Source organism: Rattus norvegicus, chromosome 8, assembly GCF_036323735.1.
Source record: "Rattus norvegicus strain BN/NHsdMcwi chromosome 8, GRCr8, whole genome shotgun sequence".
NCBI lineage: Eukaryota > Metazoa > Chordata > Mammalia > Rodentia > Muridae > Rattus > Rattus norvegicus.
In genome coordinates this window covers 61,131,118-61,203,206 of record NC_086026.1, presented here as the reverse complement: position 1 = coordinate 61,203,206, position 72,089 = coordinate 61,131,118, and the positions used below count along the sequence as shown (strand labels likewise).

General features: G+C 42.9%; 1 protein-coding gene across 1 annotated transcript; it reads left to right on the top strand.

Annotated features, from left to right (window-relative positions):
• Positions 1-19,561: 19,561 nt before the first annotated feature.
• Positions 19,562-38,368, top strand: Fdx1 (ferredoxin 1). The gene is made up of 4 exons (NM_017126.2): positions 19,562-19,822; positions 25,747-25,871; positions 33,742-33,871; positions 38,048-38,368. Exons 1-4 carry the CDS (start codon positions 19,626-19,628, stop codon positions 38,160-38,162), a joined length of 567 nt encoding a protein of 188 aa, NP_058822.2. The 5' UTR covers positions 19,562-19,625; the 3' UTR covers positions 38,163-38,368.
• The last annotated feature ends 33,721 nt before the right edge of the window (positions 38,369-72,089 follow it).

Genomic DNA, 72,089 nt, shown 5'->3' with positions numbered 1-72,089 from the left:
CTTTCTGCAGGCACTCAGCGCTATGAGTTTTCCTCTTAGCACAGCTTTCATTGTGTCCCATAAGTTTGGGTATGTTGTACCTTCATTTTCATTAAATTCTAAAAAGTCTTTAATTTTTTTCTTTATTTCTTCCTTGACCAGGTTATCATTGAGTAGAGCATTGTTCAACTTCCACGTATATGTGGGCATTCTTCCTTTATTGTTATTGAAGACCAGTTTTAGGCCGTGGTGGTCTGATAGCATGCATGGGATTATTTCTATCTTTCTGTACCTGTTGAGGCCCGTTTTTTGACCAATTATATGGTCAATTTTGGAGAAAGTACCTTGAGGAGCTGAGAAGAATGTATATCCTTTTGCTTTAGGATAGAATGTTCTATAAATATCTGTTAAGTCCATTTGGTTCATGACTTCTCTTAGTCTGTCTATGTCCCTGTTTAATTTCTGTTTCCATGATCTGTCCATTGATGAGAGTGGGGTGTTGAAATCTCCTACTATTATTGTGTGAGGGGCAATGTGTGTTTTGAGCTTTAGTAAGGTTTCTTTTACGTATGTAGGTGCCCTTGTATTTGGGGCATAGATATTTAGGATTGAGAGTTCATCTTGGTGGATTTTTCCTTTGATGAATATGAAGTGTCCTTCCTTATCTTTTTTGATGACTTTTAGTTGAAATTGATTTTATTTGATATTAGAATGGCTACTCCAGCTTGCTTCTTCCGACCATTTGCTTGGAAAGTTGTTTTCCAGCCTTTCACTCTGAGGTAGTGTCTGTCTTTGTCTCTGAGGTGTGTTTCCTGTAGGCAGCAGAATGCAGGGTCCTCACTGCGTATCCAGTTTGTTAATCTATGTCTTTTTATTGGGGAGTTGAGACCATTGATGTTGAGAGATATTAAGGAATAGTGATTATTGCTTCCTGTTATATTCATATTTGGATGTGAGGTTATGTTTGTGTGCTTTTCTTCTCTTTGTTTTGTTGCCAAGATGATTAGTTTCTTGCTTTTTCTAGGGTGTAGCTTGCCTCCTTATGTTGGGCTTTACCACTTATTATCCTTTGTAGTGCTGGATTTGTAGAAAGATATTGTGTAAATTTGGTTTTGTCATGGAATATCTTGCTTTCTCCATCTATGTTAATTGAGAGTTTTGCAGGATACAGTAACCTGGGCTGGCATTTGTGTTCTCTTAGGGTCTGTATGACATCTGTCCAGGATCTTCTGGCTTTTATAGTTTCTGGCGAAAAGTCTGGTGTGATTCTGATAGGTCTGCCTTTATATGTTAATTGACTTTTTCCCTTACTGCTTTTAATATTCTTTCTTTATTTTGTGCATTTGGTGTTTTGACTGTTATGTGATGGGAGGTGTTTCTTTTCTGGTCCAATCTATTTGGAGTTCTGTAGGCTTCTTGTATGCTTATGGGTATCTCTTTCTTTAGGTTAGGGAAGTTTTCTTCTATGATTTTGTTGAAGATATTTACCGGTCCTTTGAGCTGGGAGTCTTCACTCTCTTCTATACCTATTATCCTTAGGTTTGATCTTCTCATTGAGTCCTGGATTTCCTGTATGTTTTGGACCAGTAGCTTTTTCCGCTTTACATTATCTTTGACAGTTGAGTCGATGATTTCTATGGAATCTTCTGCTCCTGAGATTCTCTCTTCTATATCTTGTATTCTGTTGGTAATGCTTGTATCTACGGCTCCTTTTCTCTTCCTTTGGTTTTCTATATCCAGGGTTGTTTCCATGTGTTCTTTCTTGATTGCTTCTATTTCCATTTTTAATTCCTTCAACTGTTTGATTGTATTTTCCTGGAATTCTTTCAGGGATTTTTGTGATTCCTCTCTGTAGGCTTCTACTTGTTTATTTATGTTTTCCTGCATTTCTCTAAGGGAGTTCTTCATGTCTTATTTGAAGTCCTCCAGCATCATGATCAAATATGATTTTGAATCTAGATCTTGCTTTTCTGGTGTGTTTAGATATTCCATGTTTGCTTTGGTGGGAGAATTGGGCTCCGATGATTCCATGTAGTCTTGGTTTCTGTTGCTTGCGTTCCTGCGCTTGCCTCTCGCCATCAGATTATCTCTAGTGTTACTTTGTTCTGCTATTTCTGACAGTGGCTAGACTGTCCTATAAGCCTGTGTGTCAGGGGTGCTGTAGACCTGTTTTCCTGTTTTCTTTCAGCCAGTTATGGGAACAGAGTGTTCTGCTTTCGGGCATGCAGTTTTTCCTATCTACAGGTCTTCAGCTGTTCCTGTGGGCCTGTGCCCTGAGTTCACCTGGCAGGTCGCTTGGAGCAGAAAAGTTGGTCTTACCTTTGGTCCCCAGGCTCAAGTTTGCTCGTGGGGTGTTGCTTATGAGCTCTCCGTGGGGGCAGCAACCAGGAGGACCTGCAATGCCCTTTCCGGGAGCCCCCGTGCACCAGAGTCCCAGATGGCGATTCGTGTTTTCCTCTGGAGTCAGAAATGTGGACAGAGTGTAGTCTCTTCTGGTTTCCCAGGCATGTCTGCCTCTCTGAAGGTTTAGCTCTCCGTCCCACGGGATTTGGGTGCAGAGAGCTGTTTATCCGGTCAGTCCCTCCAGGTTCCGGCGGTGTCTCAGGCGCAGGGGACCTGCTGCTCCTGTGCCCTTATCTACGGGAACCCAGAGGCCATATACAGTTTCCTCTTGGGCCAGGGATGTGGGCAGGGGTGGGCAGTGTTGGTGGTCTCTTCCGCTCTGCAGTCTCAGGAGTGCCCACCTGTCTGGGCGGTCAGCTCTCTCTCCCCTTTTGAAAACTTCTGATCTGGTGTTCTCAAGATTAGTGCCGAGGTGTAGCTATGATTTTAACTATGCTTCCTGGGTTTGGGATTTAGCTTAGTGGTAGAGCGCTTACCTAGCAAGCACAAGGCCCTGGGTTCGGTCCCTATCTCTGAAAAAAAGAAAAGAAAAAAAAAAAAACAACAAAAAACTGTGCTTCCTAAGGTCATCAATGTGGGAGTGTTGAGATGGTAGAGCTTCTAAAAATGATTAGGTTGTAGGAATGGCAGTCAAAGCAGGGGACCAATCCTAGTCTCTCAGAGTGTGTTAACCCAAGGGTGAATAGTTATGAAAGGAGAAGGATTGGCCCCTCAACTCCCTCACCCCACTTCTCACCTTACCATGTGACCTGCTCTGCCTTGGTGACACCCTCTACCATAGAACCCTCATCAGCTGAAATGGATGGTATCAACTAATCTTCAATTTGTGGTCCCTCAAACTGGTAAGCAAACCACTCCATAGATACTCAGCTGTAGTCACTGTGTGTTCCACATAGTTTCATATCAACTTGACACAAGTTAAAGTTATTAGAGAGAAAGGAACCTCAATTGAGAAGATGCTTACATAAGATTGGGTAGCAGGCAACCCTGTAGGTCATTTTCTTAATTAGTGATTGATATGGGAGAGCCCAGATTCATAGTGGATAGTGCCGTTCCTTGGCTAGTGGCCAGTCCTGTGGTCTATAAGAAAGCAGGTTGAGCAAGCCAAAAGGAGCAAGTCAATAAGCAGCACCCCTCCATCATCAGCTCCTTCCCCCAAGTTCCAGCCGTGCTTGAATTTCTGTACTGACTTCCTTCATGATGACTACAAAGTGAAATAAGTCCTTTATTCCCCAAGTTGCTCTGACAACAATGTTTCATCACAGCAAGAGTAGCCCTAATTAAGACACCTTGTTCAGGCAACAAATCATGACTATCCTGTAGCTTCTGCCCCTGGCTCTGTTTTTATTCAGTTTTGTTTTGTTTCTGTTCCAGATGACCTAACATTTGTAGGTGTCTGCCTCTGTGCATTAGCGCACACCTGGCAAAGTTTACTAGGTCACTGGAAGCAAAACATAGGAGTTGAAAGCAGCTGTCTTGTGATTTAGGGTCAGAGAGAGAGAATCCAAGGACCGAGAGTTTCTCTATTCTTTCTTCCTCATATTTACTGTCAGGTCTTTGAAGCTGATGTGGCAAGAACCTCATCTGGAACATCCTGCTTTTTCCATTGGCTCCTCAACTGTAGGACCTTGCTCTTTGACTTAATAAATAACCCCTGTCTGGCTGCCAGCCATCATTTTGTAGCTTTTTGATTACTTAATTTCACAGTTTCCCTTTCAGTTGTAATGCAGGACAGTATGTATTAGAACCCTTGTCGTTTCTAATCAAAACAGAAGTCAAAATAGTTCTTGAGAGTACATACCACCCCCCAGTTATGTATTCAGGATAAACATTTTTACATTAATACTGATCTGTATGTGATTTTTAGGGTCTTGAAGTATCACCAATTTCCAAGTAATTGTCGTCGAAAACTTGGAAGACGGGAAGCAGAACATTACCCAGCCCACAAAACAAAAAAACAAAACAAAACAAAACAAAAACAAAACAAAAAAACCCACCAAAAAACAAAGCAACCAATAGCCACTGTTTTCATGCCAGAGGGTCTTGCTACCTCTACTGCTGAACAGGAAAGGCTAGCCTAAGTTTTCAAAGTTCCACCTCACCAGTTACGAAGACTAATCTTCATTGCCAACTCAGCTGCATTTGGGATCATTAAGAGGCATGCTTCTGCACAAGCATACACAGGTATTTCTAGAGAGTTTTAACTGAGGAGAGAAGACCCACCATAGAAGTGAATGGCATTAATTCATGAGCTGCCTAAAAAAAATGAGGAAGGAGAAAGCCTCTGGAGCAATCAGCATTCCTATGGTGGTTTGAATGGGAACCGCCCCCCCACCCCCCTGTGCTCATATATTTGAATACTTGGTTGAAGTGGAAACTTATGGTTTGTTTGGAAAGTCAGTTGGGTTGAATGGTGTTTTACTGGGACAAAACATGAAGGAGTGTTTTCCTGAAGCAGATACAGGTGAAAGAATGTTTTGCTAAAACAGATACCTGAAAGGACACATGATAAAGGATTCTTGACTAATGACAGGCATGTATTGGCTCACCTTACATTGTGAGCTCCATTTGTCATGAGAGAAATGCACCGAAAATCTTCTGGTGGCTTCTTGCCACTTTCTCAGATTTGGGCCAATTGGCAGGGTGATGTCAGTTGATATAGACTCACGTGGAGTTTTGCTAAGACGGATTCACTTGTGGAGACAAAACTCATGGTGAGCCAAGACCCATGGAGGATATTTGATGTTTGGAAGGAGTATAAATAGGACTCAACACACAATGACAGATGCAGGCTTGCATAGCTCGCTTTGCAAAGCTTCTTGGTCTTGAGTCTTCGTCTTTGATTCATGGAAAGAGGCACAGCAGAGAATGTCTCCAGGCAGCCTTGTTGGTCTTTTTTTTTTTTTTTAAACTTTATGTATTTTTTATTGGATATTTATTTATTTACATTTCAAATGTTATTCAGTTTCCCGATTTCCTGTCCATAAGTCCCCTATCACCTCCCTCTCCCCTTCTTCTATAAGGGTGTTCCCCTCCATCCACCCCTCCCTTACCACTGCCCCGGAAATTCCCCTACACTGTGGGTCCAACCTTGGCAGGACCAAGGGCTTCTCCTTCCTTTGGTACCCAACAAGGCCATCCTCTGCTACATATGGAGTTGGAGCCCTAGGTCAGTCCATGTATACTCTTTGGGTAGTGGTTTAGTCTCTGGAAGCTCTGGTTGATTGGCATTGTTGTTCATATGGGGTTGCAAGCCCCTTCAGCTCTTTCAATCCTTTCTCTAATTCCTCCAGTGGAGGTCTCATTCTCAGTTCAGTGGTTTGCTGCTAGCATTCACCTCTGTATTTGACACATTCTGGCTGCGTCTCTTAGGACACAGCTATCCGGTTCCTGTCAGCATGCACTTCTTAGCTTCATCAATCTTTTCTAATTTTGGTGACTGTATATCTATGGGCCACATGTGGGGCAGGCTCTGAATGGCTGTTCCTTTAGTTGTTGCTCAAAACTTTGCCTCCATACCCCCTCCTATGGATATTTTTGTTCCCCCTTTTAAGAACGAGTGAAGCATCCACATTTTGGTCATCCTTCTTCTTGAGCTTCATGTGGTCTGTGGATTGTATCTTGGGTAATTGGAGCTTTTGGGCTAATATCCACTTATCAGTGAGTGCATACCATGTGTGTGTTTCTGTGATTGGGTTACCTCACTCAGGATGATATTTTCTAGTTCATTCCATTCGCCTATGAATTTCATGAAGTCACTGTTTTTGATAGCTGAGTAGTACTCCATTGTGTAGATGTACCACATTTTCTGTGTCCATTCCTCTGTTGAAGGGCATATGGGTTGTTTCCAGCTTCTGGCTATTATAAATAAGGCTGCTATGAATATAGTGGGCATGTGTCTTTGTTGTATGTTGAAGCATCTTGTGGGTATATGCCCAAGAGAGGTATAGCTGGATCCTCAGGTAGTGCAATGTCCAATTTTCTGAGGAACCTCCAGACTGATTTCCAGAGTGGTTGTAACAGTTTGTAATCCCACCAACAATGGGGGAGCGTTCCTCTTTCTCCATATCCTCTCCAGCATCTGCTGTCACCTGAGTTTTTGATCTTAGCCATTCTGACTGGTGCGAGGTGGAATCTCAGGGTTGTTTTGATTCGTATTTCCCTGATGACTAAGGATGTTGAACATTTCTTTAGGTACTTCTCAGCCATTTGATAATCCTCGGCTGAGAGTGTTTTGTTTAGCTCTGAACCCCATTTTTTAGTAGGGTTATTTGGCTCTCTGGAGTCTAACTTCTTAAGTTCTTTGTATATTTTGGATATGAGCCCTCTATTGGATATAGGATTGGTAAAGCTCTTTCCCCAATCTGTTGGTTGCCATTTTGTCCTAATGAGAGTAGGCCTTACAGAAACTTTGCAGTTTTATGAGGTCTCATTTGTTGATTCTTGATCTTAGAGCATAAGCCATTGGTGTTTTATTCAGGAAAATTTCCCCAGTGCCCATGTGTTTGAAACTCTTCTCCACTTTTTCTTCAATTAGTTTGAGTGTATCTGGTTTAATGTGGAGGTCATTGATCCACTTGGACTTGAGCTGTGTACAAGGTGATAAAAATGGATCGATTTGCATTCTTCTACATGCTGACCTCCAGTTGAACCAGCAACATTTGTTGAAAATGCTTTCAGATTCGGGATTTAGCTCAGTGGTAGAGCGCTTGCTTAGCAAGCAAAAGGCCCTGGGTTCAGTCATCAGCTCAAAAAAAAAAAAATGAAAATGCTATAGTTTTCCCACTGGATGGTATTAGCTCCTTTGTCAAAGATCAAGTGACCATAGGTGAGTGGGTTCATTTCTTTGTCTTCAATTCTATTCTACTGATCTCTCTGCCTGTCTCTGTACCAATACCATACTTTTTTTTTTTTAAATCACTATTGCTCTGTAATACTGCTTGAGGTCAGGGATGGCGATTCCCCCAGAAGTTCTTTTATTGTTGAGGATAGTTTTTGCTATCATGGATTTTTTGTTATTCCAGATGAATTTTCAAATTGCTCTGTCTATCTCTATGAAAAATTGAGTTGGAATTTTGATGGGGATTGCATTGAATTTGTAGATTGCTTTTGGCCAAATGGCCATTTTTACTATATTAATCCTGCCAATCCATGAGCATGGGAGATCTTTCCATCTTCTGAGATCTTCAATTTAATTCTTCAGAGGCTTGAAGTTCTTGTCATACAGATCTTTCACTTGCTTGGTTAAAATCACACCGAGGTATTTTATATTATTTGTGACTATTGTGAAGGGTGTCGTTTCCCTAATTTCTTTCTCAGCCTGTTTATCCTTTGAGTAGAGGGAAGCTACTGGTTTGTTTGAGTTAATTTTATATCCAGCAACTTTGCTGAAGTTGTTTATCAGGCTTAGTACTTCTCTGGTGGAACTTTTGGGGTCACTCCTTTCATTGTCTGATTGCTCTGGCTAGAAGTTCGAGAACTATATTGGATAAGTAGGGAGAAAGTATGCAGCCTTGTCTAGTCCCTGATTTTAGTGGGATTGCTTTAAGTTTCTCTCTGTTTAGTTTGTTGTTAGCTACTGGTTTGTTGTATATTGCTTTTACTATGTTTAGGTATGGGCCTTGAATTTCTGATCTTTCCAGGACTTTTATCATGAAGGGGTGTTGAATTTTGTCAAATGCTTTCTCAGTATTTAATGAGATGATCACGTGGATTTTTATCTTTGAGTTTTTTTTATATAGTGGATTACATTGATGGATTTCCGTATATTGAACCATACCTGTGAAGAAATAGTTTCATGGTTTCATAGATATGAGAAACAAAGTTATTAAAAACAAGGTTTTGAGAAATGCATCTGGTGATCAGGATGCCCATGACAAACTTGTGACCTTTCTGAGAGATACATCTGATGTCATGATGCCCAGTGATATGATAAAGTTTTGGTGATCAAGATTCTGACTAAGCTAATTAAGCAATAACAACTGTTCTCAGGAAGACCTCCCTATCCCTCCCTGTGGTGAATCCTGAGAACAACCACAGGGTGTCATCCTGACCCTGCCTGACCACCCAGTTCCTCCCCCTCTAAGGGACATGCCAATTTAGCCCTTTCCCAGTGATTCTCCAAGGCCAGGTGTAGGGCTGGATGAGGAAAGTGACCAACTGAGCCAAGAACAGCCCCTTGAGCAGGCCAGCCAATACCTGACCAGATCCTTTGTCCTGTGTACCACCAATAGAATAGGCCAGCTAACCCTGTTGCTGATCTACCCTCTGTAATGAATAAAAGTTGTGTGCTTTTTGGGTTCGGGGTTGCCTCTCCCTTCGTGGATAAGCAACCCCACGTATGTGGATTAAAACTTTATACCCTCATGCTATTGCAGTGGTCACTTTGTCAGTCTGTGCTCTGTGGGTTGTGCTCCTGAGGTAAGGCCACTATGGAGTCTTACAACACCGGCATCCCTGGGATGAAGCCTACTTGATCATGATGATCATTTTGATGTGTTCTTGGATTTTGTTTGCAAGAATTTTATTGAGTATTTTTGCATCGATATTCATACGGGAAATTGGTCTGAAGTTCTCTTTGTTGGGTCTTTGTGTGGTTTAGGTATATAAGAGTAATTGTGGCTTCATAGAAGAAATTTGGTAGTGCTCTGTTTGTTTCTATTTTGTGGAATAGTTTGGACAGTATTGGTATTAGGTCTTCTAAGAAGGTCTGATAGAATTCTGCACTAAACCCATCTGGTCCTGGGCTCTGTTTGGTTGGGAGACTTTTAATAATTGCTTCTATTTCTTTAGGAGTTATGGGGTTGTTTAGATGGTTTATCTGTTCCTGCTTTAACTTTGGTACCTGGTATTTGTCTAGAAAATTGTCCATTTCCTCCAGATTTTCAAGTTTGGTTGAATATAGGCTTTTATAGTAGGATCTGATTATTATTATTATTATTATTATTATTATTATTATTATTATTATTTGGTTCTTTTTTTCGGAGCTGGGGACCGAACCCAGGGCCTTGAGCTTCCTAGGTAAGCGCTCTACCACTGAGCTAAATCCCCAGCCCCTGATTATTTTTTGATCAGATTTTGTTGTTATGTTTCCCTTTTCGTTTCTGAAACATTGGGATGAATAATTATGGGATGCAAAACAGGATTGTGGGTAGGGATATCATTAACATTAAGGCATTTATTTAAGTGCAAGTTGCATCTTTTATTTTTTTAAAAAAATATTTATTTTATGTATATAAATACACTGTAGCGATCTTCAGACATACCACAAGAGGGTATTGGAACCTGTTACAAATGGTTCTAAGAGTCACCATGTGGTTCCGGAAATTGACCTCTGGAAAAGCAGTCAATGCTTTTAACCACTGAGCCATCTCCCCAGCCCATAAGTTGCATTGTATGAAATTCACTCATCAATATTACCAGCTATTTGAGTTTTAAATCATCTTGGGGTGGAGGGGTAGTTTTCATAATGAGATTTAGCAACACACATTTGTCTAGCATGCACTAATGCAGTTTGACGTCTGGCAACACACACACACACACACACACACACACACGCAGATGAACACACACACTCTCTCTCTCTCACACACACACACACACGCAGATGAACACACACTCTCTCTCTCTCACACACACACACACGCAGATGAACACGCACATTCACACACACACACACACACGCACAGGAGAGAAGGTAGAGGAGAGAGAGTCAAATCCTTTTGTGCTTAGGTTAGGTAATGTTGCTTTCTGACCATATTCCTTTTTATGTATGTATGTATGTATGTATGTATGTATGTATGTATGTATGTATGTATTCATTTTACATCCTGATCACATCCCCCTTCCCTCTTCTCTTCCCAGTCCTACCCTTATAAATTCCTCCCCAGGGTTTGGGGATTTAGCTCAGTGGTAGAATGCTTGCCTAGCAAGCGCAAGGCCCTGGGTTTGGTCCTCAGCTTAGGGGGGAAAAAAAGACAAAATAACAAATTCCTCCCCAAATTAGCCTTTTCCCTTCAAGAAGGAGAAGCCCTTCCACCCCACTTTGTTTACCACCTGTTTTAGGGTTTTACTGCTGTGAAGAGACACCACAACCAAGGTAATTCTTATAACAACAACATTTCATTGGGGCTGGCTTACAGATTCAGAGGTTCAGTCCATTATCACCAAGGTAGGAGCATAGCAGTGTCCAGACAGGCATGATGTAGGAGGAGCTGAGAGTTCTACATCTTCATCTGAAAGCTGCTAGGAGAAGTCTGGCTTCCAGACAGCTAGAAAGAGGGTCTTAAAGCCCATATCCACAGTGACACACCTACTCCAACAAGGCCACACCTCAAAATTGTGCCACTTCCTGGGCTAAGCATATACATACCATCACATTCCACTCCCTGGCCCCCATAGGCCTGTTCAAACAAATGAGTCTATAGGGGTCATACCTAGCCATATCATAATAAAAAAGTACATTTAGTCCAATTTCCATAGTCTATAGCAGTCTGAAAATGTTAAAAGTCCAAAGTTCAAAGTCTCTTCTGAGATTCATTCAATCACTTATCTATAATCCGCAAAGCAAGACAGGAAACCAGCTGGACAAACTCCAAACTCTGCATTTCCATGTCTGATGCCAAAGTGGCCTTTAGATCTCCACTTCTTTTTCATCTTTGTTGACTGCAACAAAGTTGTTCTTTCTTCTGGGCTGGTTCCAATCCCTGTTAGCAACTTTCCTCAGCAAATGTCCCATGGCTCTGGCATTTCTAACATCTTGCGGTCTCCAAGGCAACTTCAATGTTACAGCTTCTTGTTTCAATGTCTGGGATCCACACATGATCTTCTGGGCTCCTCCAAAGGGCTCGGGTCACATCTCCTGCTCTGCCCTCTGTAGAACTATAGGCTCTGGTTGACTCCACTCCACTGCTGCTGCTGTTCTTGGTGATCATTCTGACATCTCCAATACACTATGGTCTTCTGCTACAACTAGGCTTCACCAGTAGCCTCTCATAGGCTCTCTTCATGGTGCCAAGCTTCAACTTCTTTGCATGATCCCTTCAGTCCTGGGCCGTCCACTGCAACTGAGGCTGCACCTTCACCAATGGCCTTCCCTGGCATCTCACAGTGCCAAGCCTCAGCTGCTTTCCATGACCCCTTCATACCTTCAAAACCAGTAACACCTGGGTGACTCTTAAACATTACCAAGTCCAGCTGCAGCAGGAGGTACAACCTTGGCTACCTCTGGAACATAACTTCTTTGTGCTCTCAGAAAACACTTCCCAGAAGACTTTACCTCAGTGATGCTAGTCTCTTCTAATCATTGCCAATTTCTTAGGTCTTGCTAAACCAGCACCAATTGTCCCAGTAGTCCCTTCTATTCTTGACTCTAAAGCCAGAGCCACATGGCCAAAGCTGCCAAGTTCTGCTGCTTGCTGGGGCTGAAGCTTGACCCCTTGTTCTATTATATTATCACCAGCTTTCTGTTTTCCAACTCATTTACTGCCTAAGCTTGGCTGTCCTGCAACTTCCTCTGTAGACTGACCTTGAACTCAGAGATCTGCATGAACTCTGTCTCCTGAACACTGGGATTAAAAGTGTGTGCCACCATGCCTGGACTTAAGCTTTTCTTCACCTAGAACCTGCTCTGTCCTAGGTTGGCCTTGAACTCAGAGATCTACTTGCCTTTGCCTCCTAGGATTAAAGGCTTATACTACCATGCCTGGACCTAAACTTAGCTGGAAAGGATCTTGCTCCAAGGTCACCAGTCTTTTAATTCGATTTAACATCCTTGAACACAGGATTCAGCTCCATTTCACTTTTTGGTGCCCCTTTAACACTCAAACCATATATTTTTACATTTTTCCTTTCTAACCTTGCTGCACTTGTTCAAAAACACTCTTCATGACCCTTAACCAGAGAACAAAGTCTCTTCTGGGCTTTTTTTGAGACTTTCTTTGTCAATGCAATTAATATAAATCTCTTTACCTTGGCCTTGGGTAGACTCTTCAGATAAGGGCAAAAATCATTCTTCACCAAAATACCACAAAAACAGACTCTACCTCACATACTGAGATTCTTCTCCACTGAAATCTCTTGGGGGCCAGGTCTACACAATTCAAATCACTCCTAGCCACAAAGTCTTCTATATTCCTATTAGGTTGGCCCATTTAGCCCTACTTAAAGAATTCCTCTGCTTTCCAAATCCAACGTCCCCAAATCCACATTCTTCCAAACACCACATGTCAGGCCTGCCACAGCAATTCCCCAGTCCCTGGTACCAACTTCTGTCTAAGTTAGGATTTTACTGCAATGAACAGACACCATGACCAAGGCAACTCTTAGAAGGACAACATTTAATTGGAACTGGATTACAAGTTCAGTCCATCATCATCAAGGTAGGAGCATCCAGACAGGCATGGTTCAGACAGAGCTGAGAGTTCTACATCTTCATCTGAAGGCCTCTAGGAGAAGACTGGCTTCTAGGAACCTAGGATTAGAGTCTTAAAGCCCACACCCACAGTGACACACCTACTCCAACAAGGCCACATCTCAAAATAGTGCCACTTCCTGGGCTAAGCATATATAAACCATCGCGTCAAGTCACAGCAGGACTAAGTGCATCCTCTCCCACTGAGGCCCAACCAGGCCATCCAGCTAGGGGAAGGAGATCCAATGGCAGAATCAGAGACAGTCCTAGCTCCAATTGTTAGGGTACCCCTATCAAGACCAATCTGCTAATCTGCTACAAATGTATAAGGGCTTAGGTCCAGTGTTGTGGTAAATATTAAAAACGGGTAACCTTTTATCCCGTGCTGGGGCTGGCACTGTTTGGCCACATGGCACTGTGGAGTACTTTTATCTCAGCAGCTCCACACTGCCCCCAAGTACTCTCAGACCCAGGCAGTCCGAGAGCCTTCCAGTGTGGCACCTTGCCATGCTGGTCCCTAGAGTTAGTCCCAGCACTGGAGGGCCATATGGAATTAACCATAATTTATCTCAGGTTAGTATCTCTCCTGGTGGCTCTCTACTAGCTGTGAACTCTCTGGTTCCAGCTCTCCAGTAAAATCAGGGTTCCAGAAGTCCAGCAGTGGCTGGCCTATTGAGGCTCCCTGCCACGGACTCTGCCCACACTCCCAACAACCACCCCCTGGTGGTTAAGGTATAAACTCCCAACTACCCAGTGAAATCGACTCAATATTTTGTAATTTATCAATCAAATTTATGTTAAATTCTCAATCCACAATACATCCACACAATAAACTCACAACCAAATGATAAAGATAAAAAACGCCCACCAAGATTGCAGACTGGTACAACCATTCTGGAAATCAGTCTGGAGGTTCCTCAGAAAATTGGACATTGCACTACCTGAGGATCCAGTTATACCTCTCTTGGGCATATACCCAAAAGATGCCCCAACATATAAAAAAGACACGTGCTCCACTATGTTCATCGCAGCCTTATTTATAATAGCCAGAAGCTGGAAAGAACTCAGATGCCTTCAACAGAGGAATGGATACAGAAAATGTGGTACATCTACACAATGGAATATTACTCAGCTATCAAAAACAATGACTTTATGAAATTCATAGGCAAATGGTTGGAACTGGAAAATATCATCCTGAGTGAGGTAACCCAATCACAGAAAAACACACATGGTATGCACTCATTGAGAAGTGGCTATTAGCCCAAATGCTTGAATTACCCTAGATCCCTAGAACAAACGAAACTCAAGACGGATGATCAAAATGTGAATGCTTCACTCCTTCTTTAAAAGGGGAACAAGAATACCCTTGGCAGGGAATAGAGAGGCAAAGATTAAAACAGATTCAGAAGGAACACCCATTCAGAGCCTGCCCCACATGTGGCCCATACATATACAGCCATCCAATTAGACAAGATGGATGAAGCAAAGAAGTGCAGGCCCACAGGAGCCGGATGTAGATCTCTCCTGAGAGACACAGCCAGAATACAGCAAATACAGAGGCGAATGCCAGCAGCAAACCGCTGAACTGAGAATAGGACCCCTGTTGAAGGAATCAGAGAAAGAACTAGAAGAGCTTGAAGGGGCTCGAGACCCCATATGTACAACAATGCCAAGCAACCAGAGCTTCCAGGGACTAAGCCACTACCTAAAGACTATACATGAACTGACCCTGGACTCTAACCTCATAGGTAGCAATGAATATCCTAGTAAGAGCACCAGTGGAAGGGGAAGCCCTGGGTCCTGCTAAGACTGAACCCCCAGTGAACTAGACTGGTGGGGGGAAGGCGGCAATGGGGGGAGGATGGGGAGGGGAGCACCCATAAAGAAGGGGAGGGGGGAGGGGGATGTTTGCCTGGAAACCGGGAAAGGGAATAACACTGGAAATGTATACAAGAAATACTCAATTTAAAAAAAAAAAAAAAAGAACCTTAGATGGATGTCCAACTCTTAAAAAAAAAAAAAACGCCCACCAAGATAAGATAAATTGACCTTTAGAAACCCATCCCTTAAGAAATATACATAACTACCTATGGCCATTTAAGACCATCCAGATCTAGGTCGTCCTTCTCCGTCTCCATCTTGATTCTCTCACTTTCCCTTCTCTCTCTCCTTATCCCTGCCTTGCTTTTTTACTGTTCAGTCATGGCCTTGACCTAATTTGTGTGAGCCCTCACCTGCATAAAGACTCAACATCCCCTGTATGCTTCTTGGTTGGTGGTTCATTCTCTGTGAGCATCCATGGGCCCAGATTAGTTGATTCTGTAGATCTTCTTGTGGTGCCCTTGATTCCCCCCAACTTAGTCTTAAGTCCCACTCTTTCACAAGACTCTCTGAGCTGTGCCTGATGTTTGGCTGAGGGTCTCTACATCTGTTTCCATGCACTGCTGAATGAAGCCTTTCAGGGGGCAGCTATGTTAGGTGCCTGTTTGCAACCATAACATAGTATCATTAATAGTGTCAGGGGTTAGCTCCTCGGTGGGTCTCAGGTTGGACCAGTCATCGGTTGGGCGTTTCCTCAATCTGTTTCATCTTTTTACCCTGTGCATCGTGTAGGCAGGACAAATTTTGGACCAAAGGTTTTGTGGGTAGGTTGATGTTCCCCTCCCTTTAGTGGAAGTACTGCCTGGTTATAGGAGGTAGCCACTTCAATCTCTAGGAGTCTCAGCTAGGATCACTCCCGTAGACTCCTGGGAGCTTCCCCTGCCCCAGAACTCTAGGTAGTCCTAGAGATGCCCCCACCCATTTCTGTTCTCTTTCCCAGTCCCCTTCAGTATCCATAGCTGATCCCTGTCTCCCACCCTGTTCCCTCTCTCCATCTCCAATGACTATCTATTTTATTTCCCCTTCTGAGTGAGATTCTCGAATCCTCCTTTGGGCTCTCATTACTTAGATTCTTTGGATTTCTACCTTATTCCTAAATTTCATGGTTCATGTAGAATTTTAAGTGTTTACTATTGAGTATAAAGTTAAGAAATATAGTTTTTACTTATGCCCTAGACTTGGGACCAAGGGTATCTGCTACTACAGTGGGCCTTAGGTTTTTCATCTAGAAAATAAGAGAATAGGGAATTTCTTTTCCTTTTTTTCTTTTTGCTAACTAGCATGTTTCCAGCATACAGAGGCACTCACAAGTGAGCCGAACACTGTGGAGATGCCTAGCACAGTTCCTAAAAATGGCATTGTCAAATGTATGCTGGAGACATGAAGGCAAATGAGACTAAGTTGGGAGGATTCTGTCTAAAGAGGCAGCACACATTATTTATATCAGAACTAAAAGTGCCATGGATTCCTCAGAGCAAAGGAAGCGCAGAATTGTTACTTTGTATACTTTACACTATACATTTTATAAGTGGCGTCCCATTTGAAACATGGGGCGTGCTACATTCTATGACAATAAAGAAGATATTGTAGATATTGAGTGCAAGAGGATGTGATCCATTCTCAGGAATAGGATTGATGTAATGGGAAAGATGGGGTAAAGTGCTGTGGTTTGAATGAGTTCCTTCCAAGATCATTGTTGAAGTTTAATTGCCAACAGAAGACTGGGTAAAGGGCTGGATGGAGCTGTCAGGAAGAGATGACGGCTATTCCCTGACAGATGGGATTGATAACTCTATTAAAAAGGCTAATAGGGGCTGGAAAGATGGCTCAGCAGTTAAGAGCACTGACTGCTCTCTTCCAGAGGTCCTGAGTTCAGTTCCCAGCAACCACATGGTGGCTCACAGCCATCTGTAATGGGCTCTGATGCCCTCTTCTGATGTGTCTGAAAACAGTACACAGTACAGTGTACTTAAATACACATAAAATAATAAATCTTTTTTTAAAAAGGCTAATAGATGGCATTAACCCATTCTTTTATGGGAGGATACAGCCACAAAGTGTCATCTCAGAGGCAGAGACTAGGCTTTCACTGTATACCAAACCTGCTGTTATCTTGAATTTGGCCTACCCAGTCTCCAAATGTGTGAGGCCTGAAGAGGGCGTTCGATCCCTTAGAATATTAGAAACTGTTGTTAGCTTATCCAACATGGGTGCTAGGAACCAAATTCAGGTCCACTGTAAGAGTAGCATGCATTCTTAGCTATCTGAGTTATCTCTCTAAATTCCAAATTTTTGTTCTTTATATTTTTTTCTTAATACACAAAACTGTAAGTGCTAATAAGATTTCATGCAATGCTTTTATATGTGGATATATGGGCACACATGTGTACATAAGAATGCATATGTAATATTTAAGTCAGGCCTGGTATGCTGTTCGCTAGTGAGGTGGCTATAGATAACAATTTCGCGTTGTACATTTCAAAAAGCTAGATGGATCTTTACAGTCCTCATCTAAGAATGGTAAACATTTGAGGAGATATGTTCAGGATGATTTACTTTTTTAAAAAATTTTTATATATGGGCGTTTTGTCTGCATGTATGTCTGCACACTAGAAGAGGGCATTGGATCCCATGAGACTACATTTATTGACAGTTGCAAGCCACTATGTAGGTACTGGGAATTGACCTCTGGAAGAGCAGCCAGTGCTGTTAACTGCCATCACTCCAGCCTCCAATTTAGCCTTATTTAATTTAATCTGTTCTTTATAATTTACCCAATTGGTGTTGTTTTGTTACAATAACAAGAATATTAAAACACTAGTGGATTTGACATGAGTAAAAAAATGGAAGGGTGGCACTACAGACAAGGCAAGAAACAGGCAACAGCAAGTCTGCAGTGAGTCCATGTTGCTTTAGGTGTGTTCACAACCAGCATGTTTCCCACTTCCTCTGGAATCCTGCTGAATGTATCTCCAATCCTAACCATGACCTCACCCACCTTTCAAAGGCTAGAGAACAATTTCTGTCCGTGATCTTTATGAAGATGCTTCAGGAATTCTAATGCTGATAGTGAGAGTTACCTGGGGACATCAGCTTATTTTTGAATGCCTAATTGAAGCCTCTGACATATTGAACTATTAAGATAAAACTGTGCAACTACCTCATATACACCCTACACAGCAGAACGCTGTTCCTCAAGCGAAGCTTGTTCTTCTACAGGAGGACTGAGAAGGGATACATGCATTGCCCGGTTCTCCTACGGTGGAATCATCTGATGAAGATTTTGGGTTTAGGGCTGAAAAACAACAAAAGCCTTCTCTTCGGGATTTCTTGACCCCTTTCTAACCTGAGTTTTAAAAGTTCAAAGACTAAGCTAATTATGTCTACCCCTTGCAGGTTCAACATCCACATGCCCTCTAGAGAGACTTTATACAGGTATACAATATTTTTTAATATCCACTTAAAAATATTTTTCTTTAGGTGTGAGCGTGTGTCCATGGGGTCAGAATGAGGCAGTTTTTGGGTATGTGAGCTCCCAGACTGTGGGTGCTGAACACTGAATTCTGATCCTCAGGAATAGCAAGCAGCAAGTGTCCTTAGCACCTGGGCCAGTTTGCACCTCTTAAATATTACTTTTAAAATAGTTTTATTTAAAAATCTGTACGTGTAGGTATGTGTATGCCACATGTCAGAGTGTGCCTGTCAGGGGCCTGAGGGCAGAGGATTACCGTGGAACTTTGGGTTTCTGTTGAGAGCTGGGAAACAAAATGAGAAAACATAACTGGTGAGCTATGTCTCCAGCCTCTTGAGGAATTACCCGTTCTCCTCTTCCCAAAGGTATGTGATTGCCTGAACGTATATATGTGCACCGTGTGCATGCCTGGGGCAGAGGAGGCCAGGAGAAAGTTTTGGATCCCCTGGAACTAGAGTCACAGAGAGTTGCAAGCTGCTCTGTGGTTTCTGAGTCTTGAGCCCAGGTTCTCTGCAAGGGCAACAAATATTCTTTACTTCCTAGCTATGTCTCCAACCCGTTTGAATATTTAAGTAATCTTTTACTGTCCTCAGTTTGTTTGCGACATGTGTTTCTATCCTTCAGCACCTTATCAGGAATGCTCAAGATGATGTATTTATTGCTCATGGTTTGTGACGCAGTTCGTTGCACTAATTCACCTAACCTCCACAGTGGCCCTGAGTGTGAGCTTATCTGTGAGTCATGGAAACTCTTATCCTCCAAGAGTAATTCATCCAAGGTCTGTGATTAACACAGGACTTGGTTTTGAAGGTTGCATATCTGACCTCAAAAACTCTTTCAAAAACTTACCAGCAGTGACAATGTGCGGTTTAAAATAAGGTTTTCAAGTTTCGAAGTCTGTTGAAATAGTTATTCATTTAAAAATTTCCTGCTTTATATACTCAGTTCATCAGTTCAGGATGACTGTTATTACCTGTTTTCTTCAGCAGCCCTAAATAACTAATTATGATATGGTTTACACTTTTACCTATGCCTCCCTTCATTAAAAAAAAAAAAGTCTATTGGCATTTTAAAACTTTTTATAGCTCTCAGCTGTCCTGTGTAGGGAAAACCTAGGTCCCTTTTGCTGTAACTTGTACTCTAAAGTGTTGGAAACTGCGATGATTTGTTTTGAGGGTCTATGGCAAAAGGCAAAAGTTAACCTGATGGCCTTTAGGTCAGTCCTCGATAAGTAACTGCTCCAGAACGCAGAGCTGACTGTAGAAAAAGTTCAAGGTGAACTCTTAACCAGATCCCTGAAAGCGTGCTCGGCCCCGCCCCACGAAGGCGTGGCCGCGGCGGGGCGGGGCGCGGCCGCGGGTTATAGGACACGCAGGGTGCTCGGGGTCGTGTAGCCCTCTCGCAGCGGGACACGCGGGACCCAGGGGACCCTTGGCACTGCGCAGGACCCCGCGGGACCCGGAACCTTCCGACAGGGTTATGGCGGCCGCTCCGGGCGCCCGACTCCTGCGCGCTGCCTGCGCCTCCGTCGCTTTTCGTGGTCTGGACTGCCGTCGGCTGCTGGTCTGCGGGACCCGTGCGGGACCTGCCATCCCTCAGTGGACCCCGAGCCCCCACACGCTTGCAGAGGCCGGACCTGGCCGGCCACTGAGCGTGTCTGCGCGCGCGCGGAGTAGGTGAGGCGCAGCTCCCGGCGTCCGGCGGCCTGCGTTTCCGCCTGCGGCTCCCTTCCGCCTTGCCTCCCGGTTGCTGGCCCCGAGCCGGAGAGCTCTTCCCGTGACGCTAGCGTTCCGGGCCTGGCTCGGGCGGTGTGGGGTGCTGGCTTCGGGGCTTCTCGGTGGGTTGTCCTTGTCGACCTCGCGGTTGTGGTAGCTTTTGCTGGCCCTTTGTGCTGACATCAGCTAGGAAGGGTTTAGTAGCACCTGCCTAGTAGGAATGGTAGGGTAAGGTTTATACCCGCACTGGCTTAACTTCACTCCCTGTTGACCTAGGATCACAGTGTAGCCCTTAGAGGATGATTTAAGGGGATAAATGACTCCGTGCAGGTAACGTTGGACATGCACCTGATTGAAAGTGAGGGCTCAGTAGGCAACTGTCTCTTAGCAACAGTTCTGGAGGTCATAGTGTAGAGAATTCTGTGGCAAATGTTGAGAGAGTGAGAGATCCCCGCCACCACCGTAGGTGGAAGATTGATATTGGGAATATTTGTTCTCAAAGGCACGGTCCCCTTAGGTTTACTAAAAATAAAATTTACTTACAGGTTTCTCAGTGTAGGGACAAGGTGAGAATCATATAATGTCGGTGTCAATGCAAAACACATCTGTTGCTTCGAAGGGACGATGAGAGTTTCTTCAAAGTGAAACATGAGTAATTTTCATCTGGGAACACAGATTAAGGTTTCTCTGGATTGTATGTTACTCTGTGGAAGAACTTAGCTCAACTTTTGTAGTCACAGCCCCAAAGAAAGTCACAAATCAATGTACTTGGCAAATATACTGATGGGACATCAAGTGGATAGCAGGGTTTTAAAGCTGACTTACATATATAGCGTTTGTATTGGAAGCCGATGGTAGAATAACACATTCCAAACTTCTTTACCTGGTAAGCATGCCCTGTCTGGTGATACATGGCCATTAAAGGCCTTAAGATCCACAGTAACTTTGGCTGTCTCTAGATCTGTGGCAATCATCTCTTCACAACCACAAACGTCTGTGTCTGGTGTATCAGTCTGCAGAATGTTCAACAGATTTGACTCCAGAGCAGAGCCTAGCAGGAAATCAGAATGTCTGTACATGTGTTTGTACATACGTACAGATATTTTGCATGGAGTGAGAGGGAAATTGTTAGGGCCATTCAGTCCTATTTCTCCTGGCCTCTCCAACTATTCACCTATGGGTGCCTTAATTTCTATGGCAGGTGCTTTCTGGATTTAAGCTGTGACATACATTGACATAAGCAGTGTGATGTAAGGGGATACACATGCTTTTGCAGATTGGTTCCCACGATTTGTCATTAGGTTTTGGATGCTTTGCTTCTTGACACAGAGCTTCAAATAAGTTTTCCAGCTCCCATTATCCAGACCGTTGCTGTTAACACAGCAGCTCCCAGACACACATGGTTATTGAACATTGCGATAATGGAAGCTAAAAAGTATTTAAGGTTCTGTCTTGTAGTCATGCTAGCCACATTCCAGGTGTTTAGCACATGGTGAGTGCCTACTGCGCTTGGCATTGCTGGTGCAGGGCATTCTTGTTAAGGGCACAGTTGTGTTGGCCAGCAATACTAGGAGCCGAGTTCTAAGTTCCACGTTGATATAAGTTCTCAATAAGTGAGACTTATTGAAAAGCTGTTGTCTCCAAATGCCCTGATACAATACTTGATATTTTGTAGTAATTTGATAAAGAGCGTTCACTATTAAGACAATCCTGAGAAGTAGAGGTAAGTGGGCCTAAAGTTTTCATATTAAGTAGCTGACAAAACCAGGCTTAGACCTTGAGTAGGTTTTGTGCTGCATAGCAGGTGACAGTCTTTCCTCTTGTGTTGCTGTGGATGGAACCAGGGTCTCTTGCACGTCAGGCAGGGGATGTGCTGCAGCTGGCAGCTCTCTAGTTCCTATTTCCTGAGTCATTTCGGAGAACAAGGGTGATGAGGGAAGAAGGAGCCACAGGCTGCCCCTTTTCCCTTGCTAGTGCCCCAGGTTATGCAGTGAAAGAGTAACAGCTGCCATACCACAGTGATTCTCATCCTGAGGGTTGAGACCCCTTTATGGGATAAATAATCCTTTCACAGAGGTGGCCTAAGACCATCAGAAAACACAGATATTTACAGTTCATATCAGTAGCAAAATTGTAGTTATGAAGTAGCACTGAAAATAGTTTTATGGTTGGGGGCTCACAACAACACAAGGAACTGTATTAAAGGGTCACAGCATTAGGAAAGTTGAGAAGCACTGCTTTTCTGCATTAAGACTGGGGTGACCTATAGGACTGTGGCTAGGTTAATGTGTGTGCTGGGGTTGAGACCGTCTGTTTGGTGAGTAAGGTTTAGAAGAATTACGTTTATTGCACGACTTGGAATCTTCCCTAGTTCTTAGAAAGGGCTGTGTATACATGGCAGAGGCTGGGGTGGGGTGGGGAGGGCTGTACATTTGACCAGTCGGTCATTGAGAGTAGACGAAAGTTAATGCTAGTCAAATACGTGTATACCGTGTTTTAAGGAATAAAGTATTTCCATAGACTTTCTCTGTTTTTAACTGTTTCTCTCAGTTTGTTAAGTTAAAAAGTTTGTCCTAAGGATGTAGCTCAGATGGTAGAGTGCTTGTGTAGTATGTGTGAAGCCCTATTTGATCGCTGACACCACATACATTGGGTGTGGTGACATACACTTGTAATTCCAGCACTTGGGAGATGGAGGCAGGAGAATCAGAAGTTCAGGGCCATCCTTGGCTATTGGAGTGTTGGAACTTAGCCTGGGATAAGTAGGGTTCTCTGAAACAAACAAACAAAACAATGCTTTAATCAGTAGGCTCACTGCTCAGTTTACCTGGTTTCCATGGCCACCTCTGTAAAAGTGCCCTTAGAGGCAGAACTGGAAGCTGTGTTTTCTGGCTCTTAGGTTCTCTGCTCTTTCACTTAAAGAATTAGCTTTCCAGTCTTATTGTACTTCCTTCCTTATCCTTAGTGAATCAATTACTAATCTTAGATTTGTTAACTAGAGCTGTGTACCTTTAATACAGTGCTTGCCAATCTTCCTAATGCTGCAACCCTTCAGTGTAGTCCTTCGTATTGTGGTGACCCCATCCACAGAATTATTTTGTTACTTCATACGTTGCTACTATTATGAATCATAATGTAAATATCTAAATGCAAGATACCTGCCATGGCCCCTGTGAGAGGGGTTTTTGCTCTGAGAGTGAAGTCACTGCTTTGGTACATAGTAGCTGTTGTGTCATTAACTCTATAGTTCTTAATGTGACCTGGCCAGCCCCCCAGTAACCCAGACTGAATCCCATGGATTTATTTAACCAGCTTAGCAGAATTTCTGTACGATTATCCCCAATCTGTTTTTCTATACTCGAGACTGGCTAGTTTCCAGCTGTGCTCCCCATGTTACTTGCTCTTTGAGTTTTGCTTGGGCTCCTTTTTTGCTCCATCAGCCTGACCTCAGGACCCTTCTCCTGGCCATGTGCTCATAGTCCATCTCCGCTCACGTTGGCCTCTTGTCTTCCTTCTCTTCTCCCATTCTCTTCCCTCTTTCCTGAGACCCCCAGCCCAGTAACCAAAACCCTGCCTGCTCCTATTCTCCCCAGTAATTGGCTATTGCCACTTTTATTTAACCAGGCAGAGAAGATTGGCAAACAACGTTTATATAACATCATTTGGTGTGCATGGGAATGTGCTCATTGGCCTGAAACCAGATCTTGGGGGCCAGGATTTAGCATTGAATACATTACCCCCAACAAGTAGCAGTTCAGGTTCCTAGCAGCAAAAGAACTTGGGCTTTAAATAAAACTTACAGATCCGTGTTTGAGCTCTACCATGGTTTAGACATTTTGTACATTGTCAAACTGTGAGATAATTGTCTTGACAAGAGGCTGATGTTAAAGTGATTTGAAATTCTTTTGCTGTGAGTTTAGCTCTTGTGTGTTCTAGAACAGCAATTCTTGAGCCCCTGGCTTTGAGTAATCCCATAAACATCCTATTGACTGTAGCTTAGTTTCCAGGCATCTGTCCACATCTTAGCTTTCCGAGTCATATTGCCATATGGGTTGGGGACATTCCCATCTGGTTTTTCAAGTTGTAAATGCCAAACAAGTATGCATGCGTGCAATCTCTCTCTCTCTCTCTCTCTCTCTCTCTCTCTCTCTCTCTCTCTCTTTCTCTCTCCATAGTCCAGCTGGCTCAAATCCTTGCCTCTTCAATTCTTTTTAAATTTAATTTGTGGTTTTAGACTCTCAGCCTTGAGGGCTATTGTCATTCTCAGTTTTACCCTGGAAAAAGAAAGTAGCTGTGGGACAGTTTATCATTACAGATTCTCAAGTGTGAAGACACTTGCTTTACAGAGCCTGGGCTGGGACTAAGGCAAAGAAGAGCTTTTCCCTGACCCTGACTCGGTCTCCGGAGCCATGCAGGAAAATTCTTCCTGTTTTCTGACAGTTGTGGGAATCCTGAGACAGCTGGTGGTGCTAGGCAAGTAAAAGCACACGTTTTTAAAGGCCTCTCCCACCACCAATTAAAAGGAGTCTGTGGCATAGATCCTTTATTGAAGGCACACACACAAATTTTTATATCATTTTACTTTTAAAAGTATTAGAATTTAAAATTCATGCATTGTACAGCGTGATGAAAATTTTCACCGAATTTTAAGATACATTTCTATTGGCCTTTCTGATCAGCAGGGATCCTTTTATCCAGCACCATACTAACAGCATTATCCACGCGGGGGCGGGAGGAGCGGTCATCTGACTTATTTGTGAGATGTAATGATTGGATTTGCACTTCTGGAAGGTATTTGTAACCCTGGAATCACTTACTTCTGGGTTTTCATTCCAGTGAAGTTGGCTTTTATTGAGATGGGAGTTATGGGGGAGCCGGGGGAGGGGTGGGTATTGCCATCTATTGGTAGTGGCAAAATTACAATTACTTACTGTAAGTCTGTATCTTCTAAGTCTTGGTAATGGGTGGGGTGGGGAAGCCTCAGATACTAGGTCCGTTTCCCACATCATAATGCAGTTTGGTAGAAAGGAAAGCAATTTAGGTTTAGCTAGATGATAGCTAGCGGTAAGAACACGTGCAGAGGTGTGCGTCCTTCCAGAGTTCTGTTCTGTTGAATTTTGAATATACCATGTGGACTAAAAATGAAGTGTTCAAAGACTCAGAAGAGTTCACAAGCTGCTCCTTGGGGTCAGAGTCTCACTGAGCAGACACCTGCACAGTAGTGACCCTGTGGCTAACAGAATGACTTGCTTTTTATAAAGCTGACCACAAGCAACCTTGAACTTGTCTCTTAGGGCCATGGTCAAAGACACATTGTTTTCTAAGAGCTTATGAAAGCCAAATAGAGTGTAATGTGTAATCCCTGGCATGGAGACCAACCAGAATTGCTGTTGCTTTCAGATTTCTAGGTAGTAATGATTGCTGGGTGTTTCTAGACATCTGTGACCTGTGGGAGACAGACTCTATGCCCCCACCAGGTTACTGGGTCAGGAAGGTAGTTTGCATCTGTTTAAGGTGATAGAACTTGTCCTCTAGGTGGGTAGATGGATAGACCCTCAGTCGGTGCCATCTTCTTCTACACGTATGTAAGTGTATGTTTATTCATTCGGCTTTGCAGGTTAGGCAGTGATTTAATTTTCTCTTTCAGTTGATACTGTTATGTGAGTCTACTAATGATGTGTATGTGGGCACCCATGGCACATACGTAGAGCTCAGATGACCACTTCTTGGAGTTGGCACTCTTCTCCCTTTACATGACTTCCAGGGATCCAACTTAGGTGGCCAGGCTTTTGTGGCAAGAGCCTTTGTCTGCTGAACTATCTCCCTAGCCCTTAAGTTATAGTTTGAAATTACTAAAAATTCTGAAATGCTGCTTCCTTCTCCAGCTCAGAAGATAAGGTAACAGTCCACTTCAAGAACCGAGATGGTGAAACGCTAACGACCAAGGGGAAAGTTGGTGACTCTCTGCTAGATGTTGTGATTGAGAATAACCTAGATATCGATGGATTTGGTAAGTGTTCCTGAAACATCCAGGTAACCTTCTGAATAAGTTACAGGTTTTGTTCTTGTTTTTTGATTTTAAACTATGGCATTCTAGGGAATATAATTTAGTACATGTTACTTCTTTTTTTATTTGTAGATTATTAGAGTAGAGGCTGGAGAGATGGCTCCATGATTAAAACCACATACTGCTCCTCCAGAGTTCTGTTCCCTGCACTTAGGTCAGTTGGCTTTTTGCCTCTGATTCTGGCTGCAGCGATCCTACACCCTCTCCTGTCTTTTCCACACTTGCACACATATGGCACTCACATATACACTAAAACAACCCAGATGAATAATGGAGTGACAGACACTGTGTTTACATCTGGAAAGGAATTAAACAGCCACTTGGCTCAGAGGTCTGTTGTGGCCCACGGCCCGCTGTTTACCTGACGCTGCAAGCCTGAGCAGGTGAGAGGTCAGGCGACAAGTAGTGAGTAAACACCATAGCGCAGAGCAGCTGTGAGTCGTTATGATTTAATTTTAAATGCTGTCGAATCTTCTCAGAACAGGTAATGTGTTCTAAAAATCAATACTATGTAGAAAGTGTTCGATCTTGCTCCTGACCATATTGTTAAATCACATGTACAAAGCCTGTATTCCTACCCTTCCCTGTTGCACACTGGCTGTGCCTAATGCTTCTTTTCTGAGGGTTCTTTGGCTTGTTGCCATCTTTGTCACCTGGGAAATACAGATTTTTGTCTCAGGAAGTCTAGCCAGAATATTTTTTTTTTACTTATTTATTATTTTGTTTGTGCATGCACATACATGTGCATATTTTTATGTGTGGGCTTGCTTGTACCATGTCACGTGTGAAGGTCAGAAGACAGCTTGGTGGACTCAGTTCTTTCCTATTTTCTACCATATGGGTCTTGAGGACCAAACTTGGTTTCTTAGGTTTAGTGGCAAGCGCCTTTACCAGACGAGTGAGCTCTTTTGCCAGCCTAGCAGTGTGTAACAAGCCGCTCCCATGATTTTTTTTTTTTTTTTTTTTTTTTTTTTTTTTTTTTTTGGAGCTGGGGACCGAACCCAGGGCTTTGTGCTTGCTAGGCAAGCGCTCTACCACTGAGCCAAATCCCCAACCCAGCTCCCATGATTTGGAAAATACCTCCCATGCTAGGTTTGAAAAGCACCAGTCTAGAGCAAGGCTCCTTACATCTTTCCACTTGTGATTCCTTTTTGTTCAAGACATTTTATACAGCCTTGGGTGTACAGTTTATAGTTACACAAACCAGACATTTACTGGTAATAAGTTATAAGTTTATTTTAAATCAAGTAGATGCTTTTTTATATAAAGAACTAAATCTTTTTATTTTATTTATTTTTTATTTGGGGAGGGTTTAAGATGGAGTCTTTCTACATAGCCCTGGATGTCCTCACTGGTTTTGAACTCATTGAATCAATTGCCCCTACCTCTCAAGTGCTGGGATTAAAGCCTGACTATGGTGCTTCAGGGCAGAGTTCACCTCCCACTTTAAGAACTGTTGCTAGTTCTTTTCTTCTTCACTTCTCATTATGTAAATCTGCCTCCATGTTAATGCTTGTTACAGTTTTTCTTCTTAGAAGCAACGCCCCTCTCCTTAAGTAGTAAATTCTAAAAAGCTGTTTCCTGAGTGCTGGGGCCATAGGCATGTCCTACCAAGCCCAGCTAAACTGCACTTTAATTAAGTTTTGCTAAAGTATTCGTTCACAGTGGTTGCTAGTGTGCTGAACAGTAACTGAGACCGGACTCTGGGATCAGACAAATTTTGATTCTCAAACCAACATTGTCACCTGAGACCTGGGGCATGCCACTGGAACTTCTTTATGTCCATTTTTATGCTCTGGAGAATAGTAACAGTTCTGTCCTCACTGTGTTGTTCAGGATACAGCAGTGAAGGGCTCGTCAAGTGCTAAGTTTGGCAAGAACAGTAGTGTTTGTGGCATTTTAGTTTGGGTTATTCTCACCCCACAGATCTGCAGAGTCCTTGGAAAGCAGCAGCCCTATAATTTCTAGTGTTGGTGAAAACTGTCTCTGTGTGACTGTGGAAGGCAGTATGGGTCTCGAGTGCTCAGAGATGTCCCATTCCCAGAATATGGTCACTGTTTTCCTGGCTTGCAGTCTCCTAGAAAAGCTCTGTCTAGGGATTCCTTGATCCTGCAGGTTGCTGGTGGATCTTTGTCTATAGAGAGTTCACATAAAATGATCAGCTTTGTTGGTTTGGGGTACCAGCTGTGGAGAACAAGGGCCAGCTACACAATGGAGGGAATACTGGCAGAGTGAGATGCCCATAGCAGTCTTTGAGTGGCTCTGGATCTGGGAGACCCAGAGACTCTACTTCTACTCTCACATCTCTGGTTGACCTTGAGGTCTTTTACAAGCAGGAGTGAACTAAGACACAAATTGCTTGGTTGTTGAAGGATTCACCTAGTTACCTGATCCCCTTGGCACCAGACGTGTAAGCTTCTGGCCAGTCATTTACCTGGCCATATTCGTGTACTGAGGAATGCGAGCTTTAGAGGATTTGTCTAGAACACTGACTGGAAAGCAAATAGCAGCACTGACCACCAGTGAGCAGCAACTCAGCAAAGCTGGGGCAGGGCAAGTTCCTGAACCCCAAATTTTCACATTGTGGTATCTGCAGTATGCACAGAAAAAGGCATTCAGGATACATAAAGAGCAATATAAGGCCCTTATTTGGAAAAACAAGCAAAAATCCTTCAACATAAATTATTAATAAGGAGGCCCAGGTGATAGATTTATTAGACACTTTCTTTGTTTTTTGAACAGGGTTTCTTTCTAGCTCTGTCTTTCCTGGAACTAGGCCAGGTTAAAAAACTGTATGACAGTATTCTTTGGCATGTTCTAGACCAACATCTATATGTAGGGGCTGTTAACACACCCTGAGAACATGCAAAAGCAACTGTTTTTCCATCCCCAAATGTTCCTAAGTTAGATGAAAGCTGTAACCAGACAGGACTATTTTTGTCATTTTCTCTGTAGATTCAATTTCACTTTTGGGAAGAGACTCTCTTGTCTTGGGCAATTTACTACAGAGATGTTTCTAACAGAAAAGAGTAGCAAAAACAACTGCTCATCAACAGAAAACCGATATACAATCATAGACTATGAGGCTGTAGTCGCATAAGACAATTCTAGAAGAGTTAAGAATTAAATACCAGGGGCTGGGGATTTAGCTCAGTGGTAGAGCGCTTACCTAGGAAGCGCAAAGCCCTGGGTTCGGTCCCCAGCTCAAAAAAAAAAAAAAAAAAAAAAAAAAAAGAATTAAATACCAGAAGGGAGTGGTTTTGTTACAAAAGTCCTTCTATTGTGTTTGTTATTTTTCTATTGCTATGATAAAATACCTGAACTACTGTATCCCTGCTGGCCTTGAAATTATGTATCTGAGGCTGGCCTTGTACTCCTGATCTTCTTTCTTCATCTCTGAGTGCATGAGCCACCGTGTCTGGTTTCGGTCATGCTGGAGAGTAAACCTAAAGCATCATGTGTGCAAGGCAAGCGCTCTGTATTCCAGCTCCAGCTCCAGTCTGTTGGCTTCAAACTAGCATCTTAGAGAGGTCAATCAATTAAAAAACACAACATCGTTTACAGGAATTTTACTGTGACATATTTATGTTATAAAGTGTTGGTGTAAAATTAACTTCATATTGTGAGTCAAAGTTTTTCCCAACCCCCTTTTAGTGTGGTTGAGTATGGTTTTCTGCCTAGCTTGTTTTTGCACTCTGTCACTCAGTCTGTGACTTTGGGTTAGGCCCCTAACTTTGTATCTTGTCCTCGCTCCAATAGAATGGAGCTAATATTAGTATTTACTCCATATGGTTGCTGCAAAGATCAAATGAGTTAATCTAAGGGTATCAGGACCTTTTCTGTTGTGATAAAGCTCCCTTGACCAGAAGTGACTTAGAGAAGAGGGAGTTTATCTTGGTTTGCATATGGTTCCACATAGAAAGTCCATAGTGATGAGGGCGACCTGGCAGCAGGTGGTCTTGTCTGGAAGATAACAGATCACATTTTCAACCACAGATGTGAAGGAGACAGGGAACTGGAAGTGGTGGGGCTACAGATCCAAGCCTGACCCAGTGACATGCTTCTTCAGCAAGGCTGTACCTCCTAAAGGTTTCCATGGCATCCTCCAAACCAGTACCGCCTGCTGAGCTCCCCGAGTGGCTGACCGAGTCCACAGTCTGCAGTATCTTCCCATGTACTCTCTTCCATTCTGTGACCATAAGCCCTTCCTAGTTGCTGATGGAGATTAACTTTATATCTTTGATTCATTCTCTCCTCTGAGCTTGAACTTGTAGATTCAACTCCTTACTTTGTTTCTTTCTGGAAACCCCAAAGGTATTTAAAACTCAATTATTGATTTTTTAAACATGTACTTCTCTCCTCCACCACATGTGTATAATTGTGTGTGCATATGGGCCCACACTTGCATGTGGAGGGCTGGAGAGGTTATGTTAGTTCTTTTTTACCGTGCACATTGTGAGCGTGAATCTCAAGTCATCGGAGAAGCTTGGCAGCAGTTGTCCTTACCTGCTGAGCCATGTTGCTGGTAAGCATCATGTTCTTAAAACAGCCTTCGCCCTTCCCCACAGCAGTCTTTCCTCAGCATGTCCTGTATTTGTAATGCACACTATCTAGCTACTGCAGGCTGAAACCTGAGCGGCATTGTTGTCCTTGTGCAGCCAGCCCATCAGCACCTCCTCTCACTTAAGCCTCCAGAAGCGCCTTTTGGCTCCATTATATTTATCACTTGACTCTGCGAAGCCACTGGACCTGTGAACCCGCTTCCAGTCTGAGCCCTGGAACTGGGGTGATTGTCTGACGTCAGCTGTATCAGTTCTCTGAGTAAAACCACAAAGGACTTGCCATTGCATTAAGATTAAATCCGTATTCCTCATTGGTCTAAGAGGCTACACATGTTATGCTCCCCTCTCCTTTCCCCTCTGCCCCAACGCTTTGTTCTCCCTAGTGTAGCAATGCTGACCTCCTAGAAGCTTGAACTCACACCAAATCACCACCTTCAAGACTTCATGTGCACTTTTCCCTCTGGAGGTACCATCTTCTCTCTCATCCCACAAATGTGTACTTACTGTTCTGTGTCCGTCAAGTGTCTGTATTCGTACCAGGACACAGAGGAGAACACATAGTAGCTGGTGATAAGTGCTGTGGAAGGAATGGCTGGATTCTGGGGTAGAGGGTACTGGCTTCACGTAACAAAAGAAGTCCTCCTTTGCCTAACCACCCAGTCCCTAGTGGGGTGTCTCTCTGTACTCCCAACCCACTATAAATTTGGATTGCCTGTAGCACCCAGTCTGTGATCGTCTGTCATTGTCTGGTCTACCTCAGACCATGCTTTCATATGTGTTTACCACATTTCTGTGATGCATTTATTCACTCCTGTGTTCTTCTTCGCTTGAACTCTGGTGAGCGATACGGTCACTCTCAATTTATAACTTACCGTGTATAAGGGAGTGAGGCAGTAGGTGAATCAAATGGACAGTTGTAAACTTGGGAAGCAATAGAATGCACAATAATCTTGTATCTAGTACCTGTTAGCAGATGAGCTTCTCAGTACTGTGTGTTTCAGTATTCCGCCACTTGGGGGCAGTTACACATCTGTGATTAAATTGATCTAGCTTATCCTTTCAACCTTTCTTCTGTATTCTGCATGCCTGTTTGATGACTGTTCAAGGTAAGAGGTCCTAATAATGTTTATGGATGTCTGTGTTTCTATTTGTTATGCCTTACCGTTGTATTTCTGATGTGCTAGATCATCGAACAATACTCATACATAACTTCATATTTTCAATATGTAACTTCCAACATAGCTGTATTCTAGGTTTTGGTTAGGAAAGGGGTAAGGTGGGTGGCCCACTTTATCTTATCAGAATCAAAAGTGGACAAAATGACCTTAATTCAAGACTTTCATACAGGAAACATCCTATTAGCAACACTCAAATTTCGTAAGTGGAAGTGGAAATTTCATATATCTATACAGTGTACCTTCATTATCCCCACTTGCCATTACTTCCCTCCAGCTTCCTTTAGTGTTCGCTGCCCTGTCGTCCTCTAAACTTGACCTCCTTTTTGGTTATTAACCTCTAGACACCAATTAGTGCTGCTAATATGTGTGAGTGTAGGGCCAGCAGTTGGGGTATGGCCAGCCTACCAGTGTTGTCATGTCCTCAAGAGAGTGATTCTCTCTCCCTCAGTAACCATCGACTGCCTGTAGTTCCTTTGCCAAGGAAACGCCTGTGTCTATGCTGGGATTGTGATTGGCTTGATCCTGTGCAGGCAGTCACAGCTGCTATGTATGCAACAGCTATGCCATGTCCGGATGTCACCATTCACAGCTTTCCTGCTCATCAGCCAGTGCTTCTCACTACTTCAGGCCCTCTTCCATAATGCTCCCTGAGCCTTATCTTTACTTATTTTGTTACTTAGATCAATTATAAGTCTGTGCATTAACCTACTGCAAAATCAAGCTGCTTCCTCCAGAGTTGAGAGCAACACAAATCAATGAGTATTTAGAAAGCAGTTCAACAGCTTAACCAATAAGTAAACTAGCAATAAATTCCCAGAGCCTGGGATCTCTCTTGTCATGAGATTTTGACCAAATTTATAGTACCAGGCATGAAATCCCTTCTATGAAGCCAGCTTAAAATCCAGTCAGAAAGTTGTTGGTTACCCCATGACGCGACAGTCATGCCACTGTTACAATGGGTACATCTTGCCAATCAGGTTAGTACTGTCGCATGCAGGGTCTAGTGCTGAATGAAAACACTGATAGTTTCCCCCCAGCAGCTCAAGATTTCTCACCATTTCCAAATAGTAATTATTGCAACTTACCAGGTATGCTGCCAATACATATAATTTGTTTTTACCCATGATCCTTGTAACTCCTGGGTGAGCTTGGTATTAGTTACGGTTAAGATAATGGAAGCATGAAACATAAAGAGGCTTTACCCTGACACAGTAGCAGGAGAGGGTACTGTAGGCAGAGAATGCACTTCCAAAGCTCAAGGCTCCTGAGCTTCATCACTTGGGCCCTCCTGACGCTATCACTGCTTTGAAATGGCTTTAATAGAAACTAAGGTCTTGTCTCGTCTCCCCTCCCCTCCCCTCCCTTCCCCTCCCCTCCCCTCATCTCCTCTCCCCTCCCCTCCCCTCTCTGTGTGTCTCTCTCTCTGTGTGGTTATATGTGTTCTGGTGCATGCTATGGAGTTTTCTTTCTACCTTGTTGAAATGGGTCTCCTTGTTTTTACTACTGTGTTGTATACTCTAGGCTGTCCTGTCTGGCTAGTAAAATTCTTAGAGATCTTGTGAATAACTCTGTGTGTGTGTGTGTGTGTGTGTGTGTGTGTGTGTGTGTGTACACATATATTTGTGTATGTATATCAAATAATTGGTTTAAAATAAACTTTCTTTGTGCTTTGTTAAAATTGTGCTCTTGATTCCTGTACCTATTTTATTTGCCTGTGTACCTGTGGTCACATAGAAATTTCTCACTTGGAAGTGGGTCATGAATGGAAACGTTTGGGAAGCCCTGACTTACATGTTTGAGTTTCTTTGTGAGATTTCCAAATGAACCCTGAGGCTGTTTCTCAGCAGATTTTGTTAGTTCCCTTTGTGGAGTATCTGTTCAGAACCTTTGTGAGGTACTGTGAGTGACTTCAGACAGTGTGTGAGGATGGGGGGACCTGTTCCGCACTCATGATTTTTCGATATTCCAGCCCCTTTTAGCACTGTAGCTGATTCTAAAACTCAGACACGTTTTACGTCAGCCAGGTGGGCCCTGCTGCCGTGGACGGCATGCTCACCTCTGCTGCTTTTTCAGGTGCGTGTGAGGGGACTTTGGCTTGCTCTACCTGTCATCTTATCTTTGAGGACCATATATATGAGAAGTTAGATGCCATTACTGATGAAGAGAACGACATGCTTGACCTGGCTTTTGGACTAACAAACAGGTGAGTAGATGTTGTTGGTTTGTTGTTTGAAGGACAGGATTATAACTATTCGTCAGGGTAGCCTCACACTCGTGCGTGCTGAGATTACAGACATAAGGCACAAAGCTTGACCTAAGGTTTAAGGCTGCTTCACTGTTACCAGCAACCTGGAAAAGTCTGCATTGATTCTCCTTTGGGTCTAAGATTGTACCCATGAGTAGACGTGTCCTTATGCATACAGAACAAGTCATAAAGTCTGAATGGATTTCTCTTTCACTGTCCACACTTGGCCTCCATGAAACTTCCCTTTTACAAGTCAAAGAATTAAGTGGTAGTAATATAATTTTTAAATCATAATATATCTTTTATCATCCATTTATGCCAGAAATTAATATTTATCACAATTTAATAGGAAGGAATTAAATGCTTTTTATAGTATTCTTGAAGGACAAATTTGATAATTGAACAAAAAAGTTATAGTGGAGATTTTTGCCTGTTTGAGAGAATTGAGTTTTCAAAGAAACTTAATATACAGTAGTAATTATGTTAAGGTGACTAGTTCTTTTTCTAAATGTGCATTAAGAACTTAATCAGAGCGTGTTAATTAGTAGGTAGAGTCTCTCTAACACTGCGCGCTCCATGATAGCAGGTAGCATTAGTGATACTATTTTTTAATTATCCAGTCTCACACTCAAGGAAGACATCTCCTTGATTTACTGTTTCAAGGCATAATTAAGGAGGCTTATTACTTACTGAGAGTGGGTTTTGTTTAACTATATTTTGCTACCTTAATGAATAATTTTTAAAAAACTTTATTAGCTTACAAGAATTCTTTTTTCTATGGTAAGGATAAATTTTAATAACTTACAGTAATAGTTTATTAATTTCACTTTCTTCCTTTTATAGTTCATCTCCCTATTTTTCATTCTGAGGAGAGGTAGCCATAGAATAGTATAAATGGATTAATTGAATTATGAGCTAGTTGGGGAACAAGCCTAGCTTAAGGCCTAGACATTAATTCATAAATAAATACTCTGTATCATTATTCAGGAACTGGGGCAGACATAGGAAAAAAAATGCTTACAAACGGCCCCCATGTTTGGTGCCAATGTTGTTTTTAACAAAATCTCAAATGTTTGATTTTACTAGCGGGAGCCAGCCAGTGCTGAGGTGAAAGCCTGTTATCTCAGAGAGGCAGAGAAAGCACCCACCTGACCTTCTTCCACAGCTATCCCAAAAGAAAAAGCTCTCTTCCATACTGTCTAAAAACCCTTCAGACTGAGTGTCTCTTCCTTCGACTTCCTGTGTGTCTCTCTGTCTATCCTCCTGACTTCCTCTTACTCTGTATGGTTATTTCCTATGTTCACTCCCTGTCAATTGGTTGCTTGCTCTGCATCTTGACCTATGGTTGTTGACTTTATTTAATCCTGTTTACAATAAACAGAAGGCTCCTGGATTAAAGGTGTGTCCTAGTGCTGACCCACACCACAACTAGAAACAGGTTTCCCAGTAAATAACACGATCTCAGGGTTCACGGTGTGATCAGATAGCCTTCACCACGGCTGTCCCCAGCCTCACTTTTGTCTTATGGAGGTGAGACCGATACCTTGGGAGGGGAAACCAAGAACTCCATACCTTTTTACACGAAAGCTCATTGTGTCAATTTCTCTGACCAGAGCTGCTCACTGTCCTCATGTGTGCCTGTTCTCCTATCCCTGTACCTGCGGTGCTCTGCTGTGCCTCACTGACAGGTGCTCCACTTTGTGTATTAATAGTTCCTTATGTGTAGCCTTGTCTCACTCACCATATGCTCGTGTGCAGTATCCAACTATCTCACTAAGGCCTTCCAAGTTTATAAAGTCTGTCTGGATTGCCTTTTTTTTTTCTCTTGCAGATAGAGCTCAGTGCATAGTTGAGTATTGTCAAGGCTATTTCTAGTTCTGCAAAGAACTACTGATGGGAGATGGGTTGTTTTTTTCTCCTATCATCAAAACTCCCTATGGTTAACCTGGCTTTCTCATTCTAGGACTCCCCAGTGGTGCCTCACTATTTCTACACTTATGTGTTACCCTGGATACTTTTAAACTACAATTCTCCATGTAAATTTTCTCTTTCTCAAAGAAGGTGCTGGAGACTGAATTTGGGACTTTTGGACTTGAGGCATGTCTGTCATGGAGCAGCACCCTAGTCCATTGCTTGTCTTGTCAGCAGAACCAAAGCACTTACCTCACTTAGCTCAGATGTTTCTTTGAGCCTCTGTGTCTGTTGCCTTGACCTCAAATGCTCTTCTCAAGTTATTTTGCTCTTTTTTTTTTTAAGTTATTTTGCTCTTATAAATGTTCAGTCTTACCCATCTTTCAAAGTCTGTTCTAGATCCATCTGTCCCAGCCAGAAGTGTGGGTGTCTCCTCAGAGGGGTTTTAGTTTTTCTGTTTGTGTGTCATTTGTCACAGTCTCACATGCTAATTGTCAGTGAGTTGTCTCATCTCATGTGTCTGATTGAAAGTTCACTCCATACTGTTGACATTGGCACTTAGTCTTGTCAGCAGCCCAATGAGCAAGCCTTTAGTCTCCATCGTGGTGGTCAGGCTAGGAAATAACAAAAGTTGCCGTTAAAAGTTCTGTTACTTCTGATTTTGAACCATTGGCCTGCTTGGCTCTGAATCTTGTGCTTTCCTATGAATACTACTCCTGTGCCCAACATGTAACAGATGTTAATAAGAAAATATTGACTTTTTTCCCATGTATACCTGCTACGATACAGTAGCTCACCCATTGACAATTAGAATAATCACTGACATTCAGTAGTTCACCCATTGACAATTAGTAGTAGAACATTTACCACGATGCATTCTGTAAATGTTTGATGAATGCATTAATGAAGCCAATGCTTTCATAACGTGCTTTGTCAAAGACTGGTTGTAAGATTAACCTTTTGTTCAGTATTAGGAATTGAGCCTAGAGCCTTGCACATGCTAGGCAAGCACTTCACATGGAGCTCTATTCCCAGCCTGATATTTATATTTTTATTTTAAGACTGGATCAAATTTACATCCAAGCTGGAATTTAACTTACTCCTTAGCCCAGGCTGGCCTTCAACCTGCAGTCTTCTTATCTCAGCCTCCTAAGTAACTGAGATGACAGGCATATGCCACCAACCTGCCTTAACACGTAACTTTTTTGTATTTCTAAGAGAAAAGTGCTGCTGATTAAAATGTGCACTATATTCTCTTTTCCCTTACTATATTGTGTGCATTTGAAAAGTTATTTATGCATATCCATATATGTGTAGCTATTTGTTGAAAACAAAACATCCAAGGGAAGCATGATTCATAGCAATCTGTGAAAGAAAAAAGACAATGGAGTGATGGTCTTTCTTTCCATAGCAGATTACAGGTGTGCATCTGCTCTGTTCCTCTATTGCTGGTAATTTCAGTTTATAATCCTTTTGGACTTCCTTTGAGAGGGTTAGAAAATGTAACATCTTTGGAGTCAAGATACTCGCGCACTTGGAGACACCCATGTATGTGTTACAACTTTGACACAGCTGCCTCCTTACACTGTAGCAGTGACTTTAAGAGGTCAAAGGCTTTATGATAGACATTGATTTCAGAGATGTTAAAAATAAGGGAGAAATAGCCTTGATGGTTGGAATTTGATCTTTGTCTTAAAGGTGGTTGTAGTCACTGGTTGAGGCAGGAGCTCATATCCTAGCTGGGTCCATTTTCACTTGCTGTGTGGCTGAGGATAGCTGAGGACTCCCGTTCTGCCTTCATCTCCCAAGTGGTGGGATTAGAGGTGCTTGCCTTAGTCTATGATTGTATTTATCTGGGAGCCGAAGAGTTGTTTCCTTAGCTTGCTAAGTCAGTTGTTATAGTGTGCCTTCACGCTTTCTGGTTGTTTCTCTGTCTGTCAATAACCCCACTAAACAAGTTTTGGTGAGTCCATTGGCTGACACACTAGAGCCTCGTGAAGCTTTGGCCTAGCAGGTTGTGTGATGCTGACCTGCTGCTGCCCTTTAGAGGGCATGACACGAGGTAGACGACATGGATGGTGGTGTCTGCTTTGGCCGAATGAAAACTTAAAAGATTAGCAAGCTCTCCATTTGCTTTAAGCAAGAAAGTCTAAAAATATCCCAAACAACTACAGGCTGAATGCTGTGTATCCAGTATTAATCAGAGTCTCTCTCATCTTGCAGGTCACGGCTGGGCTGTCAAGTTTGTCTGACCAAGGCTATGGACAATATGACTGTCCGTGTGCCTGAAGCAGTGGCAGATGTCCGACAGTCTGTTGACATGAGCAAGAATTCCTAAGCTACAATAAAAAGAATATTTTCATTAAATTTTTACCTATTTTTATAATTATTTCTTAGCATAATTGATTATATGGCAAAATATGTAGCTGTGCTGTCTTAGTTCAGTTTTGTAGTACTGAAAATTTGCAGTTTTTATTTTGATTAAATTATTAAAATATCAGTCTATTAGAAGACAGCTGATACAATAAACTCCTTATGTATTTTACCATGAGTGGGTTCAGTGATTTTGGCAAAACATGACTGTGTAATCTCATGTCTGCTGTTTTAAAAGGTAAGTTTAAAAAGAATATCACTGGAGCTGCAGAATTAGGTCAGCAATTAAGAGCACTGACTATTTTTCCAGAGGACACAGTTCAATTCTAACACCTACACTGTACCTCATAATGGTCTGTAATTTCACTTTTGGCCTCTCCATACATGTGGTTTATAGGCACAATAAGGAAAACATCCATACACATGAAATAAAAATAAAATCTCAAGAAATTTAAAGACTTAATATCCTTGTTTCATGTGGATGGTAGAGCTCTATCTTGACCAGGATATATCCAGAGAATCCTACTGGGAACCACATCTAGTGATTGACTGATGTCTGACTGAAACTGGAGAAATTATGAAGATGTTAACTGAGGTTGGCAAAACAAGAGGCAATGTGCATGGTGGAGAGAGGTGTATACAACCCCAGAGCTGTGTTATGGAGGACATCATGTGACCTCAGTATAGATGCAAGAAACTGGCAGACTGACACGGCCTACTGGGACCACTGCAACTGGCCCTTTACTTCCTGGTAATGGCATTTTTATATCATTAGCATTAAAAACTTCTGTTCATATTGTCCATTGTGTTCAAGGACATATTCAGAAGCTTCACTTAGAGATAAAAGAGACAGAGTTAACCCTATTCAGGGAAAATCTTGATCCATTTCTGGAATTCTTTAGTTGCCTTAACTCATGAATAATTTCCCTGCCTGCAATACATTGTCTCAAATCCCATGCTACCCATCCCTCTCAGATTCCTACACTCATCTGTGTCCTTCTGTATTACAAGAAATCCTTGTCCTCAGTTCCTTATTTTGTCTTGTATTCTTTCTTTGATAATTATAAGAACCTGGAAACACTGGGAAGATGCTTCTGTTTGCTGTGCCTTGGAGGACTGATTCCTCAACATTCATTTATAGATAGCATTATGTGTGGCAGCATTTATGTATAAATGTGTGTGAAAAAAGATAATCACTGAGTGGAACATTTAATTTTAAAGACAGTAAAACCTTATAAATATGTATTTCAAAATTTTGCTTTAGTAAGAAGTGTGATCTGAATGTAGACGTAATAACACTGACAGAACTGTTAACTAAGCTAGGGGAATAAACAGAATTATTTGTCTTTATAATGTCCCTATTCCAAGAGAATAATATTTCTTTGTAATCTTTTGGAAATAATGTGTAAATTGTTGCCTGTAACAGAATGATAACCTAATGAAGTACTTCTGTGTCTCCTCAGCCACACTGTGTGACCAGGATGCCACATTGCATAGCCAGCAGGCACTGCTTTGTTTTTCCTTATACACAATCTGCCCAACAGTGTGCCACGGGTCCAGAAACTAGAGCGTGTTTTCAGCTCCCAGATAGCGGTTGTATATGGAAGAACCCAAAGTAAATTCTCCAGTGTTCACAAAGGGGTTACACAGTGTGTTCTGGAATCAGATATGCTACCATTGCCACAGTGTGCTCTTTGTAATTAAAAAAAAAAACTAACTAATTTTGGGAAAAAAAAGCATAATAAACAGGTGGGGAGAAAAAACCACAAGCAGTTTGCTTTGAGTACCCCACTGCAGCTTGCTCATTTGTATAAATGTGAATCAAGTATAAAACGTAACAAATAGCGTCGTGCTGTACACCATAAATTTACAGATGATGGATAGGCCATCTCGTATTTCTTCCCCACGAGGTTCAGTAATCTCACAAGGGAAAAGGGCAGAAGGACTGTAAGAGCCCCAGGTAAAGACATTGATAGCAAAATAGTGCTGTTGCACATGTGAACCCACAGGGGCTGTGACTTATTGCACAAGACCTGTACAAGATCAAGCCAGCCAAAATCCCAACACACATTGGGGAGGGAGTTTATGAAGACTCAGATGAGGAGTTATTGGCAATTGACGGCTACTGGGGAGGAAGAATGAGTTTTCTGCAGAGACTGCATAGTTCCTGAGACACTGCCACACTTCGATGGATAATCCTACATCCATGCACATGCAGGCACACCAAATGGGATTTTGGCTTTTATAAAACATTTTTTTTTATTATTTTATGTGTATGGGTGTTTGCTTGCATTATGCACCATATGCACAGTGTCCATGGAACGAGAAGAGGGAGTTGGATGTCATGCAACTGTGAGTCACTAAGTGGGTACTGAGAATCAAACCAGGGTCCTCTGCAAGAGCAGCTGGTGCTCCTAACCACTGAGCCATCTCTAGCTCCTGACTCTGTAGGTTTTGAAAAAAAGCTCATGAAGTTGGGAAAAAAAATGGGTAGGAGGGAAAGAGAACTTGCTGGAGGGGAGAGATGAAGAGTGGGTTTGAGCAAAACTTACACTTGTATGAAATTCTCCAATAGGAAAAAGGATGATTAGGAGCTACACTGAGCAATTTGCCAAATGTTTTGTTTTTATTTTTAATTAGTGTGTAAATGGAGGCTAGGAAGATCTCGAAGCATCTTGTGTTTGCTGCTTAGTGACCAGAGTCCCTTTTGTATGGAGCATGCTGTACTGTGAAAGTTCTTCAAAGCCATTTGTTAATTAGCATGAGTTTTCTTGTCCTGAACAGATCAGCCAGAGCATTTAAGAGTGATACATATTGTAGAGTAAATTATCTTAAATTTCAAATTATAAAAGTTCACCAATGTGTCCTTGTATGGAGTCCAATCTTAATAGATGGATAGTGAATAGTTTGTTCATGTAAGGATGAGTTTTCTAGTTTGAGGAAAGAAACTTTCTAAATTTGACATGTGCATTATATGTTACTGCGTTTGTTTCCCTGCTGTGATAAAAAATTATTCCAAAAGCATGTCAAACAATTATCTTTTGTTTCTTCAGATAGCTCCTGTGGGTCAGGAATTACAGACAGCAAGGAGTGGGAGCCATGTATCTACTGCCATGTGTCTGGGATGGACGCTCAGGGATAGAAAGTCCTAGCTTCCCTTTCTATTGCTGTAATAAAGCATTGTCCAAAAGCAACTTGGGAAAGAAAGGGTTGGACTTGAGGCAGAGACCACGGAGGGACTGTTTACTGATTTGCTCAGCTACTTGTCACATGCAGCCCAGACCCACCTGCCTTGGGAATGAACTGTTACAGTGGGCTAAGCTTTCAGCATCAACTAGCAGTTATGAAAATGCATCTCCCATCCCCACAGGCCAATCTGATGAAAGCGACTCTTCAGTTGAGTGTCTCCTGCACCGCTGCCAGCCATGGTAGAGTCACGTGTGGATGACTGGGCGTCTGGTAGGAGTCAGGCAGGGCTTTTGGCACTGCAGGTTGGCTGGAACACCCACAGTGTGGCCTGGCTTCCTTACAAAGCAGTGGCTGCATTCTAAGGCCAGGCACATGGCAAGTGGTACACACTCCAGGCAGAGATAGTGGACTTTGAAGCAAACAGCATCCCAAGCTTTTTAAGAGAAACTACGTTTTCATCTTGCGTCATATTTTGAAATACCCTGTGTTGACTGTATTATGATGGTTTGTTTCTTTTACTCATAGCAGTTTTATTCTTGATTAACTGTGAGCTCCCTTCCAGTGCTATGTAAAGCAAGGCTTCATTTTTTTTTTTTAGTAATTTTGCGTCTTCAGACAAGTGTCTCACTTAAGTGGAGTGCTCTATGATTGTTGGCTCTATGCTAATACTTACTGTTATATTTAAATTTCACAGATAAATCTACAACCTGCAATTACATAAGTGCTTTAGAACCACTTCATTATTTTATTTTACTTTATTTCAGAAAATGGCTGCAGGACTTCCAAAACCCTTTGCCAACTTTAACTGTGAACGCAGTCATTTTTGTCTTAAAGGGTGAACTTCCTGTTTTCCTGGTGGCTATGTTAAGTATCACATGGTGGCCAGTGTGGATAAAGTAGTGGTATTCCCCATATCACTTGAGACATTTTCTTTTCTTTTCTTTTTTTTTTTTTTTTTTGGTTCTTTTTTTTTCGGAGCTGGGAACAGAACCCAGGGCCTTGCTCTTCCTAGGCAAGCGCTCTACCACTGAGCTAAATCCCCAACCCTTGAGACATTTTCTAAGGGAGACACTGAAGTGGAAGCTTAAGGGTTCTTTGGAAAGTCAGTCAGTTGGATGATGTTTTGCCGGGTCACACACAGTAAAGGGATGTTTCATTAAAGTGGACACAGGTGTGAAAGGCTAAGGCAGACACGAGAAGGAACGTTTTGCTGAAGCAGACACAGGAGAGAGGATGTTCTGCACGTGAAAGGACACTCGATGAAAGATTCTTTACTAACAATGTGCGTGTATTGGTCCGCCTTACACTGCATAGCTGAGCTGCATTTTGTCAGGACTCCATAGAAAGAAATACCAAAAAACTTCTGGTGGTGTGCTGCAGTTTATTGCCACATCCAAGGACTCCGGCTGAGGCAAGACTTGTGCTGAGGCAAGGCACATGGAGGATGCATGATGTTTGGAGGGTATAAATAGGACTCCACGGAGTGACAAAGAGCTTGGCTTGCTGGTACAGCTAGCTGTGTAATGCTTGTGGGTCTTGAGTCTTTGATGATCTTCACTTCTCTGGTATTTCTACTGATCCCTCTTACTGAATTGAGCTGAGGCTGAGGCCTGGCTGTCTGCTAGGTCATGTCACCGCTGTTGCTAGCCTGACTACTGAACAGGGCTGCTGGTGTATCCGTGAAGTGTTTGTGAGTGGATCGAGCTGCGCTGCCTGCCAACCTGTAAACTGAACTGCTGATTTCCAGACAACACTAATGGGAGTTGCTCCAAAGAACCTTTCTTAACAAGTCCACTCCCACCCCCACCTCCATCCCCTGCCCCATATCCTTTCTTCTCCACTCACTCTGGTGGGTGGTGGGTTACAAGGAAGGTTCAAGGGTTTAAGAATCATTGTTAAAAATAGGATTAGAAAAAATTAAAGTTACAAGACACAGAGTGTGTTTTCCCATTTTCCTCCTCTTAATGTTTCTCCTTCAGCTGCCTGGGATTTTGTGACAAACCACATTTTGAAACAGAGTTTTGATGCATGGCTTTTTTTCTGTTTATGAAACAACTTACTGTGCTTTAAAAACCTAGAGATAATGTGCTGTATGTTCACTCCTTAAAATAGTGTGTGAAATTAAGTGTAGACCACAGCAAGACATAAAGACTGGGTTTCCTGTTAGAGAAATATTGATGACTAGAAATATGATTCTGGCAAAGACACATCAGGGATTCCTTCATGTGTCCACACACCACGCATCACATGATCCTTATCAGATCTTCTGTTTGTAACAGTCTGGAAACTGAAACATTAGATAACCGCCTATCAGGAGGAACAAATGGCCATTAGCAACCAAACACGTGGGTGTAGCTGTACTGAAGCAGAGAATTTTAATCTGTCAGAAGATGGATTTCTGCATGGCTGACAGCAGAAAAATGCCTCATAGGCTTCTCGGTTGCCTTCCCGTTCTCAGTTCGTTTGCTTATCTTACAAAACAGTATTTGCCATCTAATGCTACTCTCCTTGATCACTATTTCTGAAAGTATATTCTCCAGTGTTCAAAGTTAGTTCTTTCTATGAAGGTGTGGAGGTTTTGGTTGTTTGGCTTTTGGTATTTAGAAGTAGACTATATAGACTCCCTATACAGACGAGGCTGCCTTGACCTTGCAATGAATCCTGTTCCTCAAATTCCCCAGTGCTGCGATCATAGGCACCCACCATATTGCCTGGCTGCACCAATTTTGAGAGAGCCACTGAGATATTCGATTCTGCTATTATGAGTAGGTTAATGATTTTCTCTTGCCAATGGTTCCTAATACAAGGTTAAGTTCCAGCTCCTTCCTTCCCTTTCCTACACGCCATTACTCCTTTGGACTCTTGAACTTGGATACTGACCCCTACCACTGGAGCCTAATAAGCACCTGACATCTCTAAATTACCAACTTTGAGGAGCTGTTCTAGGGGTTAAGCAGCAGTGTGTAGTAGCCCTCACCCGTGTACCATTAGACGGCTTATGGAGTACTCACTATGTCTACTTTGTGGCATGGGTAGTAGAGACATGGCTTACCAGTTACATCAGCATTTTCCCTGATCAACTAACACTCGTTCTTTTTGAGAATGAGCACTGGTGTTGTGTTCACTTTGGTGACTGGAGTATCTATCATGGTTTCTAGTCCACAGTACCTGTGCAACAAGCGTCTGAGTTAACCAGAACCTAAAAGGAATGTGCTTCGAGTCATTTGGCTCTGTGGCAGTCACCCGTTGTAGATGGGACGTAAGCTAAATTTAGGCTAATATATGGAGTCTGCAGCCTAATTTAATAGTCAGGATAAGTAGCAAAGTTTTCTTGAGAGATTAGATAATGTATACAACTCTTCAACTTGTGTTTTTCATCTCTTCATGAGTATGTGAATGACTGTTCATGTGAGTACACAAGTGCATGTGTGCACATGTGTGTGTTTGTGTGTGCCTGGACTGAGGTTGTTGACAGGAATCATTTTTGATTTCACTTCTACCTTATTCTTTGATGCAGGGGCTCCATCAAACCCAGAGCTTGCCAATATGGCTAGTCTTTCTAGACAGCTTGCTCTGGGGCTCCTGGCTTTTACTCCAAGGTTAGAACTATGAGCAGGCTACCTTGACCACTTAATGTTTGCATGAGGACTGGAGATCCAGACTCCAGTTTTCTTATCCACAGGAAAACTGCTATCTCTGTTTTGTATGAATAATTCTTGATGCGTCCCTCTGCTGGTTTTGATCTTACAGATCCGTATCCCGAGACTGATAATTGTTTCATGGGCTCTGGTCTCCCTGAGTCAGGTGATAAAGTCACAACCTTGACTCTAGATGAGGGCTCCTCCATCTCTTGAAAGTATCTGACATCATGCTTTTTGTTATTTTATTCCTTTTATTTTAGATAGATTCTGTTCTCACACAATATATGCTGATTATAGTGTTCCCTCCCCCATTCCTCCTAATTCCTCCCCACTTTTCCTCCCCCGTGGATCTACTACCTCTCCATCTCTCATTAGAAAAGAACAGATTTCCAAGAGATAACAACAGATTATAACAAAACAAAAATATAAGATACAGCAGAAACCCTCACATCAAAGTTGGACACAGAAACCCAACAGGAGGAAAAGAGTCAGTCTACTTGTTCTTACAGTCAGGAGTCCCACAGAAATATGAAGCTAATAATTATACTATATACTCAAAGGACTTAGGGTAGACCATGTAGGCCCTGTGCTTACTACTTCAGTCTCTGAGCTCATCTGCACCTTGCTTAGTTCATTCAGAAGACCTTGTTCGCCTGGTGTCCTCCATCCTCTCTGGCTCTCACAATCTTTCTACCTCCTCTTCTAAGAGATTCTCTGAGAGGAGGGATTTGATGGAGGCAAACTTTTCTCTGCATAACTTCCAGCTATTGCTCTCTGCATCTGTTCCCATCTGCTGCTGGAGGAAGCTTTATCTGATGATGACTGGATATGGCACTGATCTAGGAATCATATCTATGATATAGCAGAGTGTCAATAGAAATCATTTTATTGTTTCGTTTGTTGGTTGTTTTCTTTCTTTTTTTTTTTTTGTCCCATAGTATTTGGTTTTACCCTAGGTCTCTAGGCTATCTAGTTTCTGATTCTTAGTTACCCAGTAGTGTCAGGTATGGGTTCCATCTCCTGGAGTGGTCCTTAAGTCAGCCAGTTCCAGCTATCTCTCCTCCTACCCTCTCCCTCCATCCCATCCTCTAACCCCACTACCTGATCCCTTCCTTTCCCATCCCTACCTGCCCTGAAAAATCTATTTCCCTTTCTCAGGGAGATCCATGCCTCTCCCGTATATCCCTTCTCTTTAACCTCGGTTATCATTTACTTAATGGCTAATATCTACTAATAAGTGAACACATACTCCATTTGTCTTTCTCAGTCTGGACTGTCTCACTCAGGATAATTTTTTTGTAGTTCCATCCATTTGCCTGCGAGTTTTACAATATCATTTTGTTTCTAGCATCTGAGTAATAAATACTCTGTTGTGTAAATGTACCATATTTTCTTTATCCATTCTTTTGTTGAGGGAAATCTAGGTTGTTTCCAGTTTCTGGTTATTATGAATAATGTAGCAATCAATGAGCATGGTGGAGTAAGTGTCCTTGTGGTAGAATGGAGCATCCTTTAGGTATATGCCCCAGAGTGGTATAGCTGGATCTTGAGGTAGATACAGTTTCCAACTTTCTGAGGAGCTGCTATATTGATTTCCGTAGTGACTACAAGTTTGCATTTTCACCAGCAACGGAAAAGTGTTCTCCTTGTTCCAGATCCTTGCCAGCATGCGCCGTCATTTGTGTCACTGTAGCCATTCTGACAAGTATAAGATAAATTTCAAAGTAGTTTGATTTTCATTTCTCAGACGGCTAAAGAACATTTCTTTAAATGTTTCTCAGCCATTTGAGTTTCTTCCATTGAGAATTCTCTGTTAGATCTGTACCACATTTTTTAATTGGTTTAGATTTTTTGACACCTAGTTTCTTGAGTTCTTTATATATTTTGTATATTAATCCTCTATGTGGATTGATGTGGATATAGAGTTTATGAAAATCTTTTCCCCTTTTGTAAGCTGCTGTTTCCTGTGGTTGACAATGTCCTTAGTCTTAGAGAAGCTTTCAGTTTCACAAGGTCCCATTTATTAATTGCTGATTTTAGTACCTGAGCTATTGGTGGCCTCTGTCAAGGTGTTCAAGACTCTCCCCTACTTTCTCTTCTACAAATTCAGTGTATTTTATGTTGAGGACTTTGATCCACTTGGATTTAAGTTTTGTGCAGAGTGATAAGTATGGATCTGTTTGCATTCTTCTACATCAGACATCTGGTTTGACCAGCACCAGTTGAAGACACTATTTTTTTGTCAATGTATATTTCTGATTTCTTGATAAAAATTGGGTTCCATGTATACTTGAATTCATGTCTGTGTCTTCAATTTGGTTTCATTGATCAATGTGTCTGTTTTTATAGCATTACTATGTAGTTTCCATTACTATAGCTCTGTAGTACAACCTGAAACCAGGGATGCCAATGTGTCTGGTAGTTCTTTTGTTATTCAGGATTGCTTAACTATCCTGGGTTTTCATTTTTTCCATATGAATCTTACAATTGACCTTTCAGTTTCTGTGAAGAATTGAGTTGGGATTTTGATGGGGATTGCACTGAATCTGTAGACTGCTTTTGGTGGGATGAGCATTTTTACTATGTTAATCTTATGGATCCAGGAGTACGGTAGAGCTTTCTGTCTTCTGATAGCTTCTTCAATTTCTTTTTTCAAAGACTTGGAGTTTATGCATCTCTTGAGAGTTTGCATCCAGGATTACCTGTGTTACCTGATGGTCATGAAGTCTTTGATGGGGGCTGGCAAGCTCCCCCATGATCCTGCTAGCTACTGTTTACTCTTTCTCATAGAAACCCAGCAATGTCCATTCATTTTTACCTTTAACTGCAAGAGCACAATGTAGATGGAAGCAGCAGAGACTGTGTGACCTAGGGACTGGAAGGTGTTTGCTCTGTACAAACAGCTGCCGACCTCTGAGAAGACAGCTTCAACCATTATTGTGGACTATTGACTTGCACCCAAATCCTCAAGGTGCACGCTAACTTGAGAAAGATGAATGTGTTGTAGATGTTTTCTGTTCAAAGAAGCGGTAACTCCTAGAATCGAGTTCCATTATGGTTACCTGGTTTTGTATCTTCTGAAGTATTCTGCCAACGTTCTTTTCCTCACCAACTCTGTGTATCTGTTTCTTATATTTTTTTGGTGTTAAGCATTGTGCCTCCTCTCATTAGAGAGTTAAGTAAACCTTTAACACATGCTCACTCTTTACTGTTCAAGTCTTTCTCTTGTGGAAATTGGCTGTCCAGGGCCTGTCAGGGTCTCCTTACCAGGGTTCCATTTAGAGGCAGTTGTTTAGTCCTGCCATGCCTCGGGTTCTTTCTTAAGTGGAGGGGTCCGTTCCCCAGTACTTCAGCTAAATCACTCCCTCACTCAAGTAGTAACAACTACTGGCCAGCGTTTGGTAATGAAGTTTAACGATGGTATGTGTAAACACTGTTGACTGCCAAACACTATGTCATTTGCAATTATTTGACATTAATTTCTATTTTAATTGTTTTGTATTTTTGAGAGAATATTTCATGTAACTGGGCTGGCCTCTCTCTTCCATCTCCCCAATACTGGGATTGTGGGTATGCGGTACCATGACAAGTTATGCTTCTTGACAAAATCTAAAGCTTAGGCATTGATCATGTGATATATGAACTGAATTAATGCCTTGACTTCTAAGAAGTCAATCATAATCATTTTGAAAAGGGAAACAAAGGGATTTTATGGTAATACTCATCTGATGAATATTATTGAAAGTGGAATTATATTTTACATTAAAGAAATATCCTGATAGCTACATGTATTGAGTCCTTAAGTCATTTAAGTTTATAATTTTCTGGAAAAGGGAGCAGATGATGAAATACAGCTTCATGTTGCTTAAAAATGGGCTGGAATTGACTTTTACTTGAAAGAAAAAAATAAGGTAGTGTAGGCTTAGATTTTTCAAACCCTACTTTATTTAGGGTTATTAAATTCTTCAACCTCCCTTCTAACCCACCAACCAGAGGTAGGGGAGAAGAAGGCTATTAAGAAAAAAGTGAGTTGTGGGGTTTTGAAGTAGTTCCTCAGGGCGAATCCACTCTTCATTGTCAGGATACCAGCAGTTGATAGCCAACACCAAACACGAATCAATAGTGGTGGCATGATCCAGCAGAAACAACAAGGCTCTTCTGAATCGTCACAAGTCAGTGGAAGTGGCCAGAGTCAGCTGGAATACCACCAACAAGTTCCTTGTTGTGTTTTCTCTCTACAAATTGAAGACCAGCGAAGCATTGCTCTGCATGGCAATGCAAGAACTTTCTCCCTCTGTTTGTGGAATTCTCTTTCTTTCTTTTTTTAATTTCTTCTTTACTGGTTATTTTATTAATTTACATTTCAGATGTTATCCCCCTTCCCAATTTTCCCACTGCAATCCCCTAACCCATTCCACCTCCCCCTGCTTCTATGGGGGTGCTCCCCCACCCATCTACACACTCCAGCTTCACCATCCTAGCATTCCTCTGTACTGGGGCATCAAGCCTTCACAGGATCAAGGGCCTCCCCTCCCATTGATGCCAGATAAGGACATCCTCTGCTACATATGCAGCTGGAGCCATGGGTCCCTCCATATGTATTCTTTAGTTGGTGGTTTAGTACCTGGGAGCTCTGGGTGGGGGGGTCTGGTTGGTTGATATTGTTGTTCTCCCTATGGGGTTGCAAACCCATTTAGCTCCTTCAGTCCTTCCCCTAACTCCTCGATTGGGGTCCCCATGCTCAGTCCGATGATTGGTTGCAAGCATCCGCATCTGTATTGGTCAGACTCTGGCAGAGCCTCTCAGGAGACAGCTATATTTATATTAGGCATTTCTTGGCATCATCAATAGTATCTGGGTTTGGTGGCTGCATATGGGATGGATGCCCAGATGGGGCAGTCTCTGGATAGCCTTTCTTCAGTCTCTGCTCCACTCTTTTTTTTTTTTTCATCTTTATTAACTAGGGTATTTCTTATTTACATTTCGATTGTTATTCCCTTTCCCGGTTTCCGGGCCAACATCCCCATAGCCCCTCCCCCTCCCCTTCTATATTGGTGTTCCCCTCCTCATCCTCCCCCCAACAATCACATTCACTGGGGGTTCAGTCTTGGCAGGACCAAGGGCTTCCCCTTCCACTGGTGCTCTTACTAGGCTATTCATTGCTACCTATGAGGTTGGAGCCCAGGGTCAGTCCATGTATAGTCTTTAGGTAGTGGCTTAGTCCCTGGAAGCTCTGGTTGGTTGGCATTGTTGTTCATATGAGGTCTTGAGCCCCTTTAAGCTCTTCCAGACCTTTCTCTGATTCCTTCAACGGGGGTCCCGATCTCAGTTCAGTGGATTGCTGCTGGCATTCGCCTATGTATTTGCTGTATTCTGGCTGTGTCTCTCAGGAGAGATCTACATCTGGTTCCTGTCGGCCTGCACTTCTTTGCTTCATCCATCTTATCTAATTGGGTGGCTGTATATGTGTGGGTCACATGTGGGGCAGGCGCTGAATGGGTGTTCCTTCTGCCTCTGTTCTAAACTTTGCCTCCCTAATCCCTCCCAAGGGTATTCTTGTTCGCCTTTTCTCTGCTCCATTCTTTGTCCATGTATTTCCTTTAGACAGGAGCGATTCTGAGTTAAAAATTTTGAGATGGGTAGGTGGCCTCATCCCTCTACTGGGGCCATGCCTAACCTCTGGATATTGTCTCTACAGGTTCTTTCTAAACATTGCACATCCTCTCACCTGTCTCTTTTCAGCAAAACATCACATGACACAAGTGAATTGGTAAAGAAACCAGACATTTCCACTTCAGGTGTGGTACCCTGAGGAAAATGAAAGAAGAGGAAGCTCCTATGACCAAAAATAGAAATAGAAATGGTTGTCTTTCTAATGTAGCATTGGTTATTTCCAGCCACATTCTTTTTTTTTTTAATTAACTTGAGTATTTCTTATATACATTTCGAATGTTATTCCCTTTCCCGGTTTCTGGGCAAACATCCCCCTAATCCCTCCCCCTCCCCTTCTTTATGGGTGTTCCCCTCCCCATCCTCCCCCCACTGCCACCCTCCCCCCATAGTCTAGTTCACTGGGGGTTCAGTCTTAGCAGGACCCAGGGCTTCCCCTTCCACTGGTGCTCTTACTAGGATATTCATTGCTACCTATGGGGTCAGAGTCCAGGGTCAGTCCATGTATAGTCTTTAGGTAGTGGCTTAGTCCCTGGAAGCTCTGGTTGCTTGGCATTGTTGTTCATAAGGGGTCACGAGCCCCTTCAAGCTCTTGCAGTTCTTTCTCTGGTTCCTTCAGCGGGGTCCCGCTCTCAGCTCCGTGCTCTGCCGCTGCCTTCGTCCTGGGCCCTTCTTTTTTTTTTTTTTTTTTTTTTTTTAACAAGAACCTGTTTTATTTTTCCAGATACAGAAGTTTGCATGTTTTGCAAATATTGCTTGAGAGCAACACTCATATGTACAGTGCCTTCTGTCTAGCATTGCGTAAACACAAATACGTATCCACAGTGCAATGTTGGCTCAGCCAGGATCCACCTTGCATATATACCGAAGAACGACTGATCGAACCAGAACTTTTTTTTTTTTTTTGTTCTTTTTTTTTGGAGCTGGGGACCGAACCCAGGGCCTTGCGCTTCCTAGGTAAGCGCTCTACCACTGAGCTAAATCCCCAGCCCCTGAACCAGAACTGTTTTATCAAAGGCGACTTTCTATAGGTGGAGAGTTCTTTAACAGACAGAACGTAGGTAGTGCACATCTTTCTAAATGATAACATTGTTTGCAAATAACAGATTCCAGTGCTCCAACATAGGGGTGAATTCACTCTGACCCAAACTGGGAGTGGAGCCCCTCAACATGGCTTTCAGTTAGGGAAGAATTGAGGTTATCAGAATATGGGGAGTTTGCTTTGCTTCCCTAAAAACAAAAGTCACAATGAAACCAGATGATGTCCTTCACAAAACCTAAATGATAAACCCAGTAATAACCACATGGCAAAGTTAGGATCATCAGTTTCTGCTTCCATCTCTGAACAAGACACAAAATGACCGCCTTCCAGGCCACAGCTTCCCAGATGTGACACTACATCAAGAGTAGTTACATAAAAGAGAAACCTTAATTTAAAACCCTTTATTACATTTGTGTGTATGTATGTGTGTCATGGGACAATTTGAAGGTGTCGATTCTCTCTATTGGGTCCTGGGGATCCAACTCAGGTCAGCAGGCTTGGTGGCAAGCACCACTACCAACTGAACCACTTCGATGGCCCCCAATCATCATAGCGCACACGGTTGTAGCTATAGATAATTATCTTGTTCCTTCCCCTTTCAGACAACCATCATACAAGTCTCAAAATGTAGCTATATGTTAAACTACCCAGGACTCTGATGGCATGTATACGCTTGGGGCACTTCTTCCCACAAGAAAACATCAATGTGAGAAGTGGGAAGCAGCCTCTTGTAAGGGACTGTGTTGGCGTCACTGCATGTCACACAGTCCCTATATGCTTGCCCCACAGCTCACTTTATATCAAATGGTAGACAGATCTTTAGACAAGGCATCCATTCCCTGAAACTTCTCTGTACATAAGCCTGAATTTATGGCCACAATGGCCTGTTGAGCCTGAAACGAAACCACTCCCAAGGCAGCTAGAGGTGCTGCTGTTGGGAACTACTGACCTCGGCTCCTTGATGGTTACATAGTAAATATTTGCAGCCTAGAACATTACAGATTCCAAAACTGATAATGAACCGGTGGGTGTTGATGGATAAATCAAACAAAGTTTACCGTTAGTGATGCAAAAAATGAAGTCCTCACAGCACGGAACCTCTTACCTTTTGCCTAGTATGATAAAACCAACCAAAAGACACAGCAATGACACATGGAACCAGAGCCTGCGACAACACAAATCTCTCTGAAGGTACAAACAGACTGTACCTGGACTGTAAGCAGCATAATTACCTTCATCTCACAAAGTAATACAGACGGGGACTTAAAGTGTTACAGTGTAGCGGCAACTGCTACCGTCCTGGGCCCTTCTTAAGCCCAGTGCTTACTGGTGCTCAGGGTCTGAGTCGGTGCTTTCCAGGTTCTTGGCTTCTTTCCAAAGGCTTGAAATAAAGGTTCACACAGATTGCAAAATAGGGAAGAAACTTCATTCAGAAGATTCGAAAGCGAAGTGATATTTTAGATCAAGAAGTATGCCATCAAGAGTGACAGCAGCCGGGGCTGGGGATTTAGCTCAGTGGTAGAGCGCTTACCTAGGAAGCGCAAGGCCCTGGGTTCGGTCCCCAGCTCCGAAAAAAAGAACCAAAAAAAAAAAAAAAAAAAAGAGTGACAGCAGCCACATGAGTGTGAGTGAATCCTCGCGGTCCTACCGAGGTGCTGTGGACTCCCCTTTATGGGTTCCAGCTAAGGAGAAACTGGGTATGAAGGGGCATGATGCAGGTGGGTCTCTGTTTTGATGGACAATTTGAATTATAATCTTTTGCTCACAGCTGTGTCTTTTCCCATGATGCATGTGATTTCAATCACATGCATGGCCATGTACACATTCATAAACGGAATTCTCCCTAACAGTTCACTGAGAGGGCAGTTGACTTTATTGCACTCACACCCAAGGCTAGTTCAGGGAAGACCAGCCCTCCTACCAGGATATAACCAGAGTCCACTTGCAGAGAAACTTAGTCCATTGTTTGGAGAGAGATGTATGTGCAGCTTGATGCCACTGGAAGTCCTAGATTTCTCAAGATTCTTGGGTACATTATTAGAACAGGAGTGTATAGATAGCCAAAACCAAGAGGAGTTCCAGGTTGCTAAGCTATTCCCTATGCTAGCCTGTCTTACAGTCTCTTATTCACTGATGCATTTCTAGTGCTTTGGATAACTGACATATAGTAGATAGTCAGTAACTACTAGATGAATTAGTTTAATTGTTCTTCTATAAAAAGTTCTATTTCCCCTGCCCATCACTGTGCCCCAATGGTTTCTGGAGGTAAAGTATGAGGAGATTAAGGAAGAGGATAAATCTTGAATTAGAACTTCACATTGATACATAAAGTTCTAAGTCATCTGAGTCATATAAAACCAAAACGAAATATGAAAACCAGGATTATTCCAGCATCAGCTTCTGCAGTCAGACTTGGGTTGTTACTCTTATCAGATGAGAAGGATCACACGCTTCAAGTGGTTTTTATTTTAAATAAGTATGTTGTTGTTTTTTTATATGTATGAGTGCTTTGTCTGCATTTTAAGTATCATGTTCATACCTGGTGCGTGAGGCAGCCTGAGGATGGTAGAACTGGGATTCCACGAGGTTGTGAGTCCGCACACGGTCACTAGGAACCAAGCACAGACTCTTTGCAAAAGCAGCCCGTATTTTAACTGCAGAGTCATTTCTAAAGCCTCCCCAACACCTGCAACCCTCCCACTCAAGTGTTTTTAAATCTTCATTGCTTTTTAATAATATGTTTATTTCCTGCCATTTGAATTGACATGACATTAATATAACACTTTGCTACTCATGATGATGATGATGATTATAATGATTATGATGATGGGTGTTTTGCCTGAGTGTATGTCTTTGCACCAGGTGCATGCCTGGTAACCTTGGAGATAGAACAGGGTGTGTAATCCCTTAGACCATGGAGGTTGTGAGCCTCTGTGTGGGTGCAGGGAATTGAACCTGGGTTCTCTGGAGAAATAGTCAGTGTTCTTAACTGCTGGGCCATCTCTCTAGCCTTGTTCTCATTGCTTTTTCTAAGCAGTTTGAACCCTGTAGGAGAACACTACTAGAATTTACAAAACGAAAGGGGCGTGTGTTGGCATTGCAACACCCTAGTCTGCCATCTGCCTTATCCCGCTGCTGCTGCATCTTCTTCATGCACACCTTTGGATAAAGAAGTTTCTTATGTAGTAGAGGGCAGAGACAGTGGCCTCAGGAAATAGATTTTCCTGGTGTTTGTTTGTTTGTTTGCTTTCTTTCCACTTCTCAAGGGGCAAGAACTTTTCGTCCCACTCCCATGCCTTAACCTAAGCTGGAGGCTTCTTCCTTTGTATAGTAATCAAGCAGTGAGGGAGCTCTTGCACGGCTCCAACCAAATCCCATATTAGAGGGGACATGGCCTCACCTTGATGTGGGCAATGTGCGTGTTGCAAATATCCACCATCAAACTCAACGCTCACTGGGAGAACCCAGATAAAAGGAGGAATCACAAGGCTTTAAATGACGAAACCACCTGTTGGCACTCCCAACTCTCCAACTGTTACCCAACTTTCATGCCCCCAAGTCCCAATTTTGTGGATCAACCAGAGCCTTCCAAGGCCAAAAGATGTTTGGAGAGAGAGCAAAGGAAAAACCAAACAGGAAACAAGCAAGCCAGCAGTCATCACCTAATGCAACGGCACAGAAAACATTGAAAAATAGTTTAAGTGTTTTCAAAATGTTTGTAGATATTAAAGAGCCAAACCATCTGGGTGAAACATTCCTTCACTCTTTTATTCTTTTGTCTGGGGCACTAATTTTGAACTGGAAAAGGCTCACCCCTGCCGAAGTTAACATACCGTGCACTTAGCACCTCATTCAAATTCCCAGGAATGTTAAGTCTAATTACTAGGAAGATGGATAAGCACATAGATATTAATGTTTTGTTGTTAAGCAATAGCCCATGTGGCTTGACGGGGAAAGGCTCCTTCCCTGCCTACCCATACTTCCACATCTCCCTCAACTTCCTGTTGAGAGATAATTCTCTTTTTGTTTCTTCTCCAGGCCCCACCCTGTCATTTCCATGTATTTCCATTTTTTTTTTTAATAGCCCAGTTGCTCAGGACTCAGGATCTGACTTTCTGAGGCTGCTCTCCCAATCTAGCCCACACTTCCCGCCCCTGCCTTCTTTTCTATTGTTTATTATATTCTCTGCTCTTGAATGCCCAGCTTTTATTGGCATTGAGTAATCTACCAGGGGAAAATGTTTTGGCAGGACTCAATAGGTAATTGAGACAAGCTGGTAACCTCCATGAGAGTGCTTCGATGGATGTTCAAGGCCAGTTTCTGAAGACTCACAGGTCGTCTGAATGCCCCGAAGGGTCACAGAGTGGTCCACAAATGAGATCATTTTCTACTTAGGAGGAAGGAAGAGTAGGCAGCAATGGGGAGAGGTGCAGCCATTGCCTCACCCTGCCCACTGTGTCAGAAAAGAAAGCGAACCACTGTTCTCTGGTTCTTTTCCACGAGGGGCGGGAACCCAATTTTTATGCGAAATCTCCAGATTTCTGGATGTTTACCAGAATTTAAAAATTGTTTTCATTTGTTTTGGATGATTCAGATGATAATTCATGAACAGCCATGAATAGCGTGCTTCCAACAAGCAACTTGTGGCCTGGAAAGTCCCTGAGAAGTGGGTCAGTCAAATCCTCACAACTAGAGCTGACGTCAAGTGTGGCTCCTTCTGTGAATTTGGTTTTCAGGCAACATCAAACTAGACTATCTTGCCTGGGGACTCTCTGGTCTCTGGAGGCTGGCGGCCTCTGGCTTATTGCAGTAGCCCTGTGAGGTGCAGAGCCCCAGTCTCTCCAGGATAAGTGCTTTATTTTAGGGCATACTCCTGGTGATACAGGTTTCTGATGGGTCTGTGTTCTCTCTCGTCAACTTGAGCAAAGGCTAAGTGTGTCACAAACAAGTAGGCAAGAAATTCCCTCTTCCCCAAAAAACATTGAAAATAATCTTCTTTGAAAGAATAGTCTTCTTTGAATTTCTTTTTTTAGTTTTGGTTTTGATGCTTTTTAGCTCTGTGTGTGTGTGTGTGTGTGTGTGTGTGTGTTGCACATGAGGGTATGTATATTTGCATGTGTGGGCACAAGTGTGTGAGTGTATATTCATGTGCCTGCATATACTTGTAGAGGCCAGAAGTTGATGACATGTGCTTTTTCTGATGACTTTTTACTGCATTAACCTAGAGCCTGCTGATTTGGATACCCTGGTTAGCCAGCCTTCCCTGGGGATCCTCTTTTTCTGCTCCCCAAGCTGTGGGATAACAGATGGGCCACCACATCCATCCAGCTTCTCACAGGGGCGCTAGGGATTGAAGTCCAGTCTTCACGCATTCACAGCAAGTGTTTTATCCACTAAATTACCTCTCCTAAACTAAGCCCCAACCCTAGTTTTGAGGTGGGATTTTATACCATAGTCTCAAACAGACAGCAATCCTCCTGCCTCAACTTCTTGAGTGCTGGGATTGTAGGCATGGAGCACCATACCCAGATCTTCTTTGCTATCCTTAGTAAGCTTGGAATAAAGTCATCCTGCCCTCCAATGAGCTTTGTGAATACAAATCAGATCAGCTGAGTTTTCAAAAGTAAAACCCAAGTCCTTTCTATGACACATAAGAGATACTATGCTCCACAGCCTATAGTTAGTAACAAAACCACTTGCAGTTACTGTCTCTTGCTGCTTCATAACCACATCTGTTTGGATCACTTTCTCATGCTTCCTTGGCCCAAGTCACTCTTGGTTGTTTCCTAGCATAGCTTGGCATCCCTGAGACGATATACCTTCTCTTGCTGCTTCATAACCACATCTGTTTGGATCACTTTCTCATGCTTCCTTGGCCCAAGTCACTCTTGGTTGTTTCCTAGCATAGCTTGGCATCCCTGAGACGATATACCTTCTCTGACCCCCCCAGATCTTTGGAGGACCTCTTAGCTCTATCATGTTATAGCATGCTGGATTGGTTGCTAATGTCTGTCTGCTGCAGCCATAAACATATTCTGTGGACCATTTAGGATTCAGTCAATATGCATGAACCAAACTATTGGGAAACAATGAATGCTGGCCGTCCAAGCTTCCACAGCACTTTATAAGGGAGGTGGGGAAGGAAAGGAAACAAACATTATTTGTCCGTCAGAACCAGGCCAGGAAAAGGAGTTGGGGAGTGGAGACAGAGCCCACCACAAAGATACCTGGGATTTTGGACTTCAGAGACTAGCATTGAGGGGCAGATCTAACTTTATTGTTCAGTACTTATATATAACTTTTTAGCCAATTAAAAAGGTTACATAATCAAGGGCCAAACAGGGAACTTCACTCACTGTCCTGCTGAATGTAATTCCATTGCCTGTGACTCTGTAGGGGATAGGGTCGATCGACTAGGAGGATCCCATGAAGATGGAGAAGCAGCCAGTACCATAGGCTTAGGTCCTTTATTGTCTCACTGGTTTGCAGGGAGCCACTTCAGATCTCCTCCCTGGTTCAAGATTCCTGGAGCAGTTGCAGGAGCCTATGGTGCTTAGCTCTCCATCCCACTTCTTCCTCCAGCAGATTCACACCCACAACCCCCATGCTTGCCCACGATGACCAGGGTATATGCTTTGCTCATTATCACTGACAGTTGGAATTTTACTCTATTTTTTTTTTTACACATAGGAAGGTCAAAGGTCAAAGATTTCTATTCTAATAAGGTATATGACCTGGAGAGATGAAGGGAGAGGGGAAAGAAAAAATACACACAAGTATTCATTTAACAGTTCTTGCACATCTGGGGGGTCTCAGCTAGGACAAGATCAAGCTAGCAAATGGGTTGTTTTTACAGCTTTTAAAAAGTGGGATCCTGAGAGTCAAAGGTAAAACACAAGGCCAGAGAGATGGATCTGTGGTTAAGAGAAATCAGGATCAGACAAACCATCTAAACAGTTCCATAACTCCTAAAGAAATAGAAGCAGTTATTGAAAGTTGCCTAACCAAAAAAAAAAAAAAAAAAAAGCCCAGGACCAGATGAGTTTAGTGCAGAATTCTATCAGACCTTCATAGAAGACCTCATACCAATACTGTCCAAACTATTCCACAAAATAGAAACAGAAGGAGCACTACCAAATTCCTTCTATGAAGACACAATTATGTTTATACACAAACCACACAAAGATCCAACAAAGAGAACTTCAGACCAAGTTCCCTTATGGATATTGATGCAAAAATACTCAATAAAATTCTCACAAACCAAATCCAAGAACACATCGAAATGATCATCCATCATGATCAAGTAGGCATCATCCCAGGGATGCAGGAATGGTTCAATATATGGAAATCCATCACTGTAACCCACTATGTAAACAAACTCAAAGGGGAAAAAAAACCACATGATCATTTCATTAAATGCTGAGAAAGCATTTGACAAAATTCAACATTCCTTCATGTTAAAGGTCTTGGAAAGATCAGAAATTCAAGGCCCGTACCTAAACACAGTAAAAGCAATATACAGAAAACCAGTAGCCAACAAGTAGCTTCAAGTAGAAACTTGAAACTATCCCACTAAAATCAGGGACTAGACAAGGCTGCCCACTCTCTCTCTACTTATTCAATATAGTACTTGAAGTCCTAGCCAGAGCAATCAGACAACAAAAGGAGGTCAAAGGGATACAAATGGGAAAGGAAGAAGTCAAAATATCACTATTTGCAGATGATATGAGAGTATACTTAGGTGATCCCAAAAGTTCCACCAGAGAACTACTAAGCCTGATAAACAACTTCAGCAAAGTGGCTGGATATAAAATTAACTCAAACAAATCAGTAGCTTTCCTCTAGTCAAAGGATAAACAGGCTGAGAAAGAAATTAGGGAAATGACCCCCTTCACAATATTCACAAATAATATAAAATTCCTCAGCGTGACTTTAACCAAGCAAGTGAAAGATCTGTAGGACAAGAACTTTAAGTCTCTGAAGAAAGAAACTGAAGATCTCAGAAGATGGAAAGAACTCCTATGCTCATGGATTGGCAGAATTAATATAGTAAAAATGGCCATCTACAGATTCAATGCAATCCCCATCAAAATTCCAACTCAAATCTTCATAGAGATAGAAAGAGCAATTTGCAAATTCACTTGGAAGAAAAAAAACCCATGATAGCAAAAACTATCCTCAACAATAAAAGAACTTCTGGAGGAATCATCATTCCTGACCTTAAGCATTACTACAGAGCAATAGTGATAAAAACTGTATGGTATTGGTACAGAGACAGGCAGATAAATCAGTGGAATAGAATTGAAGACCCAGAAATGAACCCACACACCCATGGTCACTTGATCTTTGACAAAGGAGCTAAAAACCATCCAATGGAAAAAAGATAGCATTTTCAACAAGGTGCTAGTTCAACTGGAGGTCAACATGTAGAAGAATGCAGATCGATCCATGCTTATCACCCTGTACAAAGCTTAAGTCCAAGTGGATCAAGGATCTCCACATCAAACCAGATACACTCAAACTAATAGAAGAGAAAGTGGGAAAGAGGCTTGAACACATGGGCACTGGGGAAAATTACTGAACAGAACACCAATGGCTTATGCTCTAAGATCAAGAATCGACAAATGGGACCTCATAAAACTACAAAACTTCTGTAAGGCAAAGGACATTGTCATAAGGACAAAATGGCTACCAACAGATTGGGAAAAGATCTTTACCAATCCTACATTTGATAGAGGGCTTATATCCAACATATACAAAGAACTCTAGAAGTTAGACTCCAGAGAGCCAAATAACCCTATTAAAAAATGGGGTTCCGAGCTAAACAAAGAATTCTTAGCTGAGGAATATCGAATGGCTGAGAAGTACCTAAAAAAATGTTCAGCATGCTTAGTCATCAGGGAAATGCAAATCAAAACAACCCTGAGATTCCACTTCACACCAATCAGAATGGCTAAGATCAAAAACTCAAGTGACAATAGATGCTGTTGAGGATGTGATGTGGAGAAAGAGGAACACTCCTCCATTGTTGATTGGATTGCAAGCTGGAACAACAACTCTGGAAATCAGCCTGGAGTTTCCTCAGAAAAATTGGACATTGAAGTAACTGAGGACATAGCTTTACCACTCCTGGGCATATACCAAAAAGATGCCCCAACATACACCAAAGACACATGTTCCACTATGTTCATACCAGCCTTATTTATAATAGCCAGAAGCTAGAAAGAACCCAGATGCCCTTCAACAGAGGAATGGATACAGAAAATATGGTACAGCTACACAATGGAATACTACTCAGCTATCAAAAACAATGACTTTATGAAATTCACAGGTAAATGGATGGAACTAGAAAACATCATCCTGAGTGAGGTAACCCAATCACAGAAAAACACACATGGTATGCACTCATTGATAAGTGGATATTAGCCCAAATCTTGAATTGCCCAAGATACAATCCACAGACCACATGAAACTCAAGAAGAAGGATGACCAAAGAGCGATGCTTCAGACCTTCTTAAAAGGGGGAACAAAAAACTCATAGGAGGGCATATGGAGACAAAATTTGGAGCAGAGACTGAAGGAATGGCCATTCAGAGCCTGTCCCATATGAGTATACAGCATACATATATATATATATATATATACACACATATACATATATATATACATACATACATCAAAACTAGAAAATCTTGATGAAGCCAAGAAGTGCATGCTGAAAGGAACCTGATGTAGCTATCTCCTGAGAGGCTCAGCCAAATCGTGACAAATACAGAAGCGAATGCTAGCAGCAAGACAGGGAGAACAGGGTCCCTGTTGAGGAGTTAGAGAAAGGATTGAAGGAGCTGAAGGGGCTTGCAAGCTCATAAGAACAACAATATCAACCAACCAGAGCTCCTAGGGACTAAAGCACTACCCAAAGACTATACATGGACTGACGCATGGCTCCAGCTGCATATATAGCAGAGGATGGCCTTGTTGGGCACCAGTGGGAGGAGAAGCCCTTGGTCCTTCCAAGGTTGGACCCCCCCCCCAAGTGTAAGGGAATATTAGGGTGGGGAGGCAGGAAGGGGGTTGGATGAGGAGGGGGAACACCGGATAGAAGAAGGTGTAAGGACCAAGGGTTTATGGCCAGGAAGCCAGGAAAGTGAATAACATTTGAAATGTAAATAAAACATATCATATTAAAAAAAACTGGAAAAAAAGAGTATTATGCCCAAGTCCCAGGGACCCCAAAGACCACTGAGGAGCCAATTCCAGTGCAAGCACTTAAGGGTCTTTATTACAAGCAAGGTCTCTCACTGTCCTAGTGGCAGTGGGTCAGAGTAAGAGCCCTGAGACTAGGGGTGCAAGATTTTTATTGTGGTAACAACAAGCTTGGGGAAATTCCTTACTGATCAGCAAGTTAATATTTTAAAAACTGCATTTCTGACATAATCTGCAGGACCCAAACACAGGGACAAAACCACCTGACAAAGAGGACGGCCAAGTTATCTGTTCTCTGCAGGATGTCTTCAGTTACCTATATGTACCTTCACCCTACTATTGTAACCTGACTGGCTGTTGCTGGGGGCAAGGGGGTGGTGGTGGTTGTTATGGAATGTTTGCTCAAGTATACTTTGTGGTTTTCCTCCTGCAGTTGGAGTTTAGTCCCTGGTTTCACACAAACTGGAGTTTCTTCAAAAAATGAGGTTGGTTGGGCTTTATGAGAGCACTTCTAGAGGATCTGAATTTGGGTCCTAAGCACCAGTGTCTGGCAGCTCACAACCACCTGTAACTCCAGCTTCAAGGAATCTGATGCCCTGTTCTGGCCTCAGTGGGCGCACGCATGCATGTATTCATGCACGCACACATTAAAAAAAAATCACAGGGCGTTTTATATGGTGGTAGGTGCTATGAAAGGAGGAGGGTGTAGGGAATAAGGAAAGTGAGAGGCTGAAAGTGAGAGGATGGACTGTGGGGTGGATGCAGCAGAAGAACATTCCAGGAGTCGACAGTGACTTAGCACTGTCTTAGCAGCAGACTTAGGAGGGCTGCCTGGAGGTGGAAGAGTGGGGAGTGGGAAAGGGACTTTCCAGGTGGTGCAAGCTTCGAAGTCCTCACTTCGGAAGACCCGCAGATCTTGGATGCACTGAGTATTCATATGTCCAGAACTGCTGCATCTTCACATAGGTTACACCATATATGTTATAAAGAGCCTTGTACGGATGAGAACTTCCGAATATGTAGCAAGTGAGGGAGCTAGAGACACTCTTAACTGCTCCCAGATTTTTCCTCCACGGAACCGGAATCCTCTATCCACAGCCGTGAATGTAGAGCGATAGGGAATGTGAACACACCGGACCTGCTTAGCAAAGCGCTCCAATAAATGCCAACGCAATGAAGATCAGGCCCATCTTACGCCAAGCTGGGCGTGTCCACACCCTTCTGGACTGTAACGTCCTCTGTCTCCCCCTTTCTCCACTCTACCCCTCTTCTCGGAGTTCAGTATTTGTCCTGAGCCTTGGTTCTGCTCTCCGAGGCAATAGTCAGGTGAAAAGTTCTTTGTTGTTTCTGAGGCATCCTTAGATGTTTGTTGCCTGCCCTCCCTAAGAACAGCAGGGCCTTGCGCATGATGAGACTACACTGATCCTTGAGAAGTGATTTGAGAGATGCAGTGGCTGAGGGCCGATGCCCTGTTCGGGTTTGATTGCACATGCCCAGGGAGAGATCTCGGAGTTCCTGAAAATGAATGCAGAATAGAAAATGCCCGAGCTTCCCAAGTGTCCTGTAGTGATCCTGCCTCTCGTATGTCATCCTTATTACTTTATAATTACCTTATGACCTTTACTGACTCTGACAGTTGTGAGTCTTTTAAAAAAAAAAGATTCGAGAATATTACCATTATGCAGTTGCCTAGAAACAGGGCCTAAAATACATCTGGCTTTAATAGAAGAGCTAAAATGAGTTTTCATTTTTTTGGCATCATGTCTCCACCCCACCCCCCATTTTTCTTCTTCTCTGTTTCAAGCAGCAATTGCAACAGGATTTCTCACTAATCCTTTCTGAACCATCTGAAGCCAAGGTACCCAAGGTGGAAAGCAATTCCCCAACGGGGAAGCGATAGCAAACCTACTGGTATTGAGAAACCTAATCCTTAGCCTGCTCACCCAGCATGTACAGAATCGACGCTGGGCAATTGGCTAGCACTCCTAAGAAGGCTTAGGAGGACATTCCGTTTGTCTCTTCATTAAGGCGTGTTCAAGCACACTTTGCCAAATGGCTACAGGCATGCTTTTCGGACCCATAAACATTTCTCTTCACCACTCCAATCCCTCTTTCCAGATGTACCCTCTCCTCTCCTTCCACCCCTTTATCACCACAGTGTGCCATCCTTCCTCCCTGGAGTACACAGCAGACGTGAACCCTTTATCACCTAATAAAAAGGAAACAAGGAGAAACAGAACGTGGTCTGTGATTTCAGCTGTTAGAAAAGGGCTGATGTGCTGAGAGGCTTCCGAGAGTAAAAGTTACGTGCAGTCGTACTGGGCCGGGGGTGGGGTGGGGCATTGGGGTGGGAAGGTGTGTGGGGTGTCCAGAAGTCTGGAGGCCTGGTAGGGACATGCTGTAGGGAGTGTGTGTGGAGTGAGGAGGCTTGAGAGAACAGGACAGCCAGTTAGAATGAGTCTGGAATCAGTTCCCATCACCTCGTATCCAGGCCAGACCACTTCCAAACTCGCCTGGTCCTAAGAGCCACCTGAGGACTTATTGAGAATACCAGTTTAGAGGCTGGAGAGATGGCTCAGTGTTTAAGAGCCCTGGATGCTCTTGTAGAGGACCCAGGTTCATTTCCTGGCTTGTATGCGGAGGCTCAGAGCCGTCTGTAACTCCATGTCCAGGGCAGCTGATACCTTCTTTGGGCCTCCATAGGCACCAGGCATGCATGTAGTGCAAAGGCCCATACGCAGGCAAAACACCCAGACACATTCAAAACAAAAAGCAAAACAGAAAGAATGCTAATGCCAGTTTAAGGGCTGAGATGATGGCTCAGCCAGGAAAGTACTTGGGTAAATTGTGCTCCAGAAGCCTGTATTAACAACAACAATGAATGGACAAGCAGGCATGGCAGCGCCGAGGAGACAGAGACAGAATTGCTTGGACTTACTAGTCAGCCAGCCTGTCTAAAGTGACAAGTTCTAGGTTCAGTGAGAGAGCCTCTCACAAAATATGGTGGAAAGCAATTGGGGACGATGCTTCCTTACACACACACACACACACACACACACTGATTTGATGCCTCTTTGTTGAACATCCCCTTTAGTAGATCTGGCACAGAATTTATTTAGGAAAACACCTTTTTAAACAAGTGAGCTGGTGACCTTTACTATGGCCTGACCCATTTAGGAAACAGGCCAATAGGGCTCCCTGTCACTTGCGTGTACATGTACGGCCACTCTTATCCCCAGACTCCAGGCATACCACAGGCCTGCTGAGGTCTACGGCCAGATACCAGACCTTTAGTTACTGCAGCACACCTATCTGTCGGGCCACACGTCTTCTTCAAAGCTGGTGCCTCAGCTTTGTTGCAGTTCTGGAACATTCTGCTCCTCTAACAAAGGACTCCAGTAAGCATTGATACAACATTAACCTGCCACTCCCTCATTTTTCTTCCTCTTTCTTTCTTTCTTTCTTTCTTTCTTTCTTTCTTTCTTTCTTTCTTTTTTCTTTCTTTCTTTCTTTCTCCCTTCCTTCCCCCCTCCCTTCCTTCTCTTCCTTCCTTCTCTTTCTCTCTTCCTTCCCTTTCTTTTTCTTTCTTTCTTTCTTTCTTTCTTTCTTTCTTTCTTTCTTTTTTCTTTCTTCCTCTCTCTCTCCTCCCTCCCCCCCCTCTCTTTCTTTCTGCTTTGTTTTCCCGTAACCTTCTGTCTCATACTCCTCAGTTGGAAGCGGAGGTGACTGTGGTTATTGAAGTCAGGTAATGCTCTTCAGGACTGGACAGAGGGAGGGAGTAAGTGCTGAACATCCCAAAATAACTCATCTGTTATTGGTGGTACCTCAAGATAGTCACTGGGAGGTCCAGGGCCATCTCCATAACCTGCCCTCTCCCCTTCCATGGCTCTATGCAGCTTAGCTCAAGGAACCCTGAATTCGTAGCCCATAAGAGTGGACAGCTTCAGTGTCTGAGTGCCAAGGGTTTCATTTCTAGCCTCACCAGACAAAATGAGTGCCTGCACCATCTGGCATTTGTGCTGGCACAGGAACAGGCACTTAAAGAGTGATGGGTATGGTACTTGCCTTGTAGTCACTCTGCCAAGCACCAGTTACACCCGGGGTATCAGTTTCTAGTGATGACTGTTTCATTTGTAACTTCTAACCAATCACATGTCCCCTAACTCACTCACTCTCTCTCTTGACCCCCTCCACCTGTGTGTGTGTGTGCGCGTGTGTGTCTGTTTACCAGTGTGAGTATGTGTGTGAATTCCTTCACCATGGCTCATGTATGGAGGTAAGGGGACCACCTTAGTATTAGTCCTCAACTTCTACTGTGCTTGGCCTTATGTGGGTCCTGGGGATTTGATCTCAGCTCCTTGCTTTGGTGCAGCAAGCTCTTTCACTGAGCCACCTCTACAGTGCCCAACTTGATGATTCTCAACCAAACTCCAGAGAGAATGTCACTTTATTGTCCACATATCAGCAATGCTTTGGTGGCTTCATCACACATAGACTCATAGTTTAAATAAATAAGCATGTCCGGGCAAAACACCCGGAGTATCTCACATGTTCTCGAGTTCTTACTTTGCAGTTTCTTTTTTTTTTTTTTTATTCATTTATTATATATAAGTACACTGTAGCTGTCTTCAGATACACCAGAAGAGGGCATCGGATCTCTTTACAGGTGGTTGTGAGCCACCATGTGGTTGCTGGGAATTGAACTCAGGACCTCTGGAAGAGTAATCGGGTGCTCTTAACTGCTGAGCCATCTCTCCAGCCCACTTTGCAGTTTCTAAATCACAGTCTCACCCCACTGTTGACCTGAGCCCATTCGGGCTGCACTTGGCAGTGGTGTTAGACACTGGATGGATAAGCCTCTGCTTCTGCGAGGACGTTGCCTCTAATAGAACATCGCTCCGATGTCCTGGCTGTCAGCAGATACAGTAGGAACTGGATGTCTGGATGCGGCGGGTGGGTTACAGGGCATCCAGGCCTTCGTAAGCCCAGCTCTCCCTGTGGGAACTTGTCTCCAGACCTACCCATCTGGACACAACACACAGACAGTACTCATCGGGGTCTCTTCTTAGGTATCCATTCTTCTCGTAAGCTGGGTCTCCTTTAAGTGACAGCAGTGGGCTTTAGGAACTGTACAGGCGATATAGCAAAGGGTCGTGTCAGATTTGAAACACCCTTGTTTGTTCTTGTCATTTGAGACCATCACTTGGACGGATGTGTCAAAAAGACTTTGCACAACTGAAAGGATCCTAAATCCCTGAGCCCTGTGAGATTCCTGCTTCCTCCTTCACATGCATGTCTCTGCCGTGCTGAGGCTAATGTGCTGCCCAGCTGTTTCCTCCTGCCTTTTCTCTCAGCACCCACTTTGCTCCCTTGGCAATTAGCTCTAAATAGATGTTTCAGCTCCACCCACCGAAGAGCAGGCCTTGTGTGAAGGGAACATGGTTAAGCTGCAACTTCCGAATTCTCTCAGGGGAACCTATCCCACTTCATTCTGAGAGACTACCATCTTCAGCGCTGTCTCCTGCTACATTCGTACTGATGGCTCCAAGGGAAATCCAAGGAAAGCTTGGAGCCGCAGAGAGAGCTTTAGGTATTTATTTGTGGGCTGGCGTAACCATTCCTGGTAGAGGATATTTCTGAGGGAGACAGTGTTATGTAACCATGCATCAGATAAAAAAACCACCTCCAGTCTTCCTGCTGAAGGAGGGATTCTTGTCAGATGAGCAGGCAGCCGCCTCCTGGTTCTTCCTGTTGCAGAATTGTTTTGATGTCAACCCCATGGCAGGGACAGGAATTCAGCACACCTCTGGGAGGAAAGTTTGCTTATGTGGGCACTGCCAAAGGACAGGCAGAGGTGTCTACGTCTTCAATCTGCAGTTGGAAGCTCATAAGTAAGAGGTGATAAAGATCTCATGGAGAAGGGTTTCTGAAATTCCTGCTTAAGACTTCATTTACACCACGCAGAGGTCACGTTGATGAACTTCGGTCATGGTTTTGGTTTCCTGAATGGGGTCTGTGAGTTCACTATCATTGCTAGTACAGAAAAGCATTTAAGGTGAAGAGGTGCCCTTCAGGTTACCTTCAGAGACAAAGCTCTTTGTAACTGCTCCTCCTCCTGATGGTGCACTGTGCCTTAGCTCTGCTTCACAGCTGCAGCATGAGCCCTGCTGTCTTCACTGACGTGGTTCATAGTGACAGAGAACTCCTAACTGTGGTGACTGCATACAGAAAGGCTTGCTTCTCATTTCCACGAAGTCTAGTATGGGTCTGGTTGCCCTCTTTCATATGGCAAAGCTGCTTGACACAGGTTCCTATGGTGTCTGCTGCAGGGAAACAGAGAGAGAGAGAGAGAGAGAGAGAGAGAGAGAGAGAGAGAGAGAGAGAGAGAGAGAGGAGAGATATCCTGGCTCCCAAACCCACCAGTGGCCAAAATGAGTCACATGACCCTACCTTAAACTTTAGGCTAGAAAATGTTTCCATTTATTTAGTGAATGTTGGCTTTTTCTGTTATTTTAGCTCTGCATTTCAATGGCGTTCTATGTTTCTTAGCATGCTAATGATAAGAAAAATCTGAATAAGTTAAGGCATCCAGAAGAGCCCTGAATAGACTGAGTGCTTTCATTCGTGTATATTTTTGGTTCATAGAACCACAGTCCACTCTCCCATTAGCTAGCTCTGGTAAGGGTTCTTCCACACAGGACACAAGAGAAGAAGAATGTTTTCCTTTCTAGGTAACTAGAATAATTTCTTGACCTTGAGCCCTTCCTGCCTCCGTCTTCTGAGTGCTGGGTTGTAGGTGTGCGCCCCAGAGGAGCCTGGTTCATAGCTTTGTTTCGGTCTGATGGTGTAAAGTTCTAAGTCTTGGATGGAGGATGTGAGCACTGTTCTCTTCCTTAGCCTCTGGTGGGATCAAGGAAGGTAGCAACTACAGAAAGCTCCTTAGAGAGCTGGGAGACAAGGGAAAAACAAAATCGATTTTTTTTTTTTTGTGCTATGCCAATGCCAACCTTTATTCTGGCTGACCCAGAATTGTCTGAGAGAAAAGTGTAAGTAGGGAAAATGTAGGCATCTTTTAGAAGTCACTAGATTTTTTTTTCCTCATCCCGGGAAGCAAGTAGAGATAGCTGCACTTCAACCTGGTGTATCAGCTCCGGGTTACATGTGAGCCCAAGGGGAAAGTGCTGTTTTAAATCTAAGGGAGTTGGCTAGAGAGAAGCAGGGTTTATGTTTATCAAAAGAGGATTTCAAAAAAGAAAGAAAGATCTAAAATGAGAAGGGAGGGGGGAAAGAGGGAAGGGGATGATGGAGGAGAAGGCTGAAGATAGTGGGGCTTGCCTGCATTCCCAGCACTAGGGAGGCAGAGGCAGGAGGACTAGTAAATTCTAGGCAAGTTGGGAGTTGGGGCTACACAGTGAGCAACTGGTTTTAAAAAAATTGAGAGAGGAGAAAGAAGGAAAGACAGATGGACAAGAAAAGAGAGAAAGGAAGAAAGGGGAATTTATTTCTAGTTTCCATCTAGAAGCCTTCTAAGTGTGGGGTTGTTAGTTGCTAGGCAACGGTAAGCCAGTAGTCTGTTCCTTTCTGAAGTAATGGTCTAGGTGCATTGTGGGGTAGTGGATGTCTGTCTCCTGGAAGATATTTTCAGCCTACAGCTCAGATGTCACCAGAAGCTCTTCTGGACCCTGAGACTTGGATAGTACCTCTCCAGAACTGTCAGTTGTGCCTTTTGTAGGGTGTACTGAGAAGTTTCCACTGACCCCCAGACACACGCCTTCTCTTCAGCCCCCTGCTCTTGGCTGCACACAGGTTGTTCAGCACTAGCAATGTTGATTGAAACACAAAACTTGGCCCTGCCAATAGCTTTCAAACACAAAAATAGACAACTACAACACTTTTTTTTTCTCCATCTTTATTAAATTGGGTATTTCTTATTTACATTTCGATTGTTATTCCCTTTCCAGGTTTCTGGGCCAACATCCCCCTAACCCCTCCCCTTCTCCCCTCCCCATCCTCCTCCCCATTACCGCCCTCCCCCCAACAATCCTGTTCACTGGGGGTTCAGTCTTAGCAGGACCCAGGGCTTCCCCTTCCACTGGTGCTCTTACTAGGATATTCATTGCTACCTATGAAGTTGGAGCCCAGGGTCAGTCCATGTATAGTCTTTGGGTAGTGGCTTAGTCCCTGGAAGCTTTGTTTGGTTGGCATTGTACAACAACGTTTTTAAACATACATTTATGACTTCATAAAGGCATTGTATACAAGATAGTATCTTTAAAAATCCACTTTGTGGAGAAAGGTAATGTTTCATGGATTGGAAGATTCAGTGATGTCAAGACAGATTCTTACTGAACTCATCCATGGAATCACACATTTATTTTTTCTTCTTTTTTTCTTTTTCTTTTTCTTTTTTTTCTCCATCTTTATTAACTTGGGTATTTCTTATTTACATTTCAATTGTTATTCCCTTTCCAGGTTTCTGGGCCAACATCCCCCTAACCCTTCCCCCTTCCCTTTTAGATGGGTGTTCCCCTCCCCATCCTCCCCCCCCCATTACCGCCCTCCTCCCAACAATCACGTTCACTGGGGGTTCAGTCTTGGCAGGACCAAGGGCTTCCCCTTCCCCTGGTGCTCTTACTAGGCTGGAATCACACATTTATAATCACTTTTATTTTCAAAAGAATAGACATTGATGTTGGTTCTAATATGCAAATGGAAAATGCAAATAGAGTAAGCAAAACAGATGTTGCAGTGGAAAAAAATCAAGCTATTAGGGGCCCACACAATTTTAGATGAAAATTTACCACAAATAGGCAGTGATGAAGACAATGTGACCGACTAATGGGAAAGAGAAAGAATCCAGAGAGACCCTACCTTGAGGGTAAATCCAGGTAAGAGTGTGTGTATGTGTAGGGGTAGTCGTGTGTGTGTGTGTGTGGGGGGGGTGGATGCCAAAGGTCAACTCAGGTGTTACCCCTTAGGAACAAACACCTCTTGTTGAGACAGGGATTCTCATTGACCTGGAACTTGCTAAGTCTTCTAGGCTGGCTTGCCGATGAGCCCTGGGAACCAATTTGTCTCTACCTCCCCAGAAGTACATATTCTAAATACACACCGCCATGCTTGACACTTTTCACATGGGCTCTGGGAACTGAACTTAGTTCTTCATGCTTGCAAGGCAAGTACCTTCCCAACCAGCCTGTCCCTCAGCTCAAGTCGGACAAAAGCACAAAGACAGTCAGAGGAGGAAGGCCAGCTCTTCAGCTGATGGTGATGGAATGACTGTTACCAAATGGCAAAAATAGCCATGGATCCCTATTTCCTTCTCATGCAAAAAGTGGACGGAAATGAGTCACAAAACTAACTATAAAAATGAGAAGCATAACATTTCCAGAAGAAAAAAAAATGAATTTTTTTTGTGACTTTGAGTTAAGCGAAGATTTTAAAGCTGTTGCACCAGATGTATAATCAATAAAGGAAAAGAGAGGGGCTGGAGAGATAACTCTGTGGTTGAGTACTGCTCTTCCTGAGAAGCCAAGTTTAGTTCTTAGCACCCAAGGTAGGATGCTCACTCTAGCCTCTGATGGCCCCTGTACTCATGTTTACATATTCACCCTCAGCCTCTCCAACGCTCCTCACACAAATAAGAGAGTAAAAAAAAATCTTTAAAATTAAGAGAGAGAGAGAGAGAGAGAGAGAGAGAGAGAGAGATGAGTAAGTGGGACTTCCTTAATATCAATATCTTCTATTGATAAAATGAAAACTCAAGCCACATGTTGAAAGGAAATTTTGTGTAACACACATCTGGATTTCCATCTTCATCCCAACTCTGTCCCAGCTGAGCTATTTTGGCAAGGCAAATCTCAATAAATCTCAAAACTCAACGAAACAATAAAAATGTGGGAAAATAATTAAAGGATTCCTCATCGAGAAAGATGTACATGGCGCAGTATGGTAAACAAGAGAATGAAAAGATACTGTCATTTGCTACTAGGGAAATGCGAATTAAAACGATGGCCAAATACGTCATGAAAAGATTTAAAATAGAAAAGACTGCCAATACCGAGCATGGGTAAGGACAAGGAGGAATTGGAATTCTAGTGGATTGCTAAGACAGTTGCCTTGAAAAACAGCTTCTGAACAGTTA

Excerpts from the sequence above, each read along its gene's own strand:
- Fdx1 (NM_017126.2), top strand. The coding sequence starts at position 19,626 with ATGGCGGCCGCTCCGGGCGCCCGACTCCTGCGCGCTGCCTGCGCCTCC. Across the intron at positions 25,872-33,741 it reads CCTAGATATCGATGGATTTG|GTGCGTGTGAGGGGACTTTG; the intron begins GTAAGTGTTCCT and ends CTGCTTTTTCAG. Across the intron at positions 33,872-38,047 it reads GCTTTTGGACTAACAAACAG|GTCACGGCTGGGCTGTCAAG; the intron begins GTGAGTAGATGT and ends CTCATCTTGCAG.